Here is a 71,384-nt window from a genome sequence, read left to right as displayed (position 1 = left end):
TCAATACCAAGACAGGTCTCCCAGGGAGAAGTTGGAGGAAAGTGGATACATTGATATAGCCTTGAAATGTTTGCTTCTTTGGTTACTGTTATACTCTTGTATACACGATTATTTGTGTGTGATACTAATGTCTGTATACAAGGTGGAGATGAAGTAAAAAGAGACAAATGGAGAGGCTACAATCCCATGTAATTTCAAATAATTGATCCCATAGGTGGCTGGGTGCTGCTCTACATTGGTTGATGCCAGATAAGCCTGCTGCCAACAACCAATAGAGTCGCTCTTACAGACCTTTAAAATCCGAGCACCAAAGCCATTGGTCTCCCCAAGCCAAGTTGCTCCGAGGTGCACCTTGCCCTGCCCTTTGCCAGAAGGCCTAAAATCCCCATTCCTCCCAGGCCAAGTTGCTCAGAGTTGTCTGAGTCTGAGACCTGGCGTGATCATGTGGATTCCCATTAACCCCTGCTATACTATGAAGACTTAAGATAGGCTAGAGGCAGTGACTTGAATGAGGGGAAGGGACCAGGGAGAATCGCTAGGAGATATTTACGAAGACGAAGAAACAAAGATTCTTCCTGTTGTGCTTCTTCGTTTATCTGCCACCATATTCATTTATTCGGTTTGAACAACGAAAACACAACATTTATGTTCATTTTCATGTTCTCCTGAATAAGAATGCACAAGTCTACTTTTTACACTATCTCTCCTGTTTATCACCCCCCTTTTCTTTGACCACCTGTCTCATTATCTCTCCTCCATTTCTGTATCATATGTCTATTTCTGTATTCATTTCACTTTATCTGTTCTTCTCTCTACCTCTCCCCTTTCTTTTTTTATGTTACCGACTGTACACAAACACTATTGCTGAATGTATTTGGTTAAACTGCCAAGTTTTGTATTATGCCATTTGACTTTTATGCAATTTGGTTCTTGAATAAACTCAATCAAGCAAGGGACGCAGATGGGGTGGGTTACTGCCACCTTCCTTTTTAGGTTTTAGTAGTTCCTCTCAGAGGGAAAGCTACAAGTTTTGGTCTTTCTGCATACCTTTAAGCTAGGGAAGGGAGAAGTACAGGAGTAGTTTTTGAATATTTGTGAGGTTTTGTAATATTTTTTGAAAGGCTATAGTGGGTCTGCTTGCTATAACTATCTGCCCAAAGACAAGATGTTTCTAGCCACCACTACTCTGGCAAGATGTTTCTAGACACCTTCAGAGGAATGCCTGTATTTTTTCACCAAATTTCTTATGAAATCCATGCACCTTGGGTGTCAAAAAAATATACTATTCCATACTTTCCAACTTCTACCCTGGTGAATGGAAATGCCGGGCGGTGAAGCTTAACCCCTTAAGGACCGGGCTCATTTTTCGTTTTCTACCCTGTGGGACCGAGGCTGTTTTGACACTTTTGTGGTGCTTGTGTTCAGGTGTAATTTTCTCCTCACCCATTTAGTGTACCCACATAAGTTATATATTGTTTTTTTCAGGACAAGATGGGCTTTCTTCAGATACCATTATTTTGATCGTATCATCTTATTTACTATAAAAAAATAAAAAAAACATGGTGAAAAATTGAAAAAAAAGACATTTTATGACTTTTATTTGAAAAATCTTTTACTCACCTACAAAAGCAAGTAAAAAAACTAGCTAAATAGATTCTACTACTTGTCCTGAGTTTAGAGATACCCAATGTTTTTATGTTTTTTTGCTGTTTTTTGTACGTTATAGGGCAATAAGTACAAGCAGCGTTTTATGATTTCCAAATCTTTTTTAACAAATCTGGTCAGTCTGCCTCCATCTCCTCTTTGGAACATCTTTGAAGCCGGTTAACTCAATTTAACCCCCTCAAACCATATATTTTTGAAAACTAGACACCCCAGGGTATTCCAAATGCTGTTATTTTAACCCTTTCCATGCACCAATTATACAACTACACTTTGTCAAACTTTGTAATAGTAATTTTTTTTATTTTTTTTTCCACACAAATTGTACTTTAGTTATAGATATACAGGTTCTGGTATATGTCACTATCAAACAACACCCCAATGTGTGTTCAGCAACATCTCCTGAGTACAGCGATACCCCACATGCATGGGTTTGTCAGATTGTTTGGCTGGTAAAAGGCTACTTTTGGGGCATGCGTAATCCAGGTGGTCATTTGGTCATTCTGCCTCCATCTCCTCTTTGGAATATCTTTGAAGCCGGTTAACTCAATTTAACCCATTCAAACCATATATTTTGGAAAACTAGACACCCCAGGGTATTCCGAATGTTGTTATTTTAACCCTTTCCATGCACCAATTATAGAACTACACTTTGTCAAACTTTGTAATAGTAATTTTTTTTCACACAAATTGTACTTTAGTTATAGATATACAGGTTCTGGTATATGTCACTGTCAAACAACCCCCCAATATGTGTTCAGGAACATCTCCTGAGTGCAGTGATACCCGACATGCATGGGTTTGTCGGGTTGTTTCAGATTTAAAATGCCACATTTGGGAAGTGCGCTTTTTTTCTCCATTTTGGTCAGTCTGTACCTATGCCCTATCTGTGAGCTAGGCCACTCCAATTTACCCCATCAGCCATTTTTTTTATATATTAGACACCCCTTGGGTATTTGAAGTGCTTTTATTTTAACTCTGAGATTTTTGAGAAATTTTAGCACTTGCTCAAAATAATAAACTTTATTTTTTTATTTTTTTTATTTTTTTTAATACTTTTTTTATATTTTTTTTTTACACATTGTGCTGGTACTGGATGGTTCATCTAGTGACATCACTGCATAATTATTTTTAAATGTTAGCACATTTTTTTTTTCCATTTTTTTATTTTTTATTTTTTTTTGAATATTTTACTAATCACATAGTGATTAGAAAGCTGGGCTCCATTGACTTGCATGGTTGAATGCAGTACCTGTATTCAACCAGCAAGTGGAGCCAGTTCTCTAGAGGGTCTGGAGACCCTCTAGCGAACTTTTTCGTCTTTATTGTTGTAGTTCCCGGGCCGCCGCCATCTTACTTGATGGCGAAGATCACGGGCAGCTGCGGCTGTGACCGCTCTCTGGAGCGGTCACAGCCCACCTAAAGGTAAGTGTTTGGTGTCGCTGGATGCCTCCTGATCGAGGCATTCCAGCGACACCATTTAAGTTTAGGAGGCGATCGTTGATCGCCTCCTAAACGCTTTTAAAACGGGCGTCCGCCGCCATACAATGTATGGCGGCTGTTGACGCCCCGGGGAGGGGCCAGACATGGCCCCCGATGCCGATCTCGGCCTTGCTGGATGCCTCGACATCGAGGCATTGCAGCAAGGCCGTTTAAGCGAAGAAAGTGATCCTTGATCACTTTCTAAGCTTATTTAACTTTTTGACGGTTCAGGACCGTCAAAGGTCATTTAGTGACCTTCTTGTCATGACGGTCCTGAACCGGCAAAGGTCGCGAAGGGGTTAAGAAGTAGAGTGTCACTTAAACTGGCAGTGCTAAAATGCACAATTCTGTGCATGTGCAGTATGCATTCTCTGGAGAATCCCAAAACCAGATGAGCTCTACTTCTATCACAAGAAGCAGGAGAGAGGAAGGTCTCAGCAGGACAGAATAGAAAAATCTGGTTAGTGGGGAGGCATGATATTCATTTGTATAAGCAACGGCTTCTTTAGTACCTAGTTTTAAATAATTGTGCTGTTTCACCTACTATGCTGTACTTGTCTCTAGCCTTAGCTACACCCTGTGGCTATTGTCCTGAGAAGGACAATAGAGTATCATAGCAGCCCACCCCAAGTATCAGACAGCACTCATGTTGAGGTGAAAACAGGACTCTGTTTATTTGGAAACATAGGGGTAAACAGTACAAGCGGGTAATTTACATACAATAGACCACACAAAGTTCTTCATCATATTCTCCTTTGCACATGGCTCGGTATTTGCACTCAGCCCACCTCAGCCGAGTAGGTGTAACGGGCATGGACTGGTCAGGAACGAAAGCTGAGGATCCACGGTGCAGAACTTATGCACGAGCCAGAGCAGGCGAGAAAACATAGGTGCAGAGTCCAAAAACGTAGCCGAGGTGTGGAATTGGAGAAGTCTGGATAACCGAGAGACGAAGCCGAAGTCAAGGATTGTAGAGGACAGGATAACCATGAGACAAGCTGAAGTCAGAACTGGAGAAACACTGAATCGCATACAGAGCCCAGAGAAACAGGAAATGAATCTCTTTGACAGGCAATGAGTAGGTAGCTAAAGGGTCCTTGAATAGCCCCAGACAGAAAAACCCCACCTTCTACTAATTGCAGGTAAAAGTAGAAAATAGGATTATGTCCCTTTAATTTGTGGGTCGCGCATGCGCAGTCCGCCGTAGGTTGTAACTGTCGACATCTTTGGTGTGGTCAGGGATTACTTTGTCTGCCATCTTTGATGTGGCAGGCGCATACGCGCTGCAGGATACAGGACGCCTGTTGGCCATCTTTGTTGGCTCAGCAGCACATGAATCCTCTCCGGCAGCGGAGAATATGGGAAGCTACTAGCGTAGCAGCCACAGGTAAGTCCGTTACAGTAGGGGGTCACTATTGTAGTTGTGGGGAGGATGGTAAACACTAGACTTGGGCACCAGGGAGGTCTTTGTGGTTGATGGCAGACGAGGCCCCTGCTGGCGACCAATAGAGTCGCTCGTACAGACTTTTAAAATCCTAATGCAGCAACTTGTTCGGCAGGGAGACCAGCGGTGTCCCTGCTCTATCAATTAAATGTCCGTACTAGCGACTTTGTTGGTCGCTGGCACGGACTTTTAACTGTTGCAGCAGGGTCCCAGGCTGTTTTTTTTCCCTCTAGCATCAACCAATTGGTTGATGCCAGAGGAGGTCCCTGCAGGCGACCAATAGGCTCACTCGCATTGCCCTGTAACCCCTGATGGCGAACCTACGGATTTCCACTTGTATTAACGCCTGCGCTGCCGCGAAGATAAGGTAGGCTAGATGGGGAAGGGACCAGGGAGATCAGTAGACGAAGACGATCACGAAGATTACCGCTGCTCTCTTCTCTTCTTTGTGTCTTCGGAACGAACACGAAAACGCACTCTTCGTGTTCGCTTTCATGTTCGCCCGAAGACGAATGCACAAGTCTAGTAAACACCCTATACCCACCTCCCCAAAAACAGAACCCCTTCCAAGGCCAGGGCCCATAGTCTGTAGGGAGATGGCTGGCCCTCAGGCCCCTCCAGGAGCCAGTGACATAGAGCCTTCCGTGAGATATGGTACTAAATACACAGATCAGCCATAACATTTTGACGACTAACAAGTGAAGTGAACCACATTAATAATCTTGTTATGGTACTGGTCAGTGGGTGGGATATATTAGGCAGCATGTAAACATTTCATCCTGAAAGTCAACGTGTTAGAAGCAGGAAAAATGGGCAAGCGTAAGCATCTGAGCAACTTTGGCAAGGGCCAAATTATGATGACTAGATGACTGGGTCAGAGCATCTCCAAAACTGCAGCTCTTGTGGGGTGTTCTTGGTCTGCAGTGGTCATTACCTATCAAAAGTGGTCCAAGGAAGGAAAAGCGGTGAACTGGCCACAGGGTAATGGGCTGCTATTGGGAACAATGCGCCAATGGGCTCATTGATGCAATTGGGTGGGGGCAGAGGCTGGCCTGTGTGGTCAGATCCAACAGATGAGCTACTGTAGCGCAAATTGACGAAAAAAAGTTGTGACAGTTAGGTGTCAGACCACATACTGCATTGCAGTTTGTTGCGTATGGGGCTACATAGTCGCAGACCAGTCAGGGTGCCCATGCTGACCCCTCTCCACTGCCGAAAGCGCCTACAATGGACAAGAGAGCATGATAACTGGATCACGGAGCAATGGAAGAAGATGGTCTGGTCTGATGAATAATGTTTTCTTTTACATCACGTGGATGACATCAATAAAGGCCCTATGTCACAACTTACAGGATTTATAGGATCTGCTGCTAACGTCTTAGACACCACAGCACACATTCAGAGGTCTAACGAGGTCCATGCCTCAAAGGTTTAGGGCTTTTTTGGCAGCAAAGGAGGACCCACACAATATTAGGCAAGCGGTCATAATGTTGATAATAGCTGATCGATGTATATAAAAATCTACAGAATCATATTGAGGTTTTATTACCTTTAGTTAGAATACACTATTTCATAAGTATATATTATAAAAATATATGTACATGGGTGCAGTTTACAGCAAAAGAATCTCATTTTGTGACTATTCCTGGATGGAAGGTAGGATAGAAGGATGGATTTATCACAGCTTGTCGTAAGCGTTAGTTATTTACAGATGACCAGCGCCATCTAGTGGTGTTTAATGGTTACCACAATCCCACTGTGGGAGGCGCTTAAGCTAACTGCCTAAACCGACATTGATGCAAAGTGCTTCTAGGGATGGCATATTGATATAAGCACCCTTACGTCCTGCAACACATCCATGGCGTCACGCACCCTGCACAAAAACTTGCCCGCGCAAAAACCGCAACTGTGTTTAACGCATCGCATTTTAACCCTGCAATCACATTCTCCCTAAAAAAAAAAATGAACGGTCAGACACCAGCCACTTGGCGCCCCTAAGCGCGGTCCAAACATATTCCTCTAAAGCACGTACAGAAGGGTTTTTTTTGTCTGCTCCATGACAATCATGGGCGAAGGGCTTTCGTGAGGAAAACATTGCTTGTCAGTTGTCACTGAATAGAAACAGCCTTATTTCACAAGCCCACGAGAATACAGTAATAATACAGACACACACAATATTGCTATTCGATTATTTGAAATATAAAAATAAAATTCTTCAAGAATGCGCGTCACTTGGGCCAACGTAAACATGCAAAGCGCGAAACCACTACTCCCTAAGGGCCTACAGGGAAGGCGCCAAAATGTACGACGCAGTTAACGCACACCAGAGTGCTAGTCAGAGCGACGTGTAGACAACCAATCAAAGCACTTCCAGGGTATTACGTATCGGCTCCTACGCGCACGCGCAGTTGGCCTTTAATGGCGTTCTCGTCGCGCATGCGTGGTTGTCGTGTAGTCTCGGGCTCACGTTCCCTGCGCGTTCCAAATCTAATATATAAATAGTCTGCAACAAGAAAAACCCGAAAAGGGATTTGTCATCATTCATCAGACATGGCTTTTGAAAGCTTGTTCTCCAGACCCCCAAACCCAGCCCTTCACAAAAACATGACAGACTCTGAACATGCAGGGGATGAAAGGTCGAGTAATATTATATATACTTTGTCTAATGTATGGGAAAATGTGGGGTGGATTATGGGAAAATGCTTACTATCCTTTTATATTGGTGTGTAACAAAGAGAAGTCATGAGCTGGGCGTTGTGAAAGAAAGATGTGTTATTTGTGTATGAGAAGCACTAGGTGTGTATACATTACCCCATGCATTGTTATAATGTATATTTACTGGACACAGTCTTGCATGTCTACGGTTCAGGGAATTCTGCATCACCCCAGGTACACCCCCATGATAGCACACAGCAGATTTAGCCCCTCCCCTTATCAGGCATATTATACATAAAACATGCAGATTTACATTAATTGATGAGATGTCTCATGTGCTTAAACAGAGCCTGGAAGAAAATTAATGAAATTATCAAGTATTCTGCTTTGTGCTGTTTGGTCAGGCACCAGGAAGCATCTTTAAAAAAAAAATCCCCAGGAAGAATGCTGGCAAAGCTTTGTCAGTGTATTCTTAGTATTGGTTTCGAGCCATGTTGTTACCGGCATGCTGGTTGCTGGCAAGATGGTGTCTGGGCCCTACGATGCCCAAAAGGAGTGTTTATAATGGCTGGTGGAATCTTAAATAGCAAATGTTACTGCTTTATGGTGAGAAAAACAAAAACAGCATCTTGGATATCCAAGTGGTCTGCTTTACATTACATTACATTTACTTATATAGCTCCAGCGGATTCCGTAGCGCTGTTACAATCAGTGGATAATTTAAAATCTCACACAATAACAAAAACTGGTACAAAAGGAGAAGAGGGCCTTGCTCTTACAACCTCACAATCTATTGTTTATACAATATACAAAAGATATGACGTGTCTACTGTTTCTACCCAATGTAGATGTGGTGTCTAGCATGGCAATCGCCCATTTCTAAAGGTGGCTGAATTAACCTTTGCTAATAAGACTATTACATGAACTGCCGCACTACCGAGCAGTTTGAGACCAGGGGCCAGGGCTTGTGATATCCAAGTTTTTGTCATCTGCATATAGATTATGATGAGTCTCTATGGACTGTGAAGCCACCTCTCACTTTTTCTTTAGAATCAGAATAGAATCTGGGTTATGTGTGAAGTGTAAAAATAAAAACACTTTGTCAGGGAGAACCTGCAATGAGATGGTTGTCGCCATCAGAAAGGTCATCAGTCAGATAGTCTTCAGTAGGAACTAGCCATGTGATAAGCTCCAATGGATGTATAAAAGCTTTATGTGTGTGAGCTCTTAAGTAACCAAACTTCGGTTCCAGGTTGGATAGAATTTCTTGTTTCTTACAGTTAGGGTAGAACTGATAGGAGGATGCTTTGTAACAAAACCCAACACTGTGACATACTTTTTTTTTTTTTCTTTCAACGCTAAAAGGATAATTTTCCCAATATGTTTTGTAGTAAGTACAGGTTCTTTGATTTCACCTGATAATCCTTGATACCTCCAGAATACAGGCAGTGAGATTATGACGTTAAGGGTTATATTTTATAACCAAACATCTTAAAACAAAAACAAACAAACAAAAAAAAGGATTGGGATGTGTTGTTACTTGCAGTATGATGAGTTCAGGAGATCAAGGTCTCTTTGTTCTTAAGGTTTAATATGATTCTGGTAAATCTTGTCTTACCAAAGTCTTTCAGTCCTTGAATGATCACGGTTATAAGGTGTAAATTCATTGACTGCGATAATACATTGACTGTGCCTGGCTGGCACGCACGCAGATGTGTTTGGCTTTGGGGCCATCAAGTCTTTTTATGTATAGGCAGCTTTGTTGCTTGTGTCACACATTAAATTCATGTTGAATGGCCCTGTGTACATAGTATATACTGGTTTCAGAAAGAGCTCATTTCAGGTTCATGCATTCTGTGTATAGTTCGGTGCCTTATTATAGTATGCACCACAAGTAACCGAAAATCACTTATTAAAAATTAACCGTTGGGCATTTTAAAAACGTTAACAATTTTTATGCTCTGTTCATTGACATAAAGATCTTTTTAGGAAGAATATTTTTTTCCATAAGGTTTCAGTATAAACATGTGTATAATGGATGCAGGAACAGTCTAAAATAAAGTTTCAAAAGACACAATGGCAGGAACAGCCAAAAAATGAAAATGGCCAAGTAAGAGATACATGAAAAACTACTAGACTACTGCAAATCTTTAACAGTATCAAGAGAAGTTGCAAATGTATCTTTACTATATATTATTAATTGGAACGATCATACTTTAATTGTAAGTAGTACAGTTACCCCAGGCAAAGCATGGTGTAGTGACAAGTGTCAGGAAAAACTGGGTCCAAGGAGTCTTAGAGGAGAGTTGTCTGTTTAACCTTTTGAACGCTGTCTGTTGACTGCCTGCACTCTCCCCTGCGGACAGATCATTTGTAACAGTGCTCGGTACGAGTACCAGTACACCATTATATCAGGAATGCCTGATCGCGCATTCAAGCATTCCCGTGCTTTGGAGGAGAGAACAAGCAGGGTCTGTCTACACCTTGCTGGGATCTCTGATTGTTCTTCCTGTTGGTTGATCACACAGATTGTGTTTGGCAGTGCAAGGAAACAAAGTTTTTTCACTCTTCCAAGAAGAAGTTAATAAAATAAACATAAAGAAAAAGTAAATTATTTATATATGTATATATATATATATATATATATAGATAGATAGATAGATAGATATAGATATATCTTTACTGCTTCCAAACCCTTTAAGCTAGCGGTATTAACACTATATTTATCACAGAACTGAGGGTCACACTCCCTACAGTACTGGGGCTGCTTAATAGACGTGGGCCTGTAGTGGGTTGTAAACTTAATCTGAACAAAACAAAAGACCTTATACTGGTTCATAGCTCACGATTACCTGACCCTGGTGGTAATGGAATTATATGCAGTGTTTGATATATAGACTATTTGGGAGTCAAAATTCCACGCTGCCCATCTCTACTGTATGACCTCAACACATACATTTTCCTAGGCTGCTTTGTGATTTTAGCTATTACAATTCCTACTACAGCCTAAAGATGAGAAACTATTAAATGCCTGCTTCTCGAAATTTTTTAGGGAAGGCAAAAAATTGCAGATTGGGTTGGTGGGGCTGCAGCAACCAAGGAGTAGGTTGGCAGTCTAAAATTCCCAGAGCTGAAGGACTACAGCCTAGCAGCAGTCTTTCGCTATATGGTTGATTAACTAATTCCTCCAAGTTTACTGACAAATTTTAGACCAATTTTCGCCAACTGGTCATTCAACCCTCTGCTACACAAACCAACTACTCAAATACCAGATGCAGGGAGTAGTTAAAGTTCAGAAACAAATCCGATTTAGAATGGGGTTAAACTGGAGATGGTTACGATTTTTGTCTTTTCCAGTAATTGTAGAAGAGAAGCTATGCCAAGTTTTGAAAAACATTACTTCCTCTAGGTATATGGACATGCACCATGCAATTAGTCACTATGCCTATAATATGCCCACTATAACAATTTAATATGTCTGCATTAATGTTAATATTAAAATGCAACTAAGAAGTTTAAAAAATTAGTATATTGTAGGGTAATATTTAAGAGATAATGGGGCTCTCTAAAACATAAAAAAATGATTTATGTGGGGTATTGTAATCAATGTATATTGTCAAACATAAATTGGGTAAGTGGTCAGCAGTTGCAACTACTGTGTAGAAGAAATCCTAATTCTTATATGTGGGTAGGGATCAGTCTACGGGACAGGCACCTGTATATGACTGCTTGCTGCCACGTCGGCATGCTGCTGATGTACCGGTTGAACTGGCCAGCATGCAGGAAAAACTCGTGATCCCTTCTAACCAGCAGGGATCATTGACTGTAACATCACAAATGCCCCCACTCTAAAAACCTTCCCAATAAAACTTGTTTCTAAAGCATATTTGTATAATTTAATCTCTTCTTATTTGTGTCTACCCTGGGATATATGTGTGCTGTCACCTACTTTGGCATTGGGTGCATTAACTTAAATTTAACTATTACAAAACTATGAACATACTGGAACTATGCTGCCTTTTTTGTATTCTGAATATGAACTATTCTTCTATAGAGAGGATGGGGAACTGGAAGATGGTGAGATAGAAGATGCAGGCATTGAAGTGGAAGACCCAAAAACGACAGAATCTGAAATCCCTGTAAATGAAAAAACGCACAAAAAATCTAGAAAGAGGCGGAAGAAAGAGAAGGAAAAGAGAAAGGACAAGCGTCGCAGGAGAGAGAAACACAAGGTGTGAAACTAGTTTGACTTAACTATCCATTTTATAGTTTTTGATTTGACAAAATTGAGTAGTATCGGGTAGGAGGGGGCTGTTTGCTAATATACTTTACAGTTAATTGCTCTGCTGCGTAAAGAATTTAAACTTCTTTATAGATATAAATATGCACTCTTTCCAGCAACTGTATATAGAACTGGATAAATACTAGGAGCCAGGTCATATAAACATGACTTCTTGGCAGTGTTCATGTTGTATTTTCTGTTTTGTAGCATAGTGACAACAGCTCTGAGTACAGCTATGACTCGGATACCGATCATGCAGAAAGACCCCACAAAGAATCGATGCACAAGGATTTTGACACTCTGTTTTCTCAGGTAAGAGTTAATGTGTGGGGGAAAAAAAAGAAATGCAGAAGTCCTTTCATAAAAACTTATGCATCTCTAACATTTGTCTGATTAAGTCCTTGAAGACATTTTTATGGTTGTGCTTCTTATGCGCCTTTTATTCTCCCGTCTTGTAAACAACTACTACAGCATTGATTTGATAACAACAATTATTATCCTTGTAATATTGGCTGTGTTCCTTGTGTCGGTTGCAGGCTTTTAATGAAAGCATTTGCTTTAGTTTGGAAGATTGATACTATATACTCTCATCATAAGTTAATTTAAGAATTTAAGAATGTATACCATTGTACAGTGCTGTGGAATATGATGGCGCTATATAAAACAAATGATAATACCACATCCATGTGCACGGGTCCAAAAGATAAGGGGATGAAATAAGAGCTGGGAAAAACGTTAGAAAAAGTTTGCAGCGATAATTACCATGAAACGATGGCTTTAACATTTACATGGTAATTACAAGTGGGCAGAAACTACAGGTGTCTGACTTTACCTCACATGCGGTGTTTCCTGAAATGTCACAAGCTGTGTGGCCAACGCTTTTGGAATACACGTTGTTGAAAACGAAACCCCAGAAATAAGGGTTTTTTTGGGAATAGGCCTTTGTTCAGGATATGTATACCCTTCCCAGATTGTGAGCCAGTCCCTCTTGTCCAACATTAGTACCTGATCTCATAAATGCTCTTTTGGCTGAATGGGCACAAATTCTCTTAGGCACAGTGCAAAATCTTGTGGAAAGCCTTTGCAGAAGACTTCATATGAATGCAAATGCTTTTGGAATGGAATGCTCAACAAGCTCACATATGTGCGATGGTCAGATGTCCACATACTTTTGTAGCAAATATCTTGGTCACCCGAAGATAACTGCAAGTAGCCGTCTGTTTTTTTTTTTTTTCTGTTTCAGCCTGTTCCTATGTTGGGGAACTATATGACTTCTCCTAAAGCTCAGCACAAAAGGAATGTAAACAAGTATGATGATTTTGGTAACTACAATGATGGTGACTATAATGAGGAAGAGGAGGAGGAGGATGATTTTGCTGAGCAGCTCAAACATTATAGACAAGCTAAAGAAAGTTCAAATGCAGCTGAATCACCTTTTAAAAATCCAAATATGAAAGGAAATCAAGGTAACTGTTGCTGCCTGTTAAATATTGCTATAAATTTAACTAGTTCTGGTTTATTTAATAAATGTGCATAGCACTCGATTCACCCACTATCCCCAATTTTGCATGCATAGAAGAAATAGGATTGTTTGAATATATTATTTTCAGTTTCAGAAAATGGTTATCTGTACATTTATTAATTGACGCTTTCACTAAGTTTGAAACCTAATCTATTTTCAGAGGAGAGCCCCAGTCTGTTTGTTTTCCAATTTTTCTCCCTAACATTTTAAGAATCTTACTAGATACACATTGTTGTATAATTATATTAGGAAACCATTTATCGTGTTTTTTTTTTTTTTGTTTTTTTGGTTTTTTTTTAGTCCCTGAGCAGCAAGCAAAAGGGTTTCCCTATGGACGTGGTCGAGGAATACAGAAGAAACAGAAAGATCATGGGCGAGGAAGAGGGATGCATAAGAGACCAAATGCATACTTTCAAGATGACTTTCAAGAGGTAAGCACATTTTCAAAACTGAACTTAGACCGACAATCCACAAAAGATTGGTAGCCAAAACTGTTTAAAAATGTATGGCTGAAGAGAGACTTTTTTTTTTTTTTTTGGTAAGTTGAATATATATGTGCAACCACAGAATTCTCCTTACCTTGTTGATATTCTAAACTTTTCTTTCTCATGTAGGATACCAAGCCTGGAAAAAAGTGGATGAACATGAGTCAAGATTTCATTAACCAGCATACAGTGGAGCGCAAAGGGAAACAAATCTGCAAATACTTCCTGGCCAGGCGGTGTATTAAGGTAATAAGGTAGAGCCTTGCATGCTGCTGAAAATAAATATATTAAACTAACCAGATTGTTCTGTGTTACATTCTGCTGCACTAGTCATATTAATCGGCTATGCAGTACTTGCCGTGCTCATCCCGTATACGTCCCGTATTCCCGAAAACGTAGTTTGCACAGTTTAAAAATCTCTGATATTACTGTACATTTTAAAGAACTAAAATCCGGTCCTGATTTGGCCCTGCATAATGCATAGTTTATACAGAAAGATTTCTGGGACGTCAAGCCTATAATCAAGGATAACCCTTCTCTACTGAGCTGGCTCTTCATATTACATATTGATGTCCGGAAGTTGAAATGTTTAACACTTCTGAGAATATATCATTCAGACACCCAGTAACATGAATGTGTTGCTGCTTAAAAAATCTGTTTGGGTGGGAATGCCATTCACATGCAGTTGTGTTACATGTCAGGGTTGCAAATAGCCCAGGAGGTCCTGTATTCATAAAACAAGTCATTTTGTTATTATTTTTTAATAGATATTCCTGTGTTCAAACTGGAAAATCCAAACATTTTGCTTTCATGTCGTTGCAGTTTGACATCGCACTTATCTTGTTTTGTTTTATTCAGGGAGAGCAGTGTAAATTTGATCATGATGCAGAAATTGAGAAGAGGAAGGAAATCTGCAAGTTTTACATACTAGGATATTGTACCAAAGGAGAGAATTGCCTCTACATGCATAATATCCTTTTTTATATGGTCACCCAAAATGTATTTTGGAGACTGGAACTCCTCCAGTGGGCAAGGAACAGTTTTACTCGCTCCTTTTTTTTATTTTTTTTTGGTGGAATTATTCCTTTGGTTGTCATCACACAACCAAAACTTGAATGCATCTATTGCATTATGCTGGTCTGGCTAAACGTAGGCTTACTGCTGGCTTCATAATTATGTAAATTGTACTGAATGTTTAAAGGGACAGCATGAAAAAATAATACAGGCCTTTAATATGCATTCTTCAAACTAAATTAAATTAAAAAATAAACATTAAAAGTAAGAAGGTTAAAAAAATAAAGACTCCAATGATGTCACCATAAGGGGTACCATCCCTAAGGTCTCTCTGAAGTTCTAAATGGGATCAGTAGTCAAAAAGAAATGTAAAAACAAATTATAAAATAGGTAGTCCAAACACCTCATGCCCCTCCCACTAGAAATCTCCCCTATAAAATAAAATTTAAAAAACATGAATATTGGGAATGATAAAAATTCTATGTAAAATTGCAAAAAAAAGTACTGTTTTATGACATATCAATTGTAAATCACAGACTTCCCGCTAGAAGGAAAATATCTTCAAAGCACAATATATAATATATTAGGGGGGTAAAAAAACTGTCACGAAAGGGTGAAATAGTCAACCGTGCATATGTTCAAAACTTGTACCCCTGATTTGTAAAAATCTTGGTATTATAGAAATTCAAAGAGTATCTCAGAGTAAGATATTTCTCCAGTTGTTTATGTGGCCCTGTAATCCTTACACATGTGGATGAGAAGGCCGGTTTAGCATAGATACGAGTTGTTGACTACTTTCTGCAAACTTAATTGCAATCAATGTAATCGTGTTAGTAAATGTTTTTATGAAACCTTTACATTTTTCTTAATTTTTTGCTTTGGTTCTGCATCGATGGATGCGCTAACTAGTAGGTGCAACATAATGTGCGGAGTGCAATTGTCCTTATGACACAAGACTTTTATATATATTCACTTGTATGCATAGCCAAAGCCAACATGCTCTCATTTGCAATTGATTGCAATTAAGTTTGCAGAACATGGCAAAGCAAATCATATGGCATAGGGGCAAATTACCCTGGGTGTTTTGATCCTTAATATTTAAGAAATACGTGAATTTCCATGCAAGTTTTACCATACAGGGACAAAGTGCTACCAGGGGGATCATTGCAAGTTTTCACACGATGAATTGACGGATGACACAAGAGAGTTATTGAATAAGGTAAGATTGAAATGGGAGATAACTTCCTGTTCTATTACTGTATTCGTCCAAGAACGGTTATTTGTATAATGGTTTTTTAATAAATAAAAAATGTAATAATCTAATGTTTTTTTGCTTTGATTAGAAGTATGATCCAGTTCCCCTTAGGGGATATACTTGTTTTGTTATAACAATATACGGTAATTCTACAATATATTGAATGCAGGCTTTGAATATGGAGGAAGAGCCACTGCTTGAAGATGAACATGATGGGGAGAACATGCAGAGGCATGGGTAAGTGTCACTTTTCACTTCTAATAGCATAGCGACATCTCATTAACCAGGGGCAGTACTATAGACTTATGGACTGGGGAGACCCCTACTTTAGTTACAAACGCATTTTGGTTTGTTGTTGAGAATTAAATAATGTTGTTTTGGATCTTAATTCTATCTTTAGCAATGAATAAATGTGACATTGTTCCTTTCTCCTTTTTTCGTCTCTCTTTATCCAGCATAAATTTTTACAGCCCACCATTCTTAGGAATGCCGTTCCAAGGAAATCACCAGCCGATGTACAACTCTGAACCATTGCCAGACACTGGACCCATGGCACAAAGTCCACCATTGCAATCGGTACCCGGGTTTGGTAACCCAGATATGACTGGAATGACCATCCCATTTGGCACATGTGGAATGCAAGGTCATTCAGAAAATAACCAGAGAGATAACCATGGTTTGCAAGGACCTCCATTCCTCCAAAACACAGAGGATCAGCAGAACATTATGCAACCGAACAGTTATCAGTCTTTGCAAAATAAGTCTGGATTCTATGAAAATTTCTATTCTCAGCAAGCCGTCCATAGCATACCACCCTCCAACACTGCTTTGTGTGAGTTTTATTTAACAAACATGAGTTGGCTGTTATGCATACTTTCTGGTATAGCCTTTTATGCCATGGATCCCTTTTGTATGCAACATACATTAGCCAAATTCAAAGCAACTCATGCAATTATGTAACCAAATTACAGACTGTTTATACACAATACTATAGTTTTGTTTCTCCTTACAAAGAACATTTTTAATATTTCTTCTAAATACTGGCTCTTTCTTGCTAATACATGTTGCTATTCCACCCATATAGGCAATCTGACACACATCTCATTCAATGGCCCTTTTTATCCACTATTCTCGCTTTCAATGATCCCTTATCTGAAAAAGGTGCATTTAATCCAGTACAGATGACAGGATTTTGTTTGGGCAAGTTCACAGAACCCTTCATGGGCATGGTTAGTTTATAGTTAACCCAATAGTAAATGTACAAATATTAAGCAAGAACACTGAACAGGGGTGAAAATGGTTCAGAAGATATCTAACGCTGTCCATGAACCACGGACTGTATAAATAAGGAAGGTATCTTCAATACAGTCCTAGATTTTTGGGCACAAACATTTTTGCTGTAAAGGTTGCAATGCTAATTGTAAACATTAATAAAATGTATTTTTCTTAAATGAATATACAATGTTGTTTAATTTGATCTGGTGTTTCTAACTTCCAGCTACACACGAAGTTTCATTTACAAGAATTGGGAAAAATCTTGATGTGGGAGAAGGAAATGTGATTCAGCGACAAAGGTCGATGAGCCGAGATGAAGGTATACACAATATTGTTACTTAATGTTCCTATCCTCTATATAGTAGTGTGTTACTGAGAACAGTATGTGCCTTTAGTACCAAGTATGGCATTAAAATATAACATATTAATTGTAGGTAGGTATAATATGTAGTATAAAAAATAAAATCTTATTCTAAAGCACATGGGTAGAGTCTTATAACATAGATGTATTCTGACCAACTGCCAATGTCTTTTTTTTTTTGTTTTCTTCTCCAGAAGATATTACAAATTGGTATACAAGTAGTGAAGAAGAAGAAGGAAGTAGCGTGACATCAATCTTAAAAACACTAAGAAATCAAGCAAAACTTACAAAGAATAATTCAGCTGAACAGCAAACTACTGTAAATTTTGATCCAAGACTGACAAAAGACAGGGTTGTCATGATGCAAGCCAATGATCCCAGAACAACACCTGCTCAAGTGCAAAATTTTCCAACTCCTGGAGAAACTGTGTGCAATGACCCAAGAGTTATCAGACACCCAAGAAAAAGCAAACCTGGTGAGATAACCACAGGGGGTAGTGTGAGGTCTGATAGCCACCACCCACAGGCTGCTGGAAATGTCAAGCAGAAAGGAATGGATGACGATGAGGAAGAGTTAGAGAGAGAATTAAGGGAGAAAGCTGTTCTAATTCCATTAGAAACACCACCCGGTGTATCTCTAAGAGATCCCCGTTGTAAACTGAGGCAGTTTAGTCATATTAAAATGGACATCTTACTGGCCAAACCACATTTTGCCAAACTAATAGTATGGGCACCTGAAGATTTATTACCAGTGCCTCCACCTAAACCTGATCCGGTTTCATCCATTAACTTGCCGTTGCCTCCACTGATAGCTGACCAGAGGCTGCTGAAGTCAAGAAATCTAGCAAACGAGTTGCACCACTCTGCGACAGATCCACGATTAGAAAGACAAGATCCAAGGTTGGAAGCGAAAGCTAAACACCCAGGCGGGATCAGCAGGAGCATTTCAGCAGACCAGGCGGATTCCCGTGTGGTAAGCAACAAACTGGGAGATCCTCGGCTAAAAAAAAATCTTCACTCCAGGCCTCAAAGAACACCCAGCGCTGACAACCATCATGGAATCCTCAAAGAGTCCAGTTCTCTAAAGACTGATCCTCACTTGGCACCAAGGTCATCTAGTTTTTCGACATCAATTGCTGTGAGTAAATCTGATCAAGATGCCCTGCCGCCCTACCTTCCCAAGCTGTCCTCTTCAAATGTCCGATTGGGAGCTCCTAGTCCTATACTGAAGAATATCAGTTTATATGATCCTAGAGACAGCACACCCGCTTCGGATTCGGTTTTGGTTTCTACAGGGGAGAACGGAGATCACCAGAAAAAGATGTCAAATTTTAACAAGCCAATCAAACATGAGACTGAACAGACTGATATTGTGCAACAACCTCAGAGTTCGGAAGAAAGCGAAGCAGTAGCTGCTGATTCTACTGCCAATAAAATTGGTGCTGCAAACAAAGATCCTTCACCTCCAGTGGACTGTCAATCAGCCACTGCTCCAGCTGTTCACAACCTACCAGTTCAGGCATTGACGGGCCTTATGCGGCCACAGTATAACGAACTGAGGCAAATCAAACCAGCAGGATTGGCAAATCCGATGCAGGACAGCAGTGCTGATCCGGAGTCAGACGATAAGCCGTTAAAAGATGTTTTCAAAACATTTGATCCCACAGCTTCTCCATTTTGTTAGTGTAATCTTTAATGCCCGTTGTACATTGATCTGTAAATTGTTTTGTAATTGACTTCTGTAGTTTTATTTATTTGTAAATTATAAACAAACACATTTTGAGCTCTTACACTTTAATATGAAACACATACAGATGCATGTTATACCAAGTGCAAATTTGGGGTATTTTACTCTTTTTCTGAGTCTAGTGGTAGTTGTGGTAGGAAACAAAGTTGATGAAATAAAGCACTTTTATTGTAAAATGGAACATAATGCAGAAAACAGGTGTGTGTGTGTGTGTGTGTATGTATATTTCTATTTATATATTAAATGTAGATAAAGATAGATTTGTGCATTTATAAATGTATATGCATCAACATATGTACATAATTCACCTACAATGAGTGTAAATACATATATGCTGGTATATATGCCTCTTGTGTAACTGTAAATTAATGTAAGCTAAAATTTCCATTTTTGTTTTCTTTTTTAAGAATATTTAAAGGTTCACTTAGCCCATTTTCATGTTACTTTCATATTTGAGTCAATTTTGCTTGATGCATTTTACTGCATGTAAATTGGTGCATTCACTAGATTAAAAAAATAAGACTTCTGTCCCATTTAACCCCTCTCCCATCTACTGGGAGCATCTATGTGTGTCCTTTCTGCATGCGCACAGTAGCGCTCTCACGCAATAAGAGCTGAACTTCCATTGAAGTCAACGGGAATAGCGTCAGCCAATCACATGAATGGTATTTGAGTAATAATGATGTTTTATTAGCATGTGTGTGATTAGCTGCCCCAACCCCCACTGATTTCAATGGGAGCACCAAAAGTATACCTTTTATGCTTTCCTGCTTTCAGAAGCCGCCATGGGAAGGCTCCTTTTCTAGCATTTATATGCATGCAGTAAAATGCATTTGATTCTATAATGTATGTATTAAAAAGAAAAACATGTTGGGGACTAGACTGTTCCTTTAAATATTTCGCATCAATATTTGTAACTATTGTATCAAGCAATACTGTGTAAATTACAAATTCCATGTAAAAAAAACAGATGTGTCTGGAAAGCCTGTAATTTTAAAGCTATCAGTCTGGAAAAGGCTAAGATAATTTTTCAGTGTGTATTACTTATTGCTGTTGATAAATGCAAAGTATAGGTAAACCACATCCTTGTGTACCTTTTTAGTTTCAATTGTGTTTTAAATTATTTTTATGAAGCCATGTACATAGACAAAAAGTATAGTACAGAACTAGACCCGTCATGTGCTGTTAAAAGCAATATAATTTGTTTTGGTTTTTTATCCCCCCCTCCCCACAGGGAAGCTAGTAGTATAACAGTAGATGTGTATGTATTGCATGCAAATATATTCAATTTTGGTTTTGTTTATGTAATTTCAGTACTTGTATTGTCCATAACATTTTAACTAAATATTAAAAAAAAAAATGAAAGTTGTTCTGCTTTGGTAGTCATACACATTAAGGTGTACATTACGATTACTTGGTAACGGTTAATTTATATATATATATATATATATATATATATATATAGAACGAATGATCATTCTGAATGTCCATTCACTGTCACCATATACATCATGTGTGAACAGCTTAAGTGTAAGATATATCTTGATGGCTCCCCTAAGGTTAGCTTCAAGTAGATCGCCCCCTGCATTGGATCCTGCATTCTGTGTCAGGTACGAAAAAAGTATTGATATGTTAGGCTAAAAAGTTGCTGTTCTTGACAGTTGTAACAAATTTTTATGGATATATTTTACGTATTGGAGTTTGTAAGTTCTTTGCTTCTGTCACACAGTCTCTTCCGCAAATGAGCACAGAAAGCCGCAACATCTGCTTCTTCTTCGTCATGGGGAGAACTTCCTGTGTTCTATGGGAAAAAAAGAGAGAATTATCACAGAGTGAGCTGGACCCGTTTTATCAAAGCAAAGTAAATTTTAAAAATAACTTTTGCTTCCTGGAAAAAACATCATTTTGAAGATATACTGATACATATGATGTGATGGTGTCCGCGTTTGTTTTCTTCTTTCTCAAAGCCCAATAAGTGCATGAGTGTAATATATACAGTCACTGCTCAACCTGAAGCCTGGAAATAAATAGAGCACCTCTTTGAAAGAACTTCATTAGATAGGCTATAAGTAAAGTTAGGTGCATAATATGCTGCCAGGGAGGCTTTTCCCTCAATCTCCTTATGGAGGCTGTGGGAGGAATGATGAGACAGGCCTAGTCTCATAAGATAGGAACTAAGTGTGAGTGGAAAAAAATTAACAAAGAGATAGGTAGGGAAAAATCACCTTCCCACACCTGTTTAATGTGCAGGTAGGTATAGATAATTGTGCTTACAATTGTGCAAGAAATTGGCTTACAGGATACAGACTCCAAATTCCATAAACGTAGGAGGTTGTGGATTTCCTGTGTATTTGAGTTAATCGTTATATTGTGCTTACCGCAAGACAGGCAGCTTCTGCTGCTTTCCATGTCTGTAAAACACTGTGGATCAGGTTCTGCGCGTTTTTAACCAGCACGTCCTCCCCATTGGAGTCATCGCATCCTGTGGCTGCTTTTACACTAAAAATTCAAGAAGTCCCCCAAAAAGTAAAGTAGATGGTAGATATTTCATTGTAGACCTAAATAAGGACCTATGTTTAATTTATGGGTTAACAACTACTCTGATTACAGTAACTTTCCTCATAACATTTTGTTTGTTAAGCAATATCTTTGCCCATTTTCTTTAGCTTGTTTTTGCCCTGCTGTATTTTGCTATCAAACAGCTTTGAAACACATTGTACTTTATTTTTTTTGGTTGTTGGAAAATTTTCCAATTGTTAAATTTTAATACTAAAATTCTGCTAATTATTACATTGTTACATTAATGTTTTTACTGCATCTTCACTATTCCGGGACTATATATTTTAAAATGTTAAACACAAGCGTACAGAAGCTTTATTATGCCATGGTATATATGGTACTCCATGAACATTCCTTTCCACAGACTTTAAATTATAAACCTGTTTTCCCCTATTTAATGCTTTGCATTTGCCCTACTGACATTGGAAACTCTGAGTCAAAATATTATTTAGCCCTATATATCTTGCTTTAGGCTTATTATTTAGGAGCTGTGTGTACACAACATTGCAATTTGTGATGTTTAGCTGTCCCTTTAAGTGAAATGTAAATGCAGTTGGAATGTTGTTGAATTTCAAATAAAGTACCAATTCTTTTGAAAGCACATGGAAAACAATATCAGGCAAGAGAACAATATGTTACATTTTCTCCAAATGCCATCACCCCATCTCATCATCAACATTTGCTCCTTGTATCCCTTGACCAACATCCTTTAAGCTTTTCCTTCCACTTACATACCTAAGTCCTCTATGGGGCTTGGGTGGCTGTTCCCTTCCCACTACCTTAAATTACATATAGGCTGCTGTAACCTCCACAAAACTTGCACACTAATATTTACCTTGAGATAATGGAGAGTTGCCTACCGATGGTTTGAATTTGCGCCATACCAGACAGAAGCTCAGCGGAACTTCTTTTGTCTATACAGTTTTTAGCCATTATACGAACGTATCTTACAAATGTCAGCCCGTGTGTAGCTATACATTTAGCAGACGCAATAAGTTCATTGGTGTTCTAAATTGAAAAAAGTATTACAAAGTTAATCTTTTTTTGTTCCCACTGCAAAGCAATGAAAAAAAGAAGTTCAGAGAAGCACGTCAATCTAAGGCATGCATAGGAATAAAAGTAATTTATGTGAGAACATCAACAGGCAGCTACTACAGGTTTATATGAAAACTGTTGCTTACACGTTACTTGTATATTGTAATACACCAGGCTTCTCCTCTCTAACCAACATATGTCTGAGACGTCTAATTTTATTGTCTTTCAAGATTATTTTTTAACACAAAAATATTTCTTACATGATGTCCCATTAGAGGAGGTTAGTCAGTACCTCAATGGGTAAAGTCTGTTTTTTCACCTAGGTGTTTGTAGTAAAGTTGTACAAAGAATGTCAGTGAAGCATTTTTTAATTCCTAATAGTTCAATATGAGCCAGCTCCATCTCGTGACTTGCTCCAGAAGTGCGATGACCGTAGTGTGCCATGCTTCTCAGGTGGTCTCTAGGATAAGGAAATGGAGCACCAACTATCCCTACTCTATTCCTATACCCTCTGGATTGCTTCATAATGCTAAGCCAGATCTGACCAACCCCTGAATGGCAGAGAATTAATACAGAACATAGAGATGGTGACAAGTTAGCCACCCCTACTGTCAACAGACTCGCATCAGAAGAAGTACCTTGATGGGTCCTTTCCTACTAAGATACTGTGTCATGAATGACATATGAGCCGCCATTTCTCTTGCGACTTGAACAACAACATTGCTCTCACCCTCCCAAGTTTCCACCTCTTCCGTCAGAGGACATTTAGCCACGTTGTATGTCTGCCCAAGTATGTATTCCTGTGGCACGCAGATTATCTAAAATGAAAAACATAATGCAATGAAACCACTTGTAAAAAGGGTGGCCACATTTTATAATTGTGATACAGGGCATAGGGTGCAGCTTCATCAAGCACATGTCAATCAAGCTCTCCCAACTTGCTTATATACCCACATTCACCCTCACACATGTATACAATATACTTTTTTGCATGTCCTCATCGCTATTATCAGACACATATTAAACTGTATTGTTATTACCATTTTATTATGACATGGGATGCCATAAAAATAAGTGGTGAGCCTTTGATGTTGGGATGCTATCACCCACCAGTTTGTCACAAAGGTATAATCCTGGGGATGGCTTGCAAGAGGTCAAATAATGGAGTGATACACTTTGTAAACAAGAGGTTTTAAGTGTCGGTGCTTCATATCAGGGTTCTGCGTGATGTTGCCAGCCCCTGAGCCAGGCAGTAGCCCAGCTGAGCAAAAGCCCAATGCACTGGAAGAAATGTAATCAATGCCTCCCCTAATTCTCACAAGGTTGTAGTAATTATCTGGAATGAGCTGACCCTTGATTAGTTCTTAAAAGGCAAATACACTCACAAATAGTATTCTTTTAGAAGGCCTCCACTTTTCTAGAGGGGCATTACGGACTAGGCTGGCTGTATGAGACTTTAACCATGTTCTAATCATTCAATTAAAATATTGTCTTTTGGTACCTTAGGTGGTTCTACAGGAGCTGGAGTTTCCCTCTCTTCCTGAAATGAAAGAACTTGGAGTTTCTTGCAATCCACTTCTTCCTTGTCTATCTTGACTACTTTGTCAGGTAACCAACAGGCTGTTTCCTGTTTATCCTTACAAAAATCACTCCGACTTTCCTCAAAACGTATATTTTGTTCCGACTCGGTAGGCATTATATGTGTTTTCTCATTGGACAATTCCTGATCTTTAATGATTTCCTTTTTGAGTTCTTTCTGGAAAGTTACAATTGGTTCATTTGTTTTTTCCATTTTATGGAAATTCTGTGTTTTCTGGTTGGTTGATTCCTTTTGTGAACATTTACCTTCTTGTTCAACAATAGCTATATCGGATACCCTATCTGTTTGTGCTGCATCTTTATTGGAGTCATCTAGAGTTTCTGCGTTGCACATTTCCAGTTGCTGAATATTAGATTCCACCTTGTGCTTTAAAATAAATGTCTTGTTTGATGATATTATTCTTCTCTTTTGTTCATGTAATTCTGTTTGTTCTTTCTGTTCAGACATGATTAGCTCTTTTCTGAAAGATTGCTGTCTTTGACACAAACCATGAGCATAATTGAATTCATATTCACTTTCCTCAACATCACAAGTCTTTTGGATATAAAGTACATTAGGGTTATTGCTTGTAATGAAGCTTTGTTCATGCTCAATGTAAGCTTTATTCTCATTGTCTAAAACTTTGTTTTGTTCACTTAAATTTATATCAGTTGAACTTGTTGAATTGTTTCGACCTCCGGTTTCAAGTAAAACTGGTTTGTCAGTTGTTTCCGGCTGTAATGGTCCACAACCCTTTAAACATTTTTGGACTAAAGCCAAGGTGGTGTCATCTAAATCAGTATACAGCTGAAGGTGTAACGTTAACTGGTTGGCTTTTGCCAACCAGTTTAGTGACATGGCCTCAATTATAAAAATTGTCCAACATGTCCCATTTTCCAGAAGAGCCTTCGCTCTTGTCAAGATATGACTGGTGAGAAAAAAGAGATGCTCAGCCAAAAATATTAATTCTGCATGCTTTCTCAAGGGGAGAGCTTTGTCAAGCATTTCTTTTAAAAATGTTAGGTTGTCAATCAGCAAACATGAATTCTTTTCAAAAACTCCTGTTACAGCTATCTTGTCACTGACCAAAGTGTTGGTCAATGAGATTGCAAGATCGACCACATTATGCATTGAGTATTGGCTTTCCTGGTATATATTGTTTAGATGGTACATAAGTAACTTTGATTTGATGAAAAGCTCTCGTTGTAAAAGCAAACACTCTGCCTCTAAAAATATACCTGGACCAGAAGACATATTTCTAGTATCCCTTAATTTTAAAATGGTTTCAGTGGCGGATGTAACCTCTGCCATTAAACGTGTAATGTTATCCTTTGTTCCTTCTCCTAGGCAGTTGGCAACATATATTTTTGCTGTTTCTTGAAGCCATAAAGATGTTTCGCACAGAAAGACAAAGCTCTGGCTTTCTGTAACATTCACTTTGGCTAAATTTATCGATTCCGGAATAGATGAAATATTGCTACCCGTAAAGTCATCTATGGATTTTAATAACTGCTGGATGGTAACCGACCACAATAAACAATTACTTTCCAGTAGGGCTTTGTCATCTCGCGTGACACCAAAACACTCTTTGGTCAGCAGGTGTTTACCAATACCTTGCAGTGTGGTCAATTTAGTTTGAATTGCAATAAGGGTCTCCTTTTTTCCAGAAAACAGTGTGCATTCTGATTCAGTGTTACATTCACATATTAAATGAACAATTGCTGCTACATTCTTCATAGTTCTGTTAAAAGTTTGAGAATTTCTGGCAAGGTCAATGCTACTTGGAGAACAGAATAACTGGTTACAGAAATTATACCAGAAATCTGATAATAGTATAAGATTTAATTTTAAGTGTTCAATGTGATGCGTGAGGAACATAGCAGTTTGAATAAGGTTATCCATACTGAGAGATGAGTTCATAGCTCCATTATTATTAATAAATGAAAGAAGATGTGAAGCAAGCTTCTCAGTGTCCTTATAGTTAATAACAGTTTCCGTGTCAGGCGCCTCTCCAGGAGGGAATAACTCTTTGGCTGCTTCAATGTAAGTGTTAGCAATGTGAATAAGAGCAGAACAGGAGGTGTGAATCCCTTTATGTTCAGGCTTCTTTACTGCCATAATTAGGTCATTGACCAACGAATGTAAGTCTGCATGCTGTTCTACTTCTATATTATTCATGGTACTCAATATTTCTTTGCTTGAAGAAACTGTCAAAGGAAGAGGTTTGCTTAAAAATCCTTCATGTGAAAATAAATCTACATTAGGATCCAGATAAGCCGTAACTGTGTCTTCTTGTGGCATCGCTGACTCACTGAAATCAATAAATATTGGCTTCCGATGGACTGATTGTATTTCTGTCCTCAGAGGACTCATTAAGTCTGGATGTTTATAGCCATTTACTCCTTGTTGCACATTATGAAAAGTTTCAAACAAATGTTTCGTTTTCTCCAAGAATACCCCCAGAGCTGCTCCGGATGAGATCAATTCCGCACACTTTGCTATAGATGTTCTTGTTTCAGCTACAGAGCTTTCAAACTGCCTGGCTAAGACACGTAAACCATTCCTGAATATTGGATCTTTGCTTTGGTCAACATATCGGTTAATAACCTGAACAACGTGTTGGGATAGACCACAAAGGTCAGCAGCCTGATGGTGAAAAGTCTCAATTTTCTGACCCCCCAGTAACTTTTCACAGACATGCCTTTTTTCCGCCATTTCAGTAGCAGATAGGTCTAGGAATTCATGTATCGTCACCATGTCATCAAAACTCATTAGCAAGTTTTCTGTCACTTGTGCCCATCGTTGATATATAAAATGGGCCTGCCTAATGATTTTATTTACACATTGTGTTTTGCTAGCGTCTACAAAGAGACTTATTACCTCATCCCTTACTTTGCACAAGGCTTCAGTACAATTCCGTATTTCTTCCACGGATTTGTCCTCAGAACACTGAGCTGAAACAAGATTTGCTACTTTTAACAACTGGTTGGAGTGACTGTGAAATGCTTGAAGAAGAGGGTGGAAGGCCTTTAAAGCAAATGGATGTTGAAGATAAAAACTTGGTTTTCTTCTAGCCTTTAGTGAAGCTTTCAGCAGTTTCTTTAACGGATCTTTGGTATTAGTGAAATTATCTAGAATCAAATATAATATCGCACAGACCAAAGTATAATTAAGATGTTCCAATTGTTCTTTGATAGTGGAACACACTTGCTCTAGATCAACGTTTGGTTTTCTCAGTGGTGGCTTTTCCTGCAGTTGTATTAACTGGTCAAATAATAATTTTCTAAGTTCTAAAATACGGTGACAGTGCCTCACCAGCCTTAGTCTTATGTTTTGTCTCGAACAGTCGGCTACAAACATAGCGTGGAACACTATGGTTCCTACGTGGAAGTCAATGTCACTGGTCAGCAGCTTGGCAGGGCATGCATTGGTGAGTAAACCAGAAAAATCATATATCTGCTGAGAAAACAATGCCTTCTTTTTAACTTGGTCATATTGGACTGTCCCAGTTGTCAACAAAAACTTCAGTTTGCGAGTTGTTTTTGAAGCCAGATCAAAGACATACTCTTTTGAAGCCATCATTTGATCATTTTGTCTATGTTTTATATTGCTCTGTGTTGCTGTATGTAGCATCGGAACACATTTTTTGAGTGTTTGTAGGGTCCCCGACAAATGTTCCCTGTGCAAAGAATCCTTGACATCATTCATTCGTCTTTCTGTCACACTGTTTAATAAAAGCAAAGCCTCTGAAAATTCAATAAAGTATGTCAACAGATGTGGCATGGTGTCTGCTGTCTGCAAAAATATTAGACAATCCAGGACCCAGTCTGCAGCTTGACAAATCTTTCTTACATTTGCCTCATCTTCTAGCTGAAGGATCTATTGAAAGAACATAATACATTGGTAATTTATTGGAAGATTATTCTGAAAAATATTTTTTTACTTTAAATGTGATACTCCAGTTTTGGGAGATCTATCTGAGAATAGGGTGTGTTATGAGCAAAATCCATTTTTTACCCGCAATGTATTTATAAATTATATCAGTGCAAGTATTTCATTAGTCTCTCCAATCCATTCTTATTGTGGCCAATAAGAGTCATAAGCAACTGATTTATGGTGGATCTGTCAACTTCTAGCGTAACCATTTATCAAAACTGACTACAGCCTGTGTTGTTTGTTTATTCAGTTGGTGTAATTTGTTTGGACATATTTAGCTCAAAAACAAGAGACTATATTTTGTTTAAGATTTGTAGCAAAAGATGACCATACTAGCATGTCTAATCAATTTAGGAGAACTCATGTAACTGCGTCTAATCATGCATCCCCTCACGCACATAAAATGTTAATTCTCATTATAGAATTGTATTTTTAACCTATTGCTCATATTTCTTCTTCTGTGATATTTTTATATCTATGTTTAGCCTTAAGCTTCCATAATGAGAGCCTCCTGTTTGTAATAAAACATCCTTCTTCTACTTTATAAATATTCTAATTGTAGTAGGCATTTGATGATTAGATGCCTTCTGATTTGTCAATAGTATATAATTATTAGACTAACACCTTTGCGTCTTTCCCCCCCCTTCTTATTAACTCTGCTAGGGGTAAGGAAAGAATGGCTGAAATATATTACTCGCCTCCTGTCTATTAAATTATCATATTATGTATTATCTTAAAATTATGCTGTAACACACGTCAAATGAACAGTAGTATTTTTAGAGTTAAGATTTAAGAAGGTTATGGCTAATACGGCACCTTCAGGATTCCCAGCAGGATGTTTTGTGCTGCTATGATGAATTCTTCTTGGTGCTTCAGAATAGTGGGTTGTATGCAGAGCTTCTGAACAGTTAATAACATGTTCTTCCCAATTATTACAACTGATTTTGCTGTCTGGTCCAGTTCATCCCTTAGACATTTGTCATCACACTGTGCACTCAGCCTGTATAGAAAACCAACAGCATTAAATCAGGTAAATTGTTTCTTAAACTAGAATTCCTTCCTTTAAAAAGAAAAATAAAGGAAAACATAGTATTTTTAATGCTTTTTTGTGTGTGTGGTCACTTCACACAAATAAATGAATAAAACATAAATTAATATGTTTTTGCACCCCCCCAATCAGTCCTGCCCACTCCCTTTTAATTGTTGTAGCCATACCCTCTTCTAGCCTGATCTTGTAAGAACCTTGGAACACCTCTTGTTTTAAATTGTATCCTGTGACAGCCCACCTGTTATTTTGGCCCATACCTGTTTTCATATGTTACACCCCGTCCCTGTGATTTTCTCAAGGATTAAAGGCTCACGGACCCTGTATACCCCTAATGTTAGTCAGATTCCACCGTCCCCCTGCTTGGCGCCTGACCGGGACCTAGCCGCTGATTCTTGAAACTGTGCGGTGGCTAGGAACCACGTCGATGCCCGCCGACAATTATAATTGCGTCACTACGGACATCCTTTTTCCCACCACGTCGCTCTTTTGAGGATACGTTAAGCTTGTGGTAGGCAACACTTGATGGTGGTTGCGGAAAGGGAGCTCGTTTGAAAACCCTGGTTTTATTACCAATATTTAGGACTGGGGTTTACCCAGCCGTGGACTATTCCTGGGGAAATTATCTCTCCATTGGTACCCTGGGATTGACACCGCTCCCTCAGGATCACCCCGAAATAGTAACTCTTTGTCGGGTGGGCACTGCTGGCCTTAGATCTGTATGGTGTCTGATGGTTGCTGAGATTATACCCTTAATCCTATCATGTTTTAAGGTATATAAATAGCTGTGCTGTCTTCAATAAACCGAGTTCTGTTTTACCCCTACACTAAATCTCGGCTAGTGTTTGGGGAAATATGAAGGGTTAATCCCTTGAGCAATTAAGCTTTCAGCAGTAAGGAACATCTCTATAGCGGAGGTACTTAGTCCGAGTACAGGATTATAATGTGAATAATGAACTTTTATCCTGATCACTTAACTCAGAAGAATAACAAATTTATTTTATTTAGTAAATATGTATTTCTAATAACCAGTACCTGATAGCTGTATGAGCAAAATGTTCGGTAGCTCTGGATAAATCCTCTGCAACCTTCTCTAAATCCCAATTTAATCCACTGTGTTTGGGTCCATTGCATTCCAGGGAAATTATCAAATGGCAAAGCTGCACAGCCATTGGAGAAATAATACGTTCTATCGTCTTGGTAATGAAAACTGAGCTGATGTCACAGTAGGAGAAGGAATCGGCTGCATCCTGCGTAACATTGTCATAATGCATTACAATTATATGTATAAAAGCAAATATTTTACACACATTTTACCAAGAATAAATTACCAAATATGTATTTAAGATCCTACTACCAGAATGGTTGCAGATCTGGTGGAGTCACCATATTTCCACTTATGCTAGAAACACTTGTAGTAATCTTATACTGAAATATGCACTTTTATTAGTACATCCGTAAAAAGGGAATATCTGGTCACAGTTTTCTATAAAAAATATCTTTAATGTGGATTCTACAGGTGCAACTCACACAAAGTTTGGCGTTGTGGGAAACTTGGGTAGGTTATTGAGGAACTTGTGGAAGTTCTCAACAAGACAAGCAAATTCTTATCTCCTCTCCCCTTTTCCCTGAGAAGAAAAAAGCTAGTATTTTACACTGTATAGTTAATGAGATTTGTGATAAACGAACAACCTAGTCCTCAGAAAAATGTAACTTTTGTTCCATCATAAATACATAGTCCCTTGATGTTTTTTTTATTAATTGCATTACCTGTTGTATAATGATAATGCAAAGAAAAACTGCTTAACAATGCTACAGAATACTTTGCAATCATAAAGCAACATGATTGTGGCTGGTACATATTCTGCACGATGAAAGGTCCAAGTAAAAACACAGACATATCCATAAAAGTATTTTCCTACCATTTTCTTTTGTCCGTCCATTCACACAGTACAGGTAAACGTATTGCTTTTGTAAATGAGGATGACATGCCATTCATGTGAACCATAGAAACGGTGTGGTCTCATAGCAACCTCTGTCATCGGGCTCGTAACATGACATCGCATCTGGTTCCTCTAAAGTACCATGCTTTATTTATGACTAGGCCCAAGCTATCATGTAACAGTAATAGCTGATAAAAATGACCTTTCACAGTTTTTATTTTAATTTCATCTGTTTTCTCACGTTGTTAATTTATACAACAGGCTATGTAAACGGCGATGTATCTACTAGTGGTATTTTGATTGAAATTATAATGCATTTTACAGTGCCAGAGAAACAAAAATGAAAAATATGTGATACATAATATTACAAAAATGAACATGTATTAAAAAATAACAATGTATATTTTAAGTTGAAACAGTTATGTAAATGTGAATTTCTAGGACTGGAAGCACAAATAATTTTTTTTATTTGTTTTTTAAAGGACAAAGCAACCAAATACTGATCAGTCCAACAACAAAATTCGGTATCCCCTATACACGCTGCATAGGATAGAGCCTGGCAGTTTAGCAAGCCAAATGTCTGCAACGTCCCGTCCACCATGCTGCATCAAGGCCTGCTTTCTAAGCTCTAGTATAGTCCTTTTGCAAAGGATAAGAAAAGCAAGTTTAAAATCACCTGTGTCTTATTTCCAAGTACAACATGGCTGCCGATGGATTATCCCCCTCCCCCTGTATTTAAAATTTCAATGTTTTCAAATCAGATGCCCTACATTCCAATATGCTGTGTATTTTAGGTTTCATGTAATTCTAGAAAACAACCATCTGGATAATCTAAACCCTTTAGTATTAAGAGACAGGCATTTTGATTGTAACAGATAGATAGATAGATAGATAGATAGATAGATAGATAGATAGATAGATAGATAGATTCAAGACATGTGTATGAAAAGAAAACACACAAACCTTTATGCGCACACAGACAATGTAACATTTGTTCTTCATAATGTGACCTTTAGTGATCTTGATAAAATCATTACATTCCAAGATTGAACATTGATCGGCGTCCTTCGTTGCTATAACACCATACACTAAAACACGCATACTAACACACACTACACATAAGCAAACTCTTTTCCTCTTTATCTACCCCCTTTCCCAGACTACATTAGCCATAGGCTCACCCCTGACACTCTTAACACTATATACTGATATACTCAACAACGTGCACTAATATATACACACGCACACACACACTCTAACATCATTTGCTGGCATACGCACACACATGCTAACAGCATACACAGGTGTTTGTTTAGGATCCTGTGTGGGGCAGGCAGATCCAGGATTTACTGATTGCACCTGTCTACGTCAGCCTTAGGCTGCCGCCAGTAGACACAGGACCGTGATGCAGGAACTAGCAAGTGGCAGGAGTCTGGAAACAGGCAGATGTAAACCAAGTCATATACGATCAGTCCAAAACATGGTACACAACAAGTAGGTAGAGGCATAAACAAAGTGCTGGGGTTAATAACTGAATGATAGCAGGTCCAAACAAGGAATTGAAGAAGTAAGGGGAAATCAAAAAATGGAGTCCAGAGGCAGGGGCCATAAACCAGAATAGAATCAGCACAGGCAAACACCAAGGGTTCTTGGGAGAAGCTCTGGTATACAGAGGCCCGATAACAAAATTAGCCACAATTGTAAAAAAGGATGTCATGTCATGCTGACAAGGACATGTACAGATATATGCAAGGCCGCTGCTTCAAACCCTGTGGTTAAAACCATACAGTAACGCTCACATATACACTTACACCATACCCACGCACACTGTCACTATCCCGGTCCCTCTCTCTCTCTTGCTCACAGCTTACCTCCCACTAAGCACCCCAATTACCAAGATAGGACAGAACAAGCACCCTATTTTGTTAAGGACGGCCCTTACCGTCAGCATCTCCTCTCCTCACTGCACGCAACATGATACAGCAGCCCCTCACTCATGCACTGTAACCGTGTGCCGGTCTTTCTCTTCCCACACACTACACTATCCAGCAGAGGTTTGTTATAATTTCTTGTTCACGTTGAGCAGGGCATACAGCGAAGCTCCAATCATAGTCTTCACTTTTTGGGGAATAGAGATGGCTTAGATGAAAAAGATTGCCTTTAGCACCTAATGCTTTAAAAAATGGGTTGTCAATACACACAATAACTTCTAAGATTTTTTTGTGATCTAAGTGATCTAATGTGTTATTTACGGGTGTATAACACTGTGTGTGTACCTGCATGACATATACTGTACCTTATTATATAAAGCAAAGAAGTCTCAGACACGTCCATATTGACATAATGTATATATTTTTTATTTTACTTGCTAACCTTAACAATGAAACTGTGTAAGCGTGATATGTTTGGATACACTTCAATACTGACTGGTAATATGAAATATATACATTGAAACAAAGGAGAGACCTAAAAGCAGACAGTCTCAGGTTCAGAATTAGGACAAAAAAGAAAAACATTGTTTGTAGCAAAAGACACCGCGGTTTTAGTAGGTTAACAAAGATGTTATGGGGACATAGGAGGCATAACGCATTTTCCTCTACTGTAGTCTGAAAACACCTCTGTATTTAGAAAGTGAAAAAATAACTCCATAGTGAGGCAACTACGTGCTGCTTGGTGTAAAGTATTCTATAAGCAGGCTACGTGGTGAGTGCCTGTGTGACTGTCCTGGGCTCTGGGACTTTAAAAAGGGACCTGCAAGGAATATGGCTGCCTCATAGCAACACGGAACAAAGGTTTCTAAAAACTGGCAAATTAAATTAAGACAATTATCAGAAGCTTGGATTATTAAAATGAACGAGGCTTAAAATGACTCCAATTGCTCATTCTGTGTGTGTGGACTCACTATCTTAAATGTGCCAGCCAGTTACTGTACTAAAAGATCGGCTGTATTAGGTATCAAAAGGATTGCAGCCAGGAGAAGTCAGCATTAAAAAAGAGGCAATTTTTATGTGACGATCTAAGGCACTATTATGCAACTACAAGAAGTCAACCCTACCTCTCCTTTACATAAATACAGATGCCACCGCTGATCCACTCGCTTATGTTCTTACCCTAGGTGTTGTCAAAAAGGCTTCAAGACAGAAATACAATCATACTACATTCTGCCCCTGCATCACCCAATACTACACAGCTTTAAAAACATGTTTCCTTCAACTAAAATTAAATAAAAAATATTAATAATTAAAAAGGTGTAAAAAAAAGATAATTTATACAAAACAAATGTTGGCATGAAAAAGCTAAGCACTGTCCAATTCACTTTGGTTTGTCTTTTCTGTAGAACATTTCTTCTTAAACTTTTTCAGCAAGAGTCCTTTAATCATTCATGACGCAATACAATGTAGAAGTAATCTAGACCTCCAAGAATAAATAGGTGGCAGCCATGCATATGTGTGTGTGTGTATGCATGTAGATAAGGCAATGTCTTTACAGCTTTATGAATACAGTCTCCTTGATCTGCGTCTCTGCAGTGTCACTGAGTGGAAAGACACTGGAAATGGCCAAATCCAGGATACCCCGGCACAGCTCACCATAAAGTTTCCTTTAAAACAAACAAGTCAATATTAATAACATTTAGTTATAGATTTTGCAAAAATTTACCCTTCCCCTATTAGTTACTAACAAAAAAGCAGAAAGATACATATTAAGGTCTTAACTTAACGGGTGCACTTCCATGGCAATCCTTACCAATGTAGCCTATGTATTTTTGGGGGGTTTTATAGAAAATTGGGATCAAAATATAACCACAGGTATCTTTTAGGGGTATTCATTTAGGCAGACCCAAAACTAAACATCCCAATGATAATGACATAAAATGGCTTACTGAGCACAGGCAGGGGCTCCGTTAACTTCAATCAACCAAACCTTCAGATCCTGATCTACCATAAAGTCAAAGCCAAAAAGCTGGAAACTGTGGTAGGGGAGGTGATCTGTGCTAATTGCAGGTTCTATGCAGCTCAAACAGATTCTGTACGGAGAGAAGAACAAGTGGTCTCAAAAATCATAGTAAAATTAGTAATCATTAAGGGCATTGCGAGACACCATGTGACAGCACCAACCATGTCAACTTAGGGAAAGTACCGTATGTTTGCTTTCTAGGTACATGATAGGGCATGTGTTGTTTTCAGTAGTAAATTGTGTTAAACAATATTATCTCCTAAATAAAGGTTTTTAATATAGCAGGTTATGCCGACAAAGAAGTATAAAAAAAAAAGGAGTACTGAAATAGTACCTTATTATTTGCTTTATCTGTCCTAAGATGCTATTTTCTAAATTGGTGTTAAGGGAATTTACAAGGTACTGATTGAACTCGTCAAAGAACATCTCGTTCCCATCCTCATATCGCCCAAAGTTCTTGGAATGTTCCTTTTGGATACAGTGGTTGGTCAGGTGAGAGGTCATATCCTGGAAGTTAGAGTCATCGTAAGGTTCAGAGGAAGTCCTTAGCACCCCTTCTCTATATAAATAGATATTGTATCGACTGTCCACAAGAACCCAGCTCCTAAAACAAAAACAAAAAAAGTTAGCAGAACATGTATTCTTTTCCATTTTCAAACCACAAATTTTGGGTGTATAAGGTTGGCTTTTAATACATCTAAAATAAGATGAGCTGATATGTGCAATCACCTTCACATGCAGAATTAATATGACTATTTGAAAAGGTTATAAATACCTGATATCAAACTTGCGATGACCTGGCTCTAGCAACAGAGGGCTCTCTAGGTATTTCTGAATAACATGCACTTGGCCTTGATTGTCTATGAAGTTGAGAAGCTCATTCGCATCTGAGGATATTAGAATCCCTTCTCCTAGGGGAAAAAAATTGGCTGTTACATGTTTACAGTGGCAAAATAGGTCTTAGAGGGTGCCATTGCAACCAGAGTTCCAGAGGCCTAGCTGCTATGCACCTTCTCCGACTAGGGGTTGACTTATGTCTTGTTTGGCAGGAATCTCAGATGTGGTGGCTCCCTGTCAGTGGGCGCATTGCTGTGGACCCAGGGTACTGAGTCGTAATGTTGAGCGTAAGATAAGCGGTGTGCAAGTCCCTCGAATATAGTTAGGTTCTGGAAGTCAACTTTTGGCATAATGTTGGACTACATCAGGCTATGGTTGAAAGATGCATTTGTTATATTATTTCAAAATGTAGACAATTATTATTTTGTGTGTGTCAACACCATTTTGAAGCAAAGAACAAACCTTTAGCACCAGAGGAGGATTTGGCAATCCACACATTTCCTTTTCCACTATCTTTTCTCTCATTGAACGAGGCCAGGAATTCTTCTCTCTCATCTGTGCGAGAGTTGTTCATGAGGTCTTGGAGGCCATTTCTTACACGTGCAACTGCTGTTTTTTCATTAACAGGATAGATCACATAGGATTCCGGGAACCATGTGCAGGATTCTGAAAGCTCAGGACTAGTCTTTATTAATCTGGATAAGAAAGAACCAAAACAAGGACGGAATGGTTAGAGGGGAGTAGACTCATGGCTGGGGGATGCTGCCTTTGGCCAGGGTGGCATTGTAACTAAATATATTTCTTGGGAAAACACTCAACCATACGCCCTTTGCTCACGGTGTATGTAATAAATACATAACAATCCTAACACATCAGGAAGTACCAGGTACCACAGAAGTGAAATTGAGTATTTCTGTGAGGAAAATCAACGTACTTTACCAAGGAAGCTTTCCGACAAAGCTTATCAGCACCCCGATAATAATTTACAAGCTGTACAAGTCCAGGCTCATGACCTGTGGCAAGAAACAAAACAGAAAGCCAGTAAGGAAGTTGTGCAAGTATACATAAATAAAATGTTTAAACAAATAAAAGATAACCGATGTGTCATCAGAGAGACGTGACTACTTGGCCGCGAAACAACTCTTTGTAAAACAATCTTCAGATACACACTAGATCAATAGTTTTCAGAAAAAACATTACATGTTTTTTTATCTGGTCTATTCAAAGTAAAGTCAAGTTTTTGCACATTTAAACAAAAGTGAGTTCTCACCTAAGAATTTTAAATTAGTCGCCACAGGATTTTTTGTATGTTATATTAATGTAAGGCCGTGTAATAACCAATAGAAAGGCAGTTCTAACCCGCTTCATTCTCTACGCGCATCACGCAGACGTTCACTCTGGCAGCCGGTGAACGCCTGTGTGATGCGCGCAGACACCCTCTGCTGCCAGCACTTCCGCCGGTGCTTCTATGGTGGAGTACTGGAGTACTGTTATGTCACGCCGGTGCGAACATCCACTGGCAACTCTGGGGGGGCATAAAGCATATCTGGGGGCAGAGTGGCATATCTGTAAGTAAGGTGCATTATGAATTAAAGAGGGACCTTAAAATGGTTATTGGTTTTCCAAATAACATATGCCAACTACATAATAGATACCAAAAACTGGTCAAGAAAAGAAGGTCAAGTGTATGATGAGAAATGGCTATAAAAGCACAAAGAACTAATGTTCAGCAAATCTTTTTTAGGATTTGTGCTGGCCAGCAATGAATTTAATTTTCAATTGAGATAACTGTGCTTAAGAGGAGATATTCAAAAAGTCAGTCTACTCCCCACACCACACAAGAATGCATAATTCTGTCCCAAATCGAAGACAAGACCAAGGACTGATTAAGTTCTGAGTCTTTACATTGGGAAAAATAGCCAGACTAAGCAGAATGGTCACAATTAGACTAATAATTGATATTATTTGTATCAGAGGAGTGAATAAGCATCCCAAAATAGTTCTAGGCACCTCTCTAACATTCACCGGGCCAATATAAGTAATCACAAGGGATCTGCTGAGGCTATTTTTATAATATCCAAGCACCTCTACCTGGAATTACTGTGGTGATTTATAATAATGAATGCTTCAGGCTTAACATTCATCAGACAGAACCCTGAAGCATGTATTCCTTCTACAAGAGGTGTCTTTTCATGAGTTTTATCTTCATAAGCACAATAAGATGTCTTTGCCAGCGCAAAATTATTTCAAGAATAACAATGAGAAGGGTCACATGAGGTTGCATGTTGCATGTTCCTCAGCCTTCCAATTATAGCACAATTTACAGCTAAAAGCGAGACTGGAAGGCACAGCTAAAGGGTTAACAGATGGAATGGAAAGAAGCCATAGCCATAAAAATATAAAAAATAGGTTATTTGTACATCCAATAAGTGCATCCTGCTGTAGCAGACTGAGCACCACACATCACATTTCCTGCTGTAGGGTGCGTCTGTATGGAGTCACAGGCCCCATGACATGACCATTATATCTGTATGATCTCTACCATGTAATTACAGGACACAATTAGCAGCTGTTAACTGTATTCTCTAACAATACCTTACAGCAAACGGGATCAATTGCTCTGCATAATTCCAATAAGCAGAACAGGTTTAATTGTGCTAAAAAAATGTTTGTGCTCAGTGATGCAGGTATAGTATAAAAAAAAGGTCATTGTTTATGCACATCGCCTTCAGATGAAACATCCATTTTCCTTAGAATGTTGCCTATGCCCCGTACAGAGTGACAATGTGACCATTAGAAAACATTGTACAGGGGTGCCCTGTCCCACCTCATGGTTCTCCATGCCCCATGCCTTAAAGCTGGCCATGGCCACCACACCAGGCTCCAACGCACAGAAATTCATAAGGGCCAGGGGGGGGGGGGCATACACAAGTACTGGTTAAACCCCATTAATGGCAGCCCTGCAACATAACTAAACAGGCTGTGCAAATGATCAGATGAATAGGGAAACGCCAAAACATGTACTCAAGCGAATTTTAGGTTTAAGTGTTACATGAAACCAAAAAAGTGACTTTTTCATGAAAGTGGCCATCTCTGTCCAAATTTTTATTAATATTGTAGTCCATTTTCCATAGCCCCCAATGTATTTTTTTGCATTCAAACTGGTTTATGTACTCTCGTGCCATTAGGATTTTAAATATGAGAATTCTGCCTGTCTGTCTCTACTAAAAGGCAGGAAGCATTATTACGTATACTCCCTGCACAAGTGCTGTAGCGCTGCAATTTACATCAATGGAAGTAGCGGCAGCAAATTGTACGTATGCTTCATAAAGTTCAGCAAATAGAAGACATGCTGATTTGCATGAAGTAAAATGCTGTGAACAATATACATTTTACTTAAGTACACTCCTTGACGTTAGCAGCAGATTCTTTAAGTCCTGTAAGTTGCGAAGTGGGGCCTCCATGGATGCATCCTGGTGCCATGTATTCTCCATGTGCCTATTGTAGGTGCTTTCGGCAGTGGACAGGTGTCAGCATGGGCACCTTGACTGGACTGGGTACATGGCCCCATACCCAATAATCAGAACCAGCATTAACTTTTTCAGGAATTTGAGCTATAGTAGCTCATCTGTTGGATTTCATCACATGGGCCAGCCTTCGCACCCACGTGCTCAATGACCCTTGGCCGCCCATCATCCTGTCGGCCGCCCATCACTGCTTTTCCTTTCTTGGGCCACTTTTGATAGGTACTGACCACTGCAGACCAGGAACACACCACAAGAGATGAAGTTTTGGAGATGCTCTGTCCCAGTTGCCTAACCATCACAATTTGGCCCTTGTCAAAGTCGCTCGGATCCTTACGCTTGCCCATTTTTTCTGCTTCTAACACAACAACTTTGAGGATGAAATGTTTACTTCCTGCCTTATATATCCCACCAACTGACAAGTGCCATCATAACTATCAGTGTTATTCACTTCACCTGCACAAGGTTTTGGCTGAGGTTATATGATATACTGTATATGTGTAATATATATATATATATATATATATATATATATATATATATATATATATATACTCAACTTATCCCCATTCTTGGATGATTAAAGCATCTCCTTGAAGATGTTGCCATATGCACTGCAAATTGCCGATTTAGGAGAAAAGAAAACGGCAAAGATGTTCTTGATCTCTTGTTTGATTTTGGATAGGTTTATGCCTATCCCATGCATTTTTTAATTTCCTCACTGTATTAACCTCAACCACTTCTGCTGAAGGCTGTTACACTTCTCTACCATAGGTCTTACTAAATCATTTTGTTTTAACCGTTACCAGAACAATTAATGGCATAATTTTTTGCATTTCCTAAAAAACAATAAGAATTAATTCCCCAAGTACATCTCCATGCAGTGTTGCAGTATATGGGGGGCACTTTAGAAATACATATGTAACAAAAAAAGGAATGCTGGACCCAAGGCATGCTGGAAAGTAGTGCCCTACAGCCCTGGATCTGCAGTCACTAAGATGCATCTCATACTGCAGAAGGCAACACCCAAATGCAGCTGCTTCCAGAACACAGCAATGCCAACTTTCTGAGATGCCACCACCACTCACACCCTAAAGAACTTTTGGTTAGTGCCATTTGGGAACCGGTGATTCGGTTATATGAAATTGTTACCCTGCTATAGATTTGATGTGGTTCATAAATGAAGCCTTACCCAGTCTACTAAAAGGCAATCTGTTCCTCTCCCCCAGCATCAGGTTAAACCGCGGATTGTCCCTCTTCAGCCTTTTCCATTGTCCTGTTGCAAGGAGGATTTTAGACACTTCGGCATACACCGTGCTGTTTTCATCTCTTACCACGAAAGTGTACATAGTATGCAGCGGTGCGGGCACCGAGCCTTCCTCTGTCTAAGGCACAAGGGTTAAGGTTGTGGGCACTCTTATTGTGCTAGTGATCGCAGTCCTGCAGCAGTCCCTCTCCTTCCCACCATTCTAGAGTTTCACACTCGGATCCATGTGTGGTCTGTGTATCTAGTGCCGCCTCCAGATGGTCTGGATCACCGCTTCAGATCTGATTTGATCCCTGGGATCTGCAGTTATAGATCTCATAGACGAAGAGAAGCAGCTGCACCGCTTTAATGTCTATACCCTAGGAGCTCTGCTGTAACCCCGCCCAGTGACTGGAGGCTGAGCTTCAGGGTCAGAGAGCAGGGGGCGGGGAGAGGCTCGGGGTGGTGAGGGGGGCTGCTGACAGCTGTTTTGTGCAGTGATACATCATTCATGATGGTGCAGCCAATGGATTCCTAAATGTATTTGAATCAGCTCTCTATATTAAGCACATTAGTGACAGTATAAGGTGCAAAACTCAGCAGGATACCAAATGGGGCAGAGACATAACAGCTAATATTAAAAGTGCATTTATACTTGTATTGATCCACTGCATCTTCTCCCTTTTTAATGCAAACTGCTTATGAATAATGTATTTGCTTCTCTATTTTCAGTATACAAATGTCAAGTACCTATTAAAAGACGTTTTATATTTAAACATATTACATATTCATTATGATTAATGATCCATTGTGGTTTAATACTTTAAATACTGATTTATGAAATTAAATCATATGCATATCTTACATGTGTGTATTTAAGTCAGTAAAAAAAATATAATATTGGGACTTGGTAAGGTTTCTGGAGAAAAAGAAATGCCGGCCAATATATGACTGGTACCAACTTGAATATTTGCATTATATTAGGCGCAAATCCCAGCAGCTAACAAAAGAATTAGCATGCTGTTGCTGCACAAAGCATAGAATCACCGAGATTGCAACCGCAACCCTACTGCAGGAGATGCTTACCGGGGTTGGTCCTTAATAACGCGGGGAGTAGTCAGAGAGATTACATTTTTAAAGGAACCGTCCACTGCCCCATCACCAATGATGATGATGAATGATGAGCAGAAATGAGAGCATAAAAAGGTAAAACTCAGCGATGATATGCGCTAAAGTGCATAGGATGGATGGAGAGTACTTTTAGCTGTCCTGCAAACTCTCCTTAGTGGTCTATTACTTAAAGGAGCAGCTTGCAGAAGATTCACATGTTCAATTTGTTGATTTCATTATGAAAAGCCAACCATAAGAACTTTCTCCATCAAGAAGGGCTGCATAATGCAGTTGGGAGAGATGGTAAATCTCTGTGAGCTTGATCCCGACCCCTTGCTTGGGCTGCTCATCAAAAGTGCTCCAAATTGCAAGATTAGCCCTCTTAAAAGGAAGCGCCACAGGAAAAAAATATTTGTAGATTAGCATTGTCGAAAACTTTGTTTTATTTTGCCATGCTCCTATAAACCCCCATTTATCTGCAGACCTGCCATTCCTGTTGGGTGCCTTTCTCTGCTCAAATACCACACTGAGCCAATTTTCATGGCAATGCTAATGATGTTCTGCTTGTACAATTACATTCTTTCCGCCATAGACTTTCATTAGTCAGAGTGTCAGACCGGGTTATTGAGTCTAAGCCATCTTATTGTTTACAACAAGGCTGTATGATAAGGAGAGTTGCGGTTGCCATCTCGGTGATGGGCTTTATTCGCTAAAGGGAGTATTGACAGGAGAGTTGTGGTTTCACTTTACATTATGACTTTCATTAGTCAGAGTGTCAGACTGGGTGATTGAGTCTAAGCCATCTTATTGTTTACAACAAGGTCGTATGATAAGGAGTCAGGGTTTTTCTCTATTAGATCGGGCTAATATATATATATATACACATATACTAGAATAAGTACATGTTAATAATATACATAACATTCTACAACTGGTTTAAAAAATGGCACTAAACTAAATTGTGAAAACTTGGTTTTTAATCCAGTACTTGGTGACAGGGCTGGCCAAATATTTAAGGAAATCTAGGAATCAGTAATTTTACAACTGAAAATAAACCACAAGCAGAAAAGATAAGTATACACAAACACCCATTATTAAAAATGCACATAAATACACAGACCTCACTAACTAAGTGACCACTCAATAGCATACTTCTGTGTTCACCCAGATGTTGTCTGCAGTTACATGGTCTGTGTCCCCATGTCTCTGTGACCTCACCTCCTCCCATTTGTTTCCCTGTGTGTTTTTTAAGTGGTCCCCGGTCCTTTGCCCCAACAGCTTATGCCCCATTCTGTGATCTGCCCATCTCCAAATATCCCCTAGTCAGTACCCTGCATTCTCCCGAGTCTACTGCTTTAGCCCTTACAAAAAAAAACAGTTGATTATTATAATTAAATGATTTATTAAAACACAGCCATAAAAGTGATTAACAAAATAATTGCAATATTCCCAATAATCAGTTAAGTCTCGGTTCATTGGTCCAAGTATCTTTCATTTTAGGTTCTTCAAAACATCAGGTAGATCTACTACCGAATTTATAGTGTAGTGAGGAACAATGTAGGGATTACTGCTGAAAGATGAATTTTTATTTAACCAGACAGTTGCTTTCAAGCCAGCATTAAGTCCACCTCTTATATCTGTATCCAGATTGTCTCCGACCATCACACACTCCTCGGGCTTTACAGCTAAGAGGTTACAGCAGTGAAGGAAGATAGAAGGTGCTGGCTTCTCTTCAGCATGCTCACCTCCCACCACAATAGCATCAAAAAAGTGACTGGCACCACAGGCCTCGATTTTCTCCCGCTGGACCTGCCTTTCTCCATTAGTTAGAAGAGCCAAACGTGCCTGTTTCCGAAGTTCAATGAGCATATTTTTGATGCTCTCTGACAGAGTCATGAGCTCTAAGCGGCTTGTTTTCCATAGTGTGTAGCACACTTTGGCCACCTCCTTGTGATCTCCTGGCCTGATGGACTGTAGGGCTTCTTCCCAGTGCAATATCCGGAGATCATCGATGGTCATCTTAGAATGATCTAGATTCTCATGCAGTAGCTTGGCCTGGAACCTGTCACAAATGATATGAGCATCTTTCTCTGTGTACTGCTCCTTGTCAATCAGTATTTTCATCACCTGTAACAATAAGACATTGTATAGCATAATGCCTAAGAAAGCCGCTGTGCAAGATCCAATATGAGATTTACAGCTAACACGCACACCTCTAGTATTGTATTGAGTGGTGTACATATAATGATACACCATATTTATTGAAAGCATTTTTATAATTGTATAATTATCAGTATTCTTTTCAGGAAATAACTATATAATATTCATCCAAAACTATTGAATTTATTAAAATCTGGGGATAGCAAAGAGGAATTAATGGACATATATTTTATGTGGGAAAACAAAAAAAATCGATTACCTCTTCAATTGCTTGCTTGCTTGCTCCAGCTGTGTCAATCAAGGTGTTATCCAAATCGAATATTATAGCTTTAATTCCATTGAGAACCATTTTTGAGAATAACGTACAGTATGTTGCTTTATGCAATGTTTCCTTTCTTATATAACCCTGGAATTAAAGTAAATATAATTAAAAATACTGTTCCTTTGTAAATTAATATCAGATACAGAATATTACTGTATTACAGTATTTTAATTAAAAGTCTGATTCAACTGACTAAATTTAATTAAAAAAACCTCTCAGGTGTCCTTATTTTCACTATGGCTGGAAGGTTTGCTGGTTCTCCTGTGCTTTTCTTGATGTACCCGTCTGTTAATGCCCCTAAATACTTACAAATGGCAGCATACAGACATGGGTATACAAGAAAGTGCTATTCCACTTAGACAAAATATTAATTGTATTAATGAATTAATGTAGTAAAAAAATGAAATGTTAACAGATCTGTCAATTTGATTTTTGCTATGAATTGTGTTACTTAATTCAGCAGGTAAAACACACATTTAAAGGTGTTTTTTTTAAAATGAAAATAGCTACTTTTTCAGACCAGGGAATTTATTTAATAGAAAAAAATTCAAATAGTACTTCCCTTGAAGAAGTTTTGATCCGCTGTCCAGGGGTTCTCCTATCCCTCCCCGTAATTCAAAGTATCATCAATAGCGACAGTAGGTTTTCAATGAAGGATACATTTTTTTCTTACATGCACATAGTCCTAATTATCCTTCATTTTAATCCTACCGTCTCTATCATTGATACAGGAAATGTTATTTAACATTTACAGCACGCCTTTTTGCCACCAACTACACCGTACAAACACTACATGTTAATCTAGAGCAACGATGGATGACTTTTGGCTACATACCACCAAAATACAAATCAGCGTCTCTGTGCTTTATTTCAGCACTATGAATTTTGGCCCTGTTGCCCCACTGATGGTCTTTTAGCAGCTATTGAAGCTGAGCGTCGGGATATGATGTCATATCCCGGTGCTCAGCACTGAAGACACCGCACTGCGATGGAGCACTGATACAGAGATAAGACAGACCTCATGATCCCACCGAAGGAATTTAGAAGTATAATCTGAAAAGCTACCAAATACCTAGTATCCATCCTGTTTAATCTATTTATATGCATTTAGATTAAAGGTGTTTGGACATTTATGCATATATATACATTTCGATTAACCAGGACAGGTGCAAGGTGTTTGTTGGCTTCTCAGATAGAACCCATGTTGTGCTGCTGCCACTGCCCTACAATTCCTTAAGATATGAGAAAATAAGGGCTAAACATAATGCAGATTGGTCTTTAAATTGCTGCATTTATCCCACGATATATATATCTTGCCAAAATAAAAGGTATCTGCTAAGCTGTGCCATGTATGTGTGTGTATGCATGTACATGTGTGTATGTACGTGTGTGTGTGTGTGTCGTCTTCCGGAAGGTGAACACAACACTGTTGGCACTGAATTGTTGGCACTTTGAGGTCTGCAACTTGGTTTCATGCAGAAAATTGATTACCAAGCTGGGAATATTGCTAAGAAACAAAAAACATCTGAAAATACTCTCAAAATATGCAATACAAAGGGCAAATACATTTGAAAAATGGTAACAAATGTTATCATAAAACAATGTAACTGCAGCTTAGAGGTGTTGGGGGGGCTCAGAGTAGCCGCTGGCCCTGAATCTCAGATGATCCAGACCATTTCACTGGAGGCAAAAATGAAAGGCAATTTTTGGCTCTATATATTTTAAAAGTAATTCAAAAAGTGGAGTCCAAGAAGTAAACTCATTATGGAAACCTATAAAACACTTGCAAATTAGACAGAGGGAGTTGTGGTTTTAACGTCATAATGTTGTCATTCATTATTAAAGGCTGAGCTGGCCCTGTATATTGGATAATTTAATGGATTATGAGCTTAGAACCTTCACTGATTTAACTATACATTATACAGGGCCAGGCAAGTTCTCCTTGAGGCAGAAGCTCCCTGGCGCTGGCTCTTCATAATGTAAAGTGAAGTCAAGGAGCTGAAACCACAACTCTTCTGTCAATACTCCCTTTAGCGGATGAAAGAGCTGTTTGTCATTCTATGGCCCCATAATCAGGAAGGAAATATGCACTGCCATATTATCTATCTATCTATCTATCTATCTATATATATATGATTATACATAAAGTGTTTTAACCCTCTCCTTGCCATATGATCTAGCACGCAGCATCACATTAGCAGTGCAATTTGTGATATAAAGACAAATGCTAAGCAATGTAATCCACTCATCACATACACATATCCCGGCCGCTCGCTTACAGAGTCCCAGCCACTGCCGGTCAGCACGGATAACGAATGAACGAGCTGTCACTTTGACCAGCTTGGCAACAGGAAGCAGGGACGCGGCGCCGGAAATGCGTCACTCGGCCATGTGAGTGCGACGGACGTCTTCCTGCTTGGTGCACATGTGCTGCACTGTGGAGTGCTGGAAGCCGGGGATATTGGAATAGCACGCGGATCCATCTCTGGGGGGTTCTTTCGTCTGTTTAACACCCCCGCCCTGCCCCCAGCTGCAGCGGGATGGAGATCGCTAAGAAGTGGCAACATTTACCCAGCGAGCCCAGTCTGAAGAAATTGACTGACCCTCGATATGGAAAGCCGGGGGAAGTCCAGCACCCTCCTGTGCAGGAGCTCACACGGGCCCACATTGACTCCTTCAACCAGGCTATGACAGAGGGGCTGAGGCTGGCAGTGCAGGTGGGCACCATAACGGCGCTGTGCTATCAAAATAAACTTATTGGCTAACTTAATTCCGTGCCAGCTAGCTCGCTCCCTAATATCATTTAGCCAGTAAAGTTTGCACCACCCGACTCCCACAATGCTCAGGCAAACTTGAAATATGTGTGTCCGCCCCATTGCTGCTGGTGTACCCTGAGTGTTACTTGCCATGCATGCAGTATATTCACATCTGGAACCCACAGGTTTATATAGCATCTGTACCCAGAGTACAATGACATTCCATGACACTAATACAATTACATATATTGTTTCTACCGAGATGTCAGTCTTAAAACAGTATAACTGTATACAGCGTAGGTTATTGTAACAATAAGGATATATGTGTGTATTAGATTTCTGCCAGTTGCAAATGTACACGGTTTTGGTAAATCCGGTGATCAGCACTAAAATGTGGCCAGACCCCCCCACGAATCAGATGAAAACGAAGTATAAATATATTTAATTTGAATCAGTATCATGGAATGTATCCCGCTCACAACTTTACCTCTTGTGCATACAAAACATGTTTGAACTTTAGCTTATGTATCTCTTATCGTTGTCATGGTCATAGAATAACAGTAGCACATACATTTTCATTTGCTTCTTATTGCGTTACTCTAAATTAATATATATATATATATATATATATATATATATATATATATAAATGCATCTTTTCATTTGTTCTTTTAGTCCACGAGTCCACTGGAGTTTGCTTTTAGGAACGATCAAGTTTCATTTGCGTTTGTGGATGCCTCTATAAACCCACCCATGGTGCCAAAAGGAGGCATATGTAAGGAGCAGAGGATTTTCCCAGCCGAATGCAGAGGACGCAGAAGCACTTATCGCGGAAAACTGACCGTGAGTAATTATTAATAACTTGTGTCTTATGCAGACATTTAACTATTGCCGGACAACAGCACAAAAGATCAACATTATAGCAATTTGCTGTTTAGCATCACAGTTTTCTTCCGAGTACCATAAATGGGTTATGAATTAAAATGTGTTCTATTTTGGTTTTGTTTTATGCTCTTACCTTCTTAGGCTGACATAAGCTGGTCTGTAAACGGAGTCCAGAAAGGTGTCATCAAACAGTCCTTTGGTTATGTCCCCATCATGGTGAAATCAAAGCTTTGCAATTTGTATGGTCTTTCGCCAAAACAACTAATTGAGCACCACGAGGAAGAACAGGTAAGACGAGATTTTGTCGTGTCATAATGCAAACTATCATGGCCATACCACAACTGAAGGAATAATGCTCCAACTTTACACTATCTATACTTTTTATCTCCGTTTTCTTTTAGTTTTATGAAATTTTATTGTCGTTATATCAATTGTTTTTTTTTTGTTTTGTTTTGTTTTCTCCACAAGGAAATGGGAGGTTATTTCATAATAAACGGGATAGAAAAAGTTATCCGAATGCTAATCATGCCTCGGAGAAACTTTCCCATTGCAATGATTCGCCCAAAATGGAAAGGTCGAGGACCTGGATACACACAATATGGTAAATAATGTATTAAATAATTATTGTACCATACAATGAAATGTAAAAATACATTGAGGGATAGTATATCAGTGTGTCTACATATGTCTATATATAATCTGTTAGCTGTACCACTTACACAAAATGTTGTAGTCAATTTAAATTGGCATTTAAAAATTACAGTAGTAGCCAACATTGTCCAGAGAAAATATATATATATATATATATATATATATATATATATATATATATATATATATATATATATATATATATATATATATATATATATATATATACACATATATATATATATACACACACACACACACACATGTGCATGTTATATTACTATGTTTGATGCTCAAATGTGTTAAGCTATGATACTTACACTCTTCCCCATGACTCTTCCTTTCATCGAACAGGGCATATGACACAGTTCTTTGAACCTCTATCAATGTACCCCTTTAGTATTATCCGTGTTCCCTTTGTCTTGGACTTGTAAATGCTTTACGTTAATACTGTGCCTTTTGAATACACTGTGAAGGTATCACCTTGCGATGTGTCAGAGATGAACATACCGCCGTCAATATGAACCTACATTATTTGGAAAATGGCTCGGTCATGGTGAATTTCATCTATCAGAAAGAACTCTTCTTCATTCCTCTGGGATTCGCACTAAAGGTTAATATTGCGCACTCATTCACAGTGTCCTTTAGATGTACTTAAATACTCTTAAAAAAAAAAATACATTTTACATTTAAATACAATGGCCTATTTTCATGTACATACCTGTGAGTTCCATCTAATAATTTTATTGCTGTTTGTGAAGAAAAAAATGATAGTGATAAATCAGTTGCAGGAATTATTATACAGTCTGAAATGTTCTTTGTCGCTGTCATTGGCACATATTAGTTTGAGTAGCGGTTATAATCTAATTTTATTTATTTATTTTTTTTCAGGCACTAGTTGATTTTTCAGATTATCAGATATTTTCTGAGTTGATAAAAGGCAAAGAAGATAATTCCTTCTACAGAGACTGTGTCACTCAGATGTTGAGGGTTGTTATGGAGGAGGAATGCTACAGTCAAAAACAGGTTCACAAGTATCTGGGCGAGCGTTTCCGAGTGAAGTTCTACCTTCCGGACTGGTATACGGATGAACAAGCTGCAGAGTTTTTGATAAAGTAAGCCTGACTGTTTTCACCCTGTAGGTTCTTGCATTGTTCTTTAAGCATGGGCAGGGGTATAAAATTCTAATCTCTGTTAATAAACTCAGTGACGATGAAGCAATCATAAGCCAAGATTGGGTACATTTATATAGTTCTAGTTGGTGGTACCTTTTTATTGTGAAGTTACCAACAGGACTGTCAAACTGCAGCTCCCACAATCCTTTTTACCAGCCTAAGACGCTGGCCAGAACAATAAAACAGATGAAATGACATACAGGATAGATAGTCATTGAGCAGCCAGCTAATGTCTGTAGTTATTCCCATTAATTGTTGGAAAGAATGGACAGTTGTATCTATATTTACTTTGCTCTTCTGCCACCTTTGCAGCCAGTGTATTTGTATACATCTTAATTCCAACGCTGAGAAGTTTTACATGCTGTGTCAAATGACAAGGAAGCTTTTCACTTTTGCTAAAGATGAGTGTATGGAAGAAAACCCAGACAGCTTAATGAATCAGGAGGTTCTAACGCCGGGGCAACTTTTTCTGATGTTCTTAAAGGTTAGTGTTGGTCATCACGGGATCACCACATTGCATTTATTGCAAAATACAGCTGCAATAATTCTGTTTACCTTTTCCACTCCGATAATTGGCAAAAAGTGAAAATATATTATTTTATTAGCTAAATACTATTTTTAGTGTAACATTTGGCCTTGTGATTATTTTGATTTCCTTTACACATCAACTACTTTATTTCACTCTAGGAAAAGATGGCGTCTTGGTTAGTTGCAGCAAAGTTAAATCTTGATAAGCATGCCCAGAAATCTAAATTTCTCCTGACTTCTGAATCCATCATGAAAGTATTTTCTTCTACGTCTGACCTCACAAAACCATGTGAATATCTGCTGGCGACTGGTAATCTCCAGTCTAAATCTGGTGAGTTTCTGTGTTATACTCTACCTCTGCCCCTTCCCAGTGCATGCTCTTGTTACATGTAACTGGTTTCACTTGGTTAACCATCATAACTTGATTAACTTTTCATTAGAGATGGATGAGAACTGGTGGTCATATGGTACTCGCTTGTTATACAGTACATTGGTTCTGAATGATATTAGAGTTTTGTCAGTGTAGCAGGATGGCTTTCATATCAATCATGTAATGTCTCCAAGTCTAGCGAGACATTGCTCAACAGGATAAACAGCAGAGTTGGTATGAGTATGGAGATGTAATTCAGATCTAATACCAGATTTTTCATATTTCAGGGCTTGGCATGTTGCAGTCATCCGGTCTGGCCGTAGTTGCAGACAAGCTTAATTTTATCCGGTATCTGTCACACTTCCGTTGTGTACACAGAGGTGCTGCCTTTGCCAAGATGAGAACCACCAGTGTGCGTCGCCTTCTGCCAGAGTCCTGGGGATTCTTATGCCCAGTGCACACACCAGATGGTGAGCCCTGTGGCCTCATGAACCACATGACAACAGTGTGCGAGATCGTGACACAGACTTCAATCAAGGCTCCCCTGTTGCTCTTGCTGTGCTCACTAGGTACTGCTACTCTTTAATCCAGGCAATGTTTTCAGATTTCATCACGATAATGACTGTACAAATAAGTGTTATTGTTATTGTCACATTGCAATTGGACATGTCTTGTCCTTCAGGTGTTACTCCAGTGGATAGTATTCCTGGAAAGCCCTTTGTAGACTGCTACGAAGTTATGTTAGATGGTGCCATGGTGGGCTGGGTAGAGAAAGATCTAGCCCCCATCCTCGTCAACACTCTTAGATGTTTTAAGGTTTGATTATTTTTCTTTACTTTTTAAAAGCTTTGTTTTTATTCTAAACACCCTAAGATAAATGTAAATTAAAGTTTTTGTTTGCGGGTTTGGCAGTCAGTTCAAAATTAGATTGTTAAATCTTTCATGGTTTTTCGCATACAGAATTTTAAAAGCTGTAGTTTTATTTCGTTGGGGTAAAAAAGCTGTTTTAAGGCTAGGAACGCACCTGCCAAATCCGTAGACAGTGCTGTGGATCAGGAATTTCTGTAGTGCCGGGTGGTAATTTGTACCACGCTGGTCTTCACAGCTCTGTCTAAATACATTTTCCCAATTTAGGTTACACAGGAAAGGAAGATTCCACCTTGGACTGAAATTGTTCTCGTTCCAATGACTGGGAAAGCAAGTCTGTATCCTGGGCTTTTTATTTTTACCACACCGTGTAGGATGGTACGTCCTGTGAGGAACCTCGCATTGGGGAAAGAAGAACTGATTGGTTCCTTGGAACAGGTATGACTGGTGAAGAAAATGCTAATGTGTCTGTAATATGTGTTTTTTTGGGGTCTGCTTGTCTGTAGGCGAAATTCTAAAAGGTATATTCTAGTGCCACATGCAGCCTCGCCAACATTTTTAAAATGGGTTTTACAACCTGTGAGAAACTGCAGCTCTAGACCCCCAGTGCAATCTCCTCCATTCGTGTTTTCCCAGCACTGATTGGCTACTTAAAGCACCCCCTTTAAAATAAATGTTACTTTTCATTAAAAACCCACCTGAACCCCCTGGTCACTGGATGGGTGTACACCACATCGCCACAGTAGAAAGAGGCAAATTTATATTTATTCTGCATTTGCACATGAATTACATGATATTGTAAAGGGGCTGTGATGACTGGAGGGTTGATGATGTCTATCCCTTTTAATATATATTTATTTATTTTATTTTTTTCCCCTCTCTGTAGGTTTTCTTGAATGTGGCCATATATGAGGGTGAAATTGTGCCTGGAGTCACCACTCACCAGGAGCTCTTTCCTCACAGTATGATGAGTGTGGTAGCCAACTTCATTCCATTCTCAGACCATAACCAAAGCCCCAGGAATATGTACCAGTGCCAGATGGGTAAGTCAGACAGTTTGTCTTATTAAGTATGATGTATAGACCACTATAGCTAAGGCTGAGCTTGATTCACAAAAGTTTTATAAATTATAAGGGCATCATCCTAAATTACTTTAATCTCATCTTTTTTTGTCTGTTTGCAGACCATTTAGCTGCTTTGGGATGGAATGAGAGGTTCAGTGACAAAACATGCTTTAACCGTATTAATGCAAAAAAGTAGCACTGTACCTTAAAGTAAAAATACTTTAAAGATGTTCTTCTCTGGTCCTTTTTTAACCCCTTAATGACAAAGCCCGTACATGTACGGGCTCAAAATGCATTGTTTTCAATGGGTTTTGGGACCGTCCATTGTCCTTAAGGGGTTAATATACAAAGATGCAATTCTCAAGTATTGTAAAACTGAATTATTTAAAGTAAAAAAGTAAAACAAATATCACATTGAGTTCTTAATTTAACTGTAGATATGTAGCTTAACATTCTGTTTTTTTTAGGTAAGCAAACCATGGGCTTTCCGCTTATGACTTATCAAGATCGCTCTGACAATAAACTGTACCGCCTGCAAACCCCCCAGAGTCCTCTTGTGAGACCATCAATGTATGATTATTATGAGATGGATAATTACCCTGTTGGCACCAATGCAATTGTAGCGGTCATCTCCTATACAGGCTATGACATGGAAGATGCCATGGTAAGCAGCTGTGCTTCAAACACGTAATACACATAAAACTACTGTGTGTATTCAGTATCCTTGAAATAAGTATGTTTTCATTTATTTTTATTTGCATTTTTATCAGATATTAAACAAGTCGTCGTGGGAAAGAGGGTTTGCACATGGAAGTGTCTACAAGACAGACTTTATTGACCTTACTAAGAAAGTTAAATCTGGAGAAGACAACTTGGTGTTTGGGATCAAAATTGAAGATGAAAGAGTGCAGGGCAAGCTTGATGAGGATGGTCTTCCCCCGGTGGGATCTGTGTTGCAATTTGGAGAACCCTACTATGGCTACCTAAACCTCAACACAGGAGAGAACTTTGTCATCTTTTACAAGTAGGATTTGCAAATTTTTTTGATGTCTCATGATATAAAGATAGTGTGCTCCATTTTCTGGTAATAAGCTAGACACCCCTATTGTGGCACAAAAAGTCAGGGCTGTATGCATTCTAATAGAGTTCCTCCACACCGAACAATGTCTTTATGGGTCCTGCTTTGTGTGCAGGAGCACAGTCATGTCGAAGCAGGAAAGGGTCTTCCCCAAACTGGTGCCACAATGTTGGAAACATACAATTGTCTAAAATGTCTGTATGCTTTTGCATTGGCATTACCTTTCGCTGGAATTAAGAGGCGTAGCCCAAACCCTGAAAAACAGCCGTAGACCATTACCTGACGTTTTCTGACTGAGCTGTTGATACTCCTAGACATTTCCACTTCGCAATAATAGTGCTTACTCCTGACCCCCTTACTCCTCTCCTTATATAATCCAACCTCAAACAGAGGATTATAACACTGGAATCCAGATCCCCCGCAACGCTGCAGGGGACCTAGATTCCCTCACTGTCAACCGGTGAGAGTAACGGAGGCTGTCTGTGCGCATCGTGCAGACCCCCACCGGCTGACAGAGAATCGAGGTCTCCTGCAGAGGATCATCCTCTGTCAGCCAGTGGGGGTCCGCTTCGCACAGACAGCCTCCGTTACTGCCCTTCACTTACACTGAGGCTTCTATGAAGCTCCAGTGAAAGTGCCTGTCAGCAACGGAGGTTCACAAAACGCCAGGGAGTCGGGAGAGAGGCAGAGTGGTGAATGGGAGCGGGGAGGAGGCAGAGGGGTGAATGGGAGCGGGGAGGAGGTAGAGGGGTGAATGGGAGCGGGGAGGAGGCAGAGGGGTGAATGGGAGCGGGGAGGAGGCAGAGGGGTGTATGGGAGCGGGGAGAAGGCAGAGGGGTGTATGGGAGCGGGGAAAAGGCAGTGGGGTGTATGGGAGCGGGGAGAAGGCAGTGGGGTGTATGGGAGCGGGGAGGAGGCAGTGGGGGTGTATGGGAGCGGGGAGGAGGCAGTGTGGGGGTGTATGGGAGCGGGGAGGAGGCAGTGTGGGGGTGTATGGGAGCGGGGAGGAGGCAGTGTGGGGGTGTATGGGAGCGGGGAGGAGGCAGTGTGGGGGTGTATGGGAGCGGGGAGGAGGCAGTGGGGTGTATGGGAGCGGGGAGGGAGGCAGAGGGGTGTATGGGAGCGGGGAGGGAGGCAGAGGGGTGTATGGGAGCGGGGAGGGAGGCAGAGGGGTGTATGGGAGCGGGGAGGGAGGCAGAGGGATGTATGGGAGCGGGGAGGAGGCAGAGGGGTGTATGGGAGCGGGGAGGGAGGCAGAGGGGTGTGTGGGAGCGGGGAGGAGGCAGAGGGGTGTATGGGTGAGTTATATAGTGGTGTATGGGGGGTATAATGAATTTCAGGGTAGCGGAGTGGTGTATGGGGGTGTAATGAATTTCAGGGAGGCAGAGTGGCGTATCGGGGGTATAATGAATTTCAGAGTGGCATATCTGGGGGAGGCAGAGTGGTGTATCAGGGAGTATAATGAATTTCAGGGTGGTGCAGGGCATTTATGGGGGGCGGAGTGGCATATCAGGGTGCACAGTGGCATATAGGGAGGTATAAGGCATATATGGGGGCGAGTGGCATATTGGCAGTTATAAGGCATATCAGGGGGCACAGTGGCATATAGGGGGTATTAGGCATATCATGGGGGCATAAGACATATCTGGGGGTAAAAGGTATATCAGGGGGCTCAGTTGCATATCACTGGTATATAAGGAGTATAAGACATATCGGGGGCACAGTGGAATTTCTGGCATATAGGAGGTATAAGGCATATATGGGGCAGAGTGGCAAGCTGGGGGTCAGATGTGCATAACTGGGGGCAGTTTGGTAAATAAAAGAAAATATATACAAGGCTTTTTTCTCATAGTTTTTATTAAATATGAAAAATAGTTAACATATGAATTAATGTTTACTAATACCGTATTGGCTCGGATATAGGCCGCCCCCGTATATAGGCCGCACCCTAAAAGTTTGGTGCTTTTTTAAAGAAAAAGTTTTTTTCTTTAAAAAAGCACCAAAAAAACATGCTGCCACTCTGCCCCCCCGAGATATGCTGCCACTGCCCTCCCTCCCCGAGATACGCTACCACTGCCCTCCCTCCCCGAGATACGCTACCACTGCCCTCCCTCCCCGAGATACGCTACCACTGCCCTCCCTCCCCGAGATACGCTACCACTGCCCTCCCTCCCCGAGATACGCTACCACTGCCCTCCCTCCCCGAGATACGCTACCACTGCCCTCCCTCCCCGAGATACGCTACCACTGCCCTCCCTCCCCGAGATACGCTACCACTGCCCTCCCTCCCCGAGATACGCTACCACTGCCCTCCCTCCCCGAGATACGCTACCACTGCCCTCCCTCCCCGAGATACGCTACCACTGCCCTCCCTCCCCGAGATACGCTACCACTGCCCTCCCTCCCCGAGATACGCTACCACTGCCCTCCCTCCCCGAGATACGCTACCACTGCCCTCCCTCCCCGAGATACGCTACCACTGCCCTCCCTCCCCGAGATATGCGACCACTGTCCTCCCTCCCCGAGATATGCGACCACTGTCCTCCTCTGCCCCCCCCCCCGGACTTACCGGAGCAGACTCCCGGGTGTCTTGCGAGGCCGGCGGGGGACATCTACGCAATACAACTTCCGGTGCCGGCCCTGGATGTGCCGGCACCGGAAGTTGTATACGCGTATTGCGTAGATGTCCCCCGCCGGCCCCGCAAGACACCCGGGAGTCTGCTCCGGTAAGTCCGGGGGGGGCGGGGGCAGAGGTAAAACGCATCGTGCGGAGGTCCGCACGATGCGCTTAGACAACCTCCCGTGCCGGCACCCCCCCCCGTGGGAAGTGCTGGCAGGGGAGGCTGTCTGAGCGTATCGGGGAGTAGGATGCAGGTCCCCTGCACCGCTGCGGGGGATCTGTATCCTAACCCCGCTGCCTGCCCGGCGCCCGGGACTGCATGTCCTGGGCGTCGGGCGCTAGACCCCGAATATAGGCCGCACCCCCACTTTAAAGACTTAAAGTGGGGGAAAAAAGTGCGGCCTATATTCGAGCCAATACGGTAACTTTGTATTAAAACCTAGTTTGAGAAACACTGTGTTTGGGTTCTTGTAGCTTTTATTATGTCAGTAAAATAAGAAGGTGAATAGAGAAATGCCATTGTGATAAAGAGATGAAAGTGTAAATTTTAGATTTTTATTGCAAATTTTTTTTATTTAAAATTTATTTTTTTAATCCGATTAATCGAAAAAATAATCGGCCAACTAATGGATTATTAAAATAATCGTTAGTTGCAGCCCTAGTGTCCACATACTTTTGGTCATATAGTGTATTCTTGTGCACATTCTCCATGATGATTATTTCAAGCTGAGTATTGGTCTTTGCAAATTTTGATTTCCTCTGGTGGTAAATGGGGATGTGTGTTTATCATTTCTTACACAGATGCCACATAGCAACTGGCATTTATGATTTGATTCTTATTTACACTTGCCATGCCCCCACATTTGTGCTACACTCTGTAGTAGCATTATAGAAGATATGTTTGTATATAAAAGATGTTTGTGTGTGCCAAGCTTGTAAATATGTTTCCAAAGACAAAGGAGCTTGTTATAATGAACCCATGAGCGCCAATCATTTTACCTATACATATAAATGGGACTTTTTTTATTTTTTTATTTATCGTTATAGTTGTGCTCAAATAAACACCTACTTTCTCTCTTGTTTCAGGAGCAAAGAAAACTGTGTTGTTGATAACATCAAAGTGTGCAGCAATGACCTTGGCATTGGAAAATTTAAGTCTGTCTGCATCACTATGAGAGTCCCCCGTAATCCTACCATAGGGGATAAATTTGCCAGTAGACATGGCCAGAAGGGCATTCTGAGTAAACTCTGGCCCTCTGAGGATATGCCATTCACGGAAAGTGGAATGGTGCCAGACATCTTGTTCAACCCACATGGTTTCCCATCGAGAATGACCATCGGGATGTTGATTGAGAGCATGGCCGGCAAATCGGCAGCTCTTCATGGCTTGTGCCACGATGCTACTCCTTTCACTTTCTCTGAAGACAACTCTGCACTGGAATATTTTGGTGAGATGCTGAAGGCTGCAGGTTATAACTTTTATGGTACAGAAAAACTCTACAGTGGGATTAGCGGCCTGGAATTGGAGGCAGACATTTTCATTGGCGTTGTCTATTATCAACGTCTGCGCCACATGGTTTCAGATAAGTTTCAAGTCAGGACAACTGGTGCACGGGATAAAGTAACAAACCAGCCTGTAGGTGGCAGGAATATTCAAGGAGGTATACGTTTTGGAGAGATGGAACGGGATGCTCTGCTGGCCCATGGTACTTCATTCCTTCTACACGACAGACTCTTTAACTGTTCTGATCGGTCTGTGGCACATGTGTGCGTGGAATGTGGGAGCTTGCTGTCTCCTTTCCTGGAAAAGCCATCTGCATCTTGGTCTGCTATGCGCAATAGAAATTATCACTGTACATTTTGTAATCGTTCTGATACAGTTGACACAATATCTGTACCTTATGTATTCCGCTATTTTGTGGCTGAATTGGCAGCTCTGAACATTAATGTAAAATTGAACGTGAGCTAAATACAGAATAGCAAAAAAAAAAAATTGTTCTAATCCAAAAATATCTGTGTGCCTTTTGGTTTTATCAATCGTGTACAAATCTGTGAATAACAAATATAAACTGTTATTTTTTATGATGTTACTATACTTTTTAAAGTCCTCTGTGTTCATTTCACATTATGTATGTCATCAAACTATAATAATGTGGCTTTCATTCCATACATTGTGTGTCTGAAACATCTTAAAATTAGACATGGGCACCGGTGGAAAGTTCGTTTTCTTGGGGGGGGGCGGTGATCTTGAGATTCGACAAAATTCATCCAACAATTTAGTTTTTGGAAATCCCATTAGTTTGTCCAGTTGCCATAGAGACAGGACAAATGCATAGACGTTCAATAGGGAATTTGAGACCAATGGATGGAAGAAAGAGGGTCAAAAGTTTAGAGTTTTATAGGGCTAAGGTTTAAGCATAGTAGTGGACTGGTTTAATGCTCTTAATTAAATCAAAAGTTTAGTCACTGAGAAATGGCAGGCTAAGGCATACCAAGTCTCTCACAGAAGAATATCACCCTGTAAAATGCTCAGGTGCAGCAAAGCAGTTACAATGAAATGAACGGATCCAGTTTACATTTGGTATAATTAACCCCTTGACAACAATTGACACGCCTGGCACGTCATGAGTTTAAACAGGTGTAGAAAGTGGTCTGAGATTGTTTAATTCTCCCAAATGGTGTTGCTGTAATGCCTTGATGTCAGTGCATTCAGCAACACAGAAATCTGCTGCAGGGGCCCCGTCTGATAGCTCCATGGACAGTTTAAAAAAAGAAAAAAATCAAGAATCGCCTCCTAAGCTTAGCTGGTGTTGCGGAAATGCCTCCATAGCAAGGCATTCAGCGAAATCGAAAACTCACCTCAGGGTGCACTATAACCGCTCTGGGCGCTGACCAGATATCCGTTCCAAATTCCAAAAAAGCACACCTCCCAAATGTGGCTTTTTAGCCTCCAAACATCTTGGGATGTTTGACAGTGAAATATACCAGGAGCAGTAAATTCATACCTGAAGATCCGTGTGAGTAGGGGAAAAAAGCCAAACAAAATACTACCACAAACTTTTAACGGCTAGTAGTAGAATTAGTGCATGGAAAGAGTTAAAATGCTAGAATCTGAAATACCCTGAGGTGTCAAGTATCCAAACATACATGGTTTGATGGGAGTAAATTTTACTGTCCTGCTTCATAGATGTCCCAAATAGGACATGGGGGCCGAATTTAAGTCCAAATTACAAGTTGAAAAACTGAATTGTTCATGCCCCAAATGTGGCCTTTTACCTCCCAAACAACCCAGCAAACCCAATGCATGCGTGTTATCACTGTACTGAGATGTTGATGAACACATATTGGGGTGCTATTTGACAATGGCATATACCAAGAGCTGTAAATACATACCTGAAGTACAATGTGTATGGGGTAAAAAAAATACTACAAACCTTAACAAAAGCTTGTGGTAGAATGAGTGCATGGAAAGAGTTACAATACTAACATTTGAAATACTCTAGATGTCTAGAGACTCCGAGACTGTACGCTGTATGGCAGCGGATGCCCATTTTAGAAGAGTTTGAAAAATTCACATGTCCCACATGTGGCCTTTAAGCCCCCAAACAACCCGACAAATCCATGCATGTGGGGTATCACTGTATCGGGGTGTTTTGCCCGTGACGTATACCAGGAGTGGTAAATTTATACCTAAAGTACAATGTGTGTGGGAAAAATACACAAACTTTGACAAAGGCTGGTGGTAAAATGTGTGCATGCAAAGAGTTAAAATACCAGCATTTGCGATACCCTGGGGTGTCTTGTCAAAATATATGGTTTTATTGGGCACACTTAATTGGCCAGGCTCACAGATGTACCAAACAGGGCATGGGCACATGGGAGAAACACATCTACCTCCAGGAACATTGGATCTGGTAACCAACTGAAGAAGTAATTTGCCTGGCGTTTGAGAGAGGAAGCAAATAGATCCAATGCCAATGGGCCCCGAGGCACATCCAGGGCATGGAAGACAGGTGGCAGATGCCAATTGGTGGCATCCCTCCAATGTCTGGAAAACCAGTCCGTGACCAGGTTCTTCTTCCCCTGGATGTATTCCACTCCGATAGAGAGGTGATGATCCAGGCAGTATTTATTTATTGCCTTGGTGAGGTCGGATAGACGCTTCGATATCTATCCGCCCAGACGATTGATATAGCGGACGGCCGACAAATTGTCCATCCGAAGCACTACGTATATATGTTTTTTTATTTTTTTAAAAGGTCCTACCACTGCATGCATTGGAGTACCTAGAGTATTTGGTACCCGAGGCAGATCCTTTAAACATAAACACACATATACACATACAGTACACTGCCCTTACACACAACTGCCCATACATGCTGCCTTTACACATACCTGCCGAGAAACACACATATACACATACATTGCCCTTGCACATGACTGCCCATACACACACCTGCCCATTACCACACACATATATAAACATACACTGCCCTTACACACACTTGCCCATAAACACACATATATATATATATCGAATATGCTCGATTATAAGATGACCCCCCCAAATTTGAATATTAATTTAGGAAAAAAGAAAAGGCCTGAATATAAGACTACCCTATAAGAAAAAAGTTTTACTACTAAATATTAATTCCCATATTAAATATTAATTCCCAGCGGAACCACAAAGGTCACCTACAAGATGCTACCAGCCATGCGTAGTCACAATCATTTTCTATGCAATACGTCAAGTGATAATATTGTTTTGATTGCACTTCAAATTAATTTCCCAGTACAAAACCATTAAATCCTTATCATCCCAGGAAATTGTAATATAAAATTATTTTTATATTTTATCTGAGTGGCATTTAGGATTTCACATATCTGCTTCCAACAATATTTTCACATTTGTAAATGTCACTAACTTTGAGCTGTTTCAACCAACCCACAGTTGAAGGTTGAAATGTTCAACAAAAATACAGGGTTTTTGTAGCCAGTAATGAGCCTGGGCATGGATCAGGTGAAATTAGATCTTATTATATGGCTGAGATGTCACGGCATTATAATAACTATCATCAGATGTTAAAGCGCCTTTGTAGTATAGTGTTACCTATAATTTTTGGATTATTGACCCTCCTTTTAATGATTATATGTGCCAACTGCCCACAGTCTTTGTCATAAATTATTGACAGTATTTTATTAATGGCACAGGCAGAGGCTGCCAATATTTTGTATATGGTTCATAATGGGGCAATCAGGATTGTAAATTTTGCACATTAGACTTTGGGAATCTGCATTATATACAAGGCAATGAGGGCGATCTGTATTGAGATGAGTGACACTGAGGGGGATCTGTATTGAGATGAGTGACACTGAGGGGGATCTGTATTGAGATGAGTGTCACCGAGGGGGGATCTGTATTGAGATGAGTGCCACTGAGGGGGGATCTGTATTGAGATGAGTGTCACTGAGAGGGATCTGTATTGAGATGAGTGTCACCGAGGGGGGGATCTGTATTGAGATGAGTGCCACTGAGGGGGAAATCTATATTGAGATGAGTGTCTCTGAGAAGGGAATCTAGTATTGAGATGAGTGTCACTGAGGGGGGAATCTGTTTTGAATTGAGTGTCACTGAGGGGGGAATCTGTTTTGAGTTGAGTGTCACTGAGGGGGGAATCTGTATTGAGATGAGTGTCACTGAGGGGGAATTATTATTATTATTATCTTTTATTTATATAGTGCCAACAGTTTACGCTGCACTTAATACAATACATATATTCAAGGGGTATGACAAGATAAGAATTGACAGAATAAGACAAATTGATACATTAGGTGGAGAGAGCCCTGCTCGCAATCTTACAATCTTGAGGGAATGGGGTGACAAATCTGTATCAAGATGAAATGAACTGAGGAGGGAATCTGTATTGAGATGAGTGTCACTGAGGGGGATCTGTATTGAGATGAGTGTCACTGAGGGGGATCTGTATTGAGATGTGTGAATCTGAGGAGGGAATCTACATGGAGATTTATGGATCTGAGGGGAGGGGAGGGGATCTGATGAGAGATGAGTGGATCTGCTGCATTCTATTTCTTACATAGGAGAAAACCAGAAGGTGGCACCTCATACCAGCTGATCCACATACTGTAGGGGCAAGCCATGCACTCACTTAATTACCCGGAATGTATTGTTGTCATAATCATTTTCTATGTGACATGCCAAATGAAAATATTGTTTGATTGCTCTTTAAATTTATTTCCCAGCACAAGATTCTTAAATCCTTATAATCTCAGGACATTCTATTTTAATGTTTTATTTCAGTGGCATTTAGGATTTTTTATATCTTCTTTCAATAATAGTTTCACATTTGTAAATGTCAGTAACTTTCCTTTATTCAGCCATTTCAACCAACGCCATTCATTTCTGCTGCCAATAATAAGCTGGGGCATAGCACACGTGTAATTATATTTTATATTATAATTTTCTGCTATTTACCTTTGACACAAACGCCATTGCTGAGATGTCACAGCATAATAATTACTATCATCAAAAATGTAAGAGGCTTTGTCGGATATTGTTACATATACTTTTTGGATTATTGACCCTTCTTTAAACCAATATAAATTGACATTATCCAGTAACATAATACCCACAATATGCTTACACATTCATGTTCATTTAAAAGTATAGGGCACATTTACAAAGATTGACGTAGTCCTCAATGTGCAGTAGTTACCATGTAACACAAAATCCTGCCAAATCTAGTGATTGTCAAGGTGTCTGTACGCTGACACTGGTGTCCACCACCACACTTTGTTGGTTATCCTATAGAGAAATGAGAGAGATAACGAGAAAAGGGAGAGCTAATGAGAAAGGAGAGAGAAGAAGAAAAAGGGAAGAGAGAAAGAGAAAGGAGGGAGCAGAAAAAGGGAAGAGAGAAAGGGAAAAGAGAGGGTCAGAAAGAGGAGGGGTACTGAGAAACAGAGCCATAGCTAGCTCCTTTTGCATCCGAGGCAAGAATGTAAAACTATGCCCCCCACCTTTTTTTTATAGAGGTTATCTTGAATGATAAAATATGATCTGTCAAGGGCACAATTGTCTCCAGGGGGTGGACTGATTTGAAAATTTGGGACTATTGCCGAAATACTTTTCATGTTTTATTTTAAATATCACATAATGGTAGCAAAGGGCCTATAGCTGGCATTTACATTCTGATAGGGTCCTTTATGTACTCCTTTTATGTGGTTCCTATGCAATCCAGTTTGGCGAATGCATGTAGGATGGGCTTGATAGTACCAATTCGACATATTGTGTGCCACACTGTATTGCTGGACAAATTTGTGCCAGCCTTCCTTGGAAGGAGACAGGTTGTAGCATCCCGACAGATATATATATATATATATATATATACAGATTTTGGTTCAAACCCGTTTTAGTACTCTTATCTACACTGCTTGCTTGGAGTAAAAAGCCACTTTATCTACAATACACCTAAAAAGCCATGTTTTAGGTGTATTGTAGATAATTGCAATATTTACCTAATTGGCACTAAGTTGCACTTGGACATAAAGGTAATAATCCATAGTGGGTAAACTCGCTTGTAGCTGAATTATTTTAACTTGGAGCATTTCCTCAGAACAGTAAAATTATTCCAATTAAAATAAATCATGAGGCTAGGTAAACAATACAGAAGTGGATGAAAGTGGAGTTGGTAGTTATGAAGATCTCAAAATCTACCAATAACCCCAAATCAATGTTCTGCAGATATGTCTAGTGTTTTTCAGTTTAATTCGAATGTATTTACACGTACCTAGACAACACTTAAAGGGACAATCCAGCCATCATAAGCACTTTAATGCATATAATAGCTGAATGGTCCCTTTAAATTTTCATTTGATCTCACTTGCAAAAGCATTAAATTATTCTGCACAATCCTCTCAAATGTATTTTCCTCTTCTTGCCCATCATGTCCTTGGCTCGCTGCTTCTCCTAAAGGTCAGCGACTTAATTTCTTTTCACAGGTTGAAGAATGCATATTAAGTGTGCATAAACAGTAATTATACATAAAATATCTCTTTACTAAACCTACAAACAAATAATTCAAGTAAATATGAACTTTGGAGTACCAAAGTTTCAATACTGCATGTAAGTACATCCGCCACAAGGTAACCTGCGCTACGATGAACTAAGGGAGGGGATTATGATCAATAAGTGTCATACTTCCCTTTGTAAAGTGCTGTGTATGTGGTTGTACCATTTAGCTCAGTTGTTAGAATTACAGATCGTGTCTGGCATCTAAGGGGTTTCATTACCAGACACTCCTCTACATCCAGTGTATAAAGGGAAGGGCAATGCTCATTTCTTCCAGTAGGCTTGGCAGAACCTGACAGTGATGATGGGTGATAAGTCTCTGATAGTGCTATGCTTGCTGTGTATCTATGGCTGTTCAGTGACGGTTGAGCAACGCGCTTATGGTGGGCACCAGAACCCAGCGATCTGCCGCAGCACAAAATGTCCCAAGTATAAAGTGCTGAAGAAATATGAGGTAAGTAGACATCTAGTGTTATACATTAAGAGCAAAACTTTACAACACAATGAGCTAAACACCTTTTTGGCTTAGTGACAATATAACTTTTTATATCTATTGGTTTTTTTATACATATTCTTATTTACTCATTTAAGGATTTACCCTCCATATAGTTTAACTTTGGGTGTCAAGTGGCTCATAAAAAATCTTTAAAATCACAACAGCCCAGGTAGGTAGTAGACACAAAACAAAAAAACCCAAAACATCTCCCACCTTGCTTTGGATTCCAAAATGCAAGCCCCTTTTGGACTTTAGGCTGCAGGCTGTAGTCACCGGTGCTCCCACCGGTCAATATCAGATAAAAAAACAGGTTATGCTAAAAAGTGCATTTATTTTCGGCACTTAGAGGTGGAAAAAACAATGCCTTGGGGAAAAAAACCCAAAAGCTCATAGGTGGGGTATGTGCACAGTGGCGGATCAAGGTCAAGTGGGGCCCTGGGGCAACATGGCTCAAATGGGCTCCTTGTAAAGCAAGACTGTGCTAGAGAAGCTTACCGAGGTTTGCCCGTAATATATATATATATATACAGTGCACAGTGATATCAGGGAAGATGAAATGTTTTACCTTATTCATAGTGAATAGACCCCAAATGCATAATGCAACGTCAGGTGCACTCTAGTTATTACATACACTTTAAATTATCCTGCGGTCCCTTTTCCAAATGTATGGGGAAACCTCCCCACATGTATTTGCCCCATTTCCATCTTGCAGATTTGTACTTACAGTTAGTAAGTTTTTTTTTTTTGTAAAAGCTTTGAAAAATAGATGTTAAAGTGAGTGCCTTTATTTTTACTTTTTAGCATATGCAAGTACTTTCAAATTAATTGAATTCTTTTAATATGCATTCTTTTATTTCAGTGGCTGGATTAAGAGAAAAGAATATATTTTCACACAAAGACATGTCCACATAAATACATACTTTGTTTTTTCTTCCCTTATTTCTATATTTTCCTTTCCATTTCGTGATATCTCTGTGGTCTCTACATTTAAGGCTCCATCTTACCCTGAATCACGCATACAATATATACACATACATTTGAAGCAGTTTTAAGGGAGAATAACTGTTTTACCTTTTGGGTTTCCAGGGATTTGAATATCGTCTTTATGAACCATCAAACTGGGTAATGACTTCCTTGTCAGACAACAACGACATTACATGCGCCGATCGCCTTTCTAAGTATATGGATGGATTCAATGAACAAGGTATGGCATCGGTTTGGTATCCTTTGATTCAAGTAAAAAGAGACTGTCCACATCCAGCCCAGGGGTTAGAACAATAAAAGGTAAAAAAAAAAAAAACAAGCATATAGTATATTCATTGTTCCTGTCCAACAAACATTCACCTAAAGAACTGCACAGAAAAAAGGCCAAAGAAAAAAATCCATTCATAGTTGTTGTGGCCCAAAAGTAAACTAAAATCAAGTCGTATAAATTACTTTTTTTGCTATTAGAAGGATATGATGTTAGGCTATTTAAACTATTTAAACTCTTAGACCTCTAAATGATATGCACAACAAAGATATCCCTCTACCCCTATAATCCACTATACTATACTAAATTGTATCGCCTACCGACATTTTCCCACAGCAGTCATTCTATGAAATGGCTTGAAACATTATTGTCTCTTCTTAGAAGTAATAAACTTGCATGTTATGGTTATCTTAAAATTTCACTCCATAAAAAAAACTACAGTATCTTCCCAGACCTATTAATCAAAGATATGGTGCTAGAATCTTAATCACATCTGCGTATTTTACAGTATTATTCTTTACCGTCAATGATCTGATCTTAAATATTATCATATGCATATAAGCTTACAATTACCCTAAATCATTCTGATTAATTCACATTGTTATACCATAATTTTCAACTAAAATGGACGAATTGAGGCATTTCATTAATAATTATCCCATAAAGAAAAATAATAATCTAATATAATAATAATCTAATATAAAGTCAAAGAAAATCAGAGTATCTTTATTTTTATTGCTAATTGAAATTAGATGTTCTAGAATACGTTGCCTAAACTTCCGACCCAAAATCTTTTAATTTACAGCAGGAAATGTCTTTGTAAATCGGAATCCTGTCGAGGTTTCCTTGCTATGGAAACATACTTACTTTTGTTGGCAGAATGTTTAAGTAATCACGTGCCACAGAAGAAAAATGCGTTGTGAAACAAACACGACCTCCTCAGTTATAATGTGTCTTAATTATGTACCTGCTGACAGCACAACATATTACTTTGTTTATCAAATGTGCCCTAATGAAAATCGTGTGTTCTAATTTTCTGTTTCTCTTGAAAGGTATCAAAATAGAAATGACTTCCCCTGTTGTCATAGCTTTTTCGACTGAAAATGCCTCCAAAGATGTAGTATTATTTTTCCTCCCTCCAGAAGTGGGTTGTCCCTTTCCTTTAGACAACACTGTTCACTGTAAAAAAATACCCGCAGTGCCCGTGTATGTAAAGTAAGTAGCTACCTTTATAGCTAATACTAGTTTGTGTCAGTCTCTTTCTCTCTCGCTCATAACCTACAGTCTCACACAAATCACTTCTTCCTCCTCTAGTTTCTCCTTTATTTCTATCCTTCCTCTTATATACTACAACCCTTCACCCCTATAGCACACAACACTATGTGGGAGCATCCTGTTAGTGTAAAAATAACACAACAAACAACCAATCATACTGCACTTCCCCCATCCAATGCGACAACCAATTCTCATGCTGACAAGGCTATAATTTTTATCTCTATATATATATATATATTAGACACCAGGCCCGGACTGGCCATCGGGCAACCGGGCGTTTGCCTGGTGGGCCGGATTGACTTAGGGGCTGATAGAGCTGCAGCTCCAGGCCCCTACCTTAAAATAGGCCCAGTCAGGACCGAACTGACTGGGCCTATGCGGCGGGTGGTTGTAGAACAAGCCAAGGTCAGGAGCCAGAACGGGTAGTCATACAAGCCAAGGTCAGGAGTCCAGAAATCCACGTAGTCCAAAAGCAGGCAGGAGTCAGCACCAGAATGGGAGTCAGACAGGCCGGGTCATACACAAGAATCAAACACTGGAAGGAAGCACGCACTCATAGGTCCGGAACCACGAAAGGGCAACCAGCAACTGAACTAGCTGGTTAATATAGTCACAGCCTGCAGGAAGAGGAGGGGTTAACTTGGACATAAAGTTGGAAGAGGAAGGGGGCACGGCCTAACAAACAGAGAGCCATGAGGAGGAAAGCCAGTGCAGGTAGGCGGAAACCCTGACAACCTGCCCCTTCAGCCCGCCGCAACTGCGACCAGGTCCGCCACTCTAAGGGGTCGGGAAGCCCCCACCAGGGCCGGCCTTATGGGTGTGCGGCCGCACAGGGTTTAAATTAAAACATCTGAGTTTTTTTTTTTTTAACTTTATTTAACATCCTCCATGTTAAATAAAGTTTTTGTTAACTTTATTTAACATGGAGGATGTTAAATAAAGTTAACCCCCCCCGATGTTTTAATGTAAGCCCTGTGCGGCCGCAGACCCCTAAGGCCGGCCCTGGCGGGGGCTTCCCGGCCCCTTAGAGTGGCGGACCCGGTCGCAGTTGTGGAGGGCTTAAGGGGCCAGGTGCCTTTTATGCCCTGCGTTAATGCGGCCGTATAGGCCGCATAGGCCCAGTCAGTCCGGTCCTGCCGCGGGCCCGGCCGCAGTTGCTGCTTGCTCCGGCAACAAGGTAAGTAGGGTGAGGGAGGGGGGTGCAGTGAGAAGGGGCAGAGGGGGGTTAGATAGTGAGAAATGGGGAGAGGGGATAGATAGTGAGAGGGGATAGATAGTGAGAGGGGGTACATAGTGAAAAGGGGTACATAGTGAAAAGGGGGAACAGTGAGAAGGGGCAGATAAGATGGGGAGAGGGGGTAGTGTGAATGCGTATTAGAATGAATGAATGAATAAATGTGTGGATGAATTGTGTGAATGCGTATGACAATTAATGAATTCATGTGTGGATGAATTGCTTGAATGATTTGTGAGACTGCATTAATGAATGTGTTAATGATTTGTGTGAATGAGTAAATGCAAAGATGGTACATGAAGGGTGGGCTTTAACAATAAATAAATAAATAAATATGGGCTGCTCAGGCTTAAATGCCCGGGCCTATTTTTTGTCCCAGTCCGGGCCTGTTAGACACTGTTGGACGTGCACTCGCGGACTCGCCTGGTGCTATGGGCATTTAGTATAACTTCATGTATATCAAGGTGAGCACTCACGGGATTTGAATTCAAATACCTTTATGGTTCCGATGTAGGTCTCCAAGACTTTTTTTCAATTTTTGAGTTCAAATCCCGTAAGTGCTCATCTTGATACTGAAGAAGGTATATATATATATATATATATATATATTCTACTGTCTAAAATTACAACTCATCTCTCACTTGTCCTGATGTATTTGGTTATTTATTTAGTTATGCTTTTATTTTTAATAAAATTGGCAACTCTGTTTTTCAGGTCTTTTGAAGGTAATCATGGGGTACGATACTTTGCTGACCAAGCCACTGCTCTTGCCAGAGAATTGGGTGCTCTTAAAAAGCCTTTTGTTGGATCATTCTTTGGATGTAATAGGTATAATAACGACCATCATTCCAATAGTTTCCACAATGAAGTGTGGTTGTTGGGAAGTGAGCCTCTTGATGAATAACTCATTGAAACGGCTACCAAAAATGCTAATACATTAAAGGAATTATGCTGCACAAACTATTTTGTGATCTTTTTACATGCAATTGTCTTGTGCATGGTCAGTTTTACACAATCTTTAAGTTAAAGTAAGAAAGCCTCAAATTAGCCAGATTCTGCTATTAAGTAGCTACATGGAAATTTTTGGGAAAAACCCTTAAATGATGCATAATGAGAGAATGATGTATTAGTGATTTGAGTTGCCCCTAAGCCTGCCATCACAAGAAATCATTAAATTGAGTGATCAACTCCCTGAACTTATCTTCAGGTGGGTGGCAGGTTGCTCTATGCCTCTTACAGAAAATACACTTTTAGCTGCTGAGCATTGTATGTCTGTGGGATATGGGATTATATACCAGTTCTGCGCTTTTTAGCAATGGAGAGGAACAAATGTCTGACACCTTGGGAGTAGCGCCTGCAGACAGCAAATCACTCTGGAGGCCTAAACAACCTCTAATAATTCTCTTTACTGGGGTTTAGCCATGAAACCACTAATTGTAGGTGAGCTGATATGAAATATATACTCTGAGATTTATCTCATGGAAGACATCCATCAGATTAAGGGTTTTATATTTCATCATATGTGCAGGTGATCAGTGATGGAATTATATGTGGTTCTGCCCTAGTCTAGAACTAGAACAGCACCTCCAACTCCTCCCAGTATCAACTTTGTGGAGGAACTTTATCCAAAGTGGTCAAGTAAATAGAATTGGGTACAAAGTATTAATGTTGTGATCCAGTGGTGAGGAGGACCTCTGCTGCTGTTTGCTCTGATGTGTCACCCTAGGCTTAATCCACAACACACCACTAAAGAGTAAAGTGAATTAAAAGAAAACAGGATCTTCAAAGAACACTTAAATCATTTGCACTAATATATGTACTGTGTGGCTACCTATGCAATAATGGTGCATGTCTGCCCAGTGTCCCTCTTTGCCACCTAAATCTCTCTGTGTAAGGTTCTATACTTGTGGGGATGAGGAACCCAAGTACAGGAATGTACACTCTTGCTGCAATGAAATTTTCTATGAGATACCTTGGTTACAGCACTTTAAGCACAGGTGGACAGGGGGGGGATAGCACCGGCGATGATATGCAGGGTACCAGAAGTCACAGGGTAAACTTAAGCAATCAGGATCAGGATAACAGAAGTCACGGCTATACTTAACAACCAGGGTCAGGATATCGGAAAGCAGAGAAACACATACTGGGGGATACAATTCCCGCTGCCCCTGGTGATGCATTTTATGAAGCTGGTGTAAATTGGTTTAATCACCGCAGCAACCCGGCAACGATCCCTAACAGCTGCACACAAGTGATGCCCTCTTACCTGGCTTTATAGCCCCTGGGTGGGGGAAGGAAGGGCACTGGGGGGAGACATATATGATTGGCAATAGGGATTTAGACCCCGCTATATGCACCGGTTTATCAATCACATTAACTATGAATATCAGGAGGTATTAAAGAGAGTCATGTGCCCACAGCTGGTAGTTTCTTTACACGGGGTAACCCTCACTGGGACTCTTACTCACCCCTAACAATAATTAGGTGTCCAAATTGGGACACCCGTGTCAGGGGCATGGTAATGGGTGGGGCCAGTAACTGAAATGGGCAGTGCATAGGTGTGGCCACCTACCCATTTTACAGGGGACTGCAAGAGAAGTATCGTCAGAA

The 71,384-nt window shown here is 39.9% G+C and overlaps 5 protein-coding genes across 6 annotated transcripts; 3 read left to right on the top strand and 2 right to left on the bottom strand.

Annotated features, from left to right (window-relative positions):
• Positions 1-7,001: 7,001 nt before the first annotated feature.
• Positions 7,002-20,570, top strand: ZC3H6 (zinc finger CCCH-type containing 6). Its single transcript, XM_053458711.1, has 12 exons — positions 7,002-7,224; positions 11,298-11,475; positions 11,733-11,837; positions 12,769-12,991; positions 13,348-13,478; positions 13,662-13,778; positions 14,391-14,502; positions 15,656-15,765; positions 15,971-16,038; positions 16,257-16,633; positions 17,300-17,395; positions 17,632-20,570. Exons 1-12 carry the CDS (start codon positions 7,139-7,141, stop codon positions 19,119-19,121), a joined length of 3,093 nt encoding a protein of 1,030 aa, XP_053314686.1. The 5' UTR covers positions 7,002-7,138; the 3' UTR covers positions 19,122-20,570.
• Positions 20,571-33,933: 13,363 nt separating this feature from the next.
• TTL (tubulin tyrosine ligase) lies at positions 33,934-41,228 on the bottom strand. The gene is made up of 7 exons (XM_053458710.1): positions 40,789-41,228; positions 37,007-37,085; positions 36,535-36,767; positions 36,011-36,146; positions 35,570-35,839; positions 35,162-35,305; positions 33,934-34,879 (listed from the first exon to the last, which is right to left on the bottom strand). Exons 1-7 carry the CDS (start codon positions 40,943-40,945, stop codon positions 34,765-34,767), a joined length of 1,134 nt encoding a protein of 377 aa, XP_053314685.1. The 5' UTR covers positions 40,946-41,228; the 3' UTR covers positions 33,934-34,764.
• A 2,116-nt stretch (positions 41,229-43,344) lies between these two features.
• Positions 43,345-46,799, bottom strand: NANP (N-acetylneuraminic acid phosphatase). 2 transcript variants are annotated; one of them, XM_053459448.1, is made up of 3 exons: positions 46,714-46,799; positions 44,372-44,518; positions 43,345-44,079 (listed from the first exon to the last, which is right to left on the bottom strand). In XM_053459448.1, the coding sequence occupies exons 2-3, from the start codon at positions 44,459-44,461 to the stop codon at positions 43,444-43,446; spliced, it is 726 nt and encodes a 241-aa protein (XP_053315423.1). In that variant the 5' UTR covers positions 44,462-44,518; positions 46,714-46,799; the 3' UTR covers positions 43,345-43,443. The 2 variants fall into 2 exon arrangements, with proteins under 2 accessions (XP_053315423.1, XP_053315424.1); XM_053459449.1 differs by having other exon boundaries at positions 46,691-46,787.
• A 42-nt stretch (positions 46,800-46,841) lies between these two features.
• POLR1B (RNA polymerase I subunit B) lies at positions 46,842-58,523 on the top strand. Its single transcript, XM_053460149.1, has 15 exons — positions 46,842-47,151; positions 47,866-48,033; positions 48,217-48,363; positions 48,544-48,676; positions 49,203-49,339; positions 49,618-49,841; positions 50,214-50,385; positions 50,589-50,760; positions 51,087-51,368; positions 51,482-51,615; positions 51,934-52,104; positions 52,553-52,709; positions 53,198-53,394; positions 53,501-53,754; positions 57,515-58,523. The coding sequence occupies exons 1-15, from the start codon at positions 46,975-46,977 to the stop codon at positions 58,395-58,397; spliced, it is 3,408 nt and encodes a 1,135-aa protein (XP_053316124.1). The 5' UTR covers positions 46,842-46,974; the 3' UTR covers positions 58,398-58,523.
• Positions 58,524-64,798: 6,275 nt separating this feature from the next.
• LOC128483801 (heme-binding protein 1-like) lies at positions 64,799-69,734 on the top strand. The gene is made up of 4 exons (XM_053460096.1): positions 64,799-64,971; positions 66,100-66,217; positions 67,318-67,480; positions 69,489-69,734. The coding sequence occupies exons 1-4, from the start codon at positions 64,819-64,821 to the stop codon at positions 69,676-69,678; spliced, it is 624 nt and encodes a 207-aa protein (XP_053316071.1). The 5' UTR covers positions 64,799-64,818; the 3' UTR covers positions 69,679-69,734.
• The last annotated feature ends 1,650 nt before the right edge of the window (positions 69,735-71,384 follow it).

Source organism: Spea bombifrons, chromosome 3 (genome assembly GCF_027358695.1).
Source record: "Spea bombifrons isolate aSpeBom1 chromosome 3, aSpeBom1.2.pri, whole genome shotgun sequence".
Taxonomy (NCBI): Eukaryota; Metazoa; Chordata; class Amphibia; order Anura; family Pelobatidae; genus Spea; species Spea bombifrons.
The sequence above is the reverse complement of the archived record's forward strand: the minus strand, read 5'-3'. Positions and strand labels throughout refer to the sequence as shown.

Excerpts from the sequence above, each read along its gene's own strand:
- ZC3H6 (XM_053458711.1), top strand. The coding sequence starts at position 7,139 with ATGGCTTTTGAAAGCTTGTTCTCCAGACCCCCAAACCCAGCCCTTCAC. Across the intron at positions 7,225-11,297 it reads GAACATGCAGGGGATGAAAG|AGAGGATGGGGAACTGGAAG; the intron begins GTCGAGTAATAT and ends ATTCTTCTATAG. Across the intron at positions 12,992-13,347 it reads AAATATGAAAGGAAATCAAG|TCCCTGAGCAGCAAGCAAAA; the intron begins GTAACTGTTGCT and ends GTTTTTTTTTAG.
- TTL (XM_053458710.1), bottom strand. The coding sequence starts at position 40,945 with ATGTACACTTTCGTGGTAAGAGATGAAAACAGCACGGTGTATGCCGAA. Across the intron at positions 37,086-40,788 it reads ATTGCCTTTTAGTAGACTGG|GTCATGAGCCTGGACTTGTA; the intron begins GTAAGGCTTCAT and ends TTCTTGCCACAG. Across the intron at positions 35,840-36,010 it reads CATCGCAAGTTTGATATCAG|GAGCTGGGTTCTTGTGGACA; the intron begins GTATTTATAACC and ends TTTTTGTTTTAG.
- NANP (XM_053459448.1), bottom strand. The coding sequence starts at position 44,461 with ATGGTTCTCAATGGAATTAAAGCTATAATATTCGATTTGGATAACACC. Across the intron at positions 44,080-44,371 it reads GCAAGCAAGCAATTGAAGAG|GTGATGAAAATACTGATTGA; the intron begins GTAATCGATTTT and ends TTATTGTTACAG.
- POLR1B (XM_053460149.1), top strand. The coding sequence starts at position 46,975 with ATGGAGATCGCTAAGAAGTGGCAACATTTACCCAGCGAGCCCAGTCTG. Across the intron at positions 48,364-48,543 it reads AGCACCACGAGGAAGAACAG|GAAATGGGAGGTTATTTCAT; the intron begins GTAAGACGAGAT and ends TTTCTCCACAAG. Across the intron at positions 49,842-50,213 it reads GCTGCAGAGTTTTTGATAAA|CCAGTGTATTTGTATACATC; the intron begins GTAAGCCTGACT and ends CCACCTTTGCAG.
- LOC128483801 (XM_053460096.1), top strand. The coding sequence starts at position 64,819 with ATGATGGGTGATAAGTCTCTGATAGTGCTATGCTTGCTGTGTATCTAT. Across the intron at positions 66,218-67,317 it reads GGATGGATTCAATGAACAAG|GTATCAAAATAGAAATGACT; the intron begins GTATGGCATCGG and ends TTCTCTTGAAAG. Across the intron at positions 67,481-69,488 it reads GCAGTGCCCGTGTATGTAAA|GTCTTTTGAAGGTAATCATG; the intron begins GTAAGTAGCTAC and ends TCTGTTTTTCAG.